At 33.0% G+C, this 72,089-nt stretch overlaps 1 protein-coding gene across 1 annotated transcript; it reads right to left on the bottom strand.

Moving 5' to 3' along the window:
- Positions 1–15,629: 15,629 nt before the first annotated feature.
- Positions 15,630–71,956, bottom strand: LOC128554175 (proprotein convertase subtilisin/kexin type 6-like). The gene is made up of 11 exons (XM_053535424.1): positions 71,818–71,956; positions 71,341–71,435; positions 41,095–41,183; positions 38,516–38,718; positions 37,619–37,810; positions 37,029–37,129; positions 32,445–32,551; positions 31,855–31,969; positions 31,052–31,244; positions 30,217–30,322; positions 15,630–20,351 (listed from the first exon to the last, which is right to left on the bottom strand). Exons 2-11 carry the CDS (start codon positions 71,367–71,369, stop codon positions 19,915–19,917), a joined length of 1,572 nt encoding a protein of 523 aa, XP_053391399.1. The 5' UTR covers positions 71,370–71,435; positions 71,818–71,956; the 3' UTR covers positions 15,630–19,914.
- Positions 71,957–72,089: the final 133 nt, after the last annotated feature.

Below are 72,089 nucleotides of genomic sequence, written 5' to 3'. Positions count from 1 at the left end.
ATAAAACTTATTATTCATTGATTAAACGATTATTCATTGATTTTGTAATTTTAGGAAAGAGAAAGGCATTTCTGCAAGCATGTGGCATGTGGTTACCAGATCCAAAAGTCGAATATGATGTCATTAGTCCGAAGAGTGATGCTATGTTAGAGTTGAAACCTGTCGACCTGCTTTGGATTTTTGTTGATGTTTTTAAGATCCTGCATTTGCATCACAAACATGGACTGTTTTACAAAGAAATTAAACCAGAGGACGTGCATATATACATACCATCAGACACGGTATAAGTTATATTAATTTACTTTGCAAAGCTGAACTATATATCTTAAAAAATCATTATCTTCTGAATGTAAATTACCTTTCCATGCTGATTTATTTCCAGTCACAGTAACATTACTTATATATTATCTTGTTGTTATGCATAATATTTTATGGGAAAATATAAACCTGTGGAATATCTTCTTTTTAATTACATTTGTTGTTATTTCAGAAATATGGAGGAGTCAGAATCAATCAGAAATCAATTGCATTCTCCAGAAAAACTGAAACAAAACAAGATATATACATGATTGGTGAGATACTGAGGCCATTGGCCAAATACTAACGGGCTTAGTAGATTCAAATGAACTATTGTTATTTGATATAATCAGAGCATATGCAGAGATCTGAGTTGTACCTTAATATGCATTTTTTTCTTTTCGGTGTCTGTGTTGCAAATGTAGGGGCCCAGACTGAGTGACATATTACTAATATTTATATATTTAAAGCGGTCCAGTCATGTTACCATGTTTTAGGTTATTGTACCTTGATTAAGGACTTCGGACACTTTCTATATGAATTTGCCTACTCCAAGAGTGAAAAATAAACTACTAAGAAATAAGTATTTAATTACATATGCCATCAAAATACATATTTGAGATTATTTCTTAAAGTCAAATTTTCAATATTTGTTTCATAGAACAGTGATTTTTGTTCTAAATAGAATTACGTACCCTGTTATATAGATATAAAAAGTGTTTTGCGTTATACAACATTGTTCCCACCCGTGCATCAAAACCATATTTGGCCAGCATATGTAGATATTAATTATACACATTTTCTGTGTCTATTGTGTTGATGCAAGGGGTGGAACAGTACTTTCAAACAAAAAAATATAACTACAGGGTGTTCCCAAATGTAAAGTAACCAATACTTTTTATATTCATTTTTAATAAATTGATAGTCACATATTTTTACATCTGTTTGTAACTCAAATACTGTACAAATGTTTGCAAGGGTACACATAGGCATATTATACATGTAAAGTAGTGAAAGTAGCAAATACTGTGAATTCATTATTATTCGTTGGGTTAAATTTTCATTGGCTTATCCTGGTTGTTTGTTGCAGTAGATTGACAAATGTGTTCTTTAACATACTTGCAACACACCAGGTAATATTCTGCATTCCCCCACCCCCACCCCCTCGCGACGCGCACGCCACTAGCGATGAGGATGTAATTTGTTTTCCATTTTGTTTTCATTATTTTTTGTATTTCTTATATATTTTTTCATTTCTTTATTTTAATTTTCATTGCATCTTGCGTTTATTTTCTTTTAGACATTACTAAATGTCACATCATTCTATTACTTCATGTTCTCTTCCTTCTGTGATAATAACTGAATTGAAAAATGACTGTTTCTTTGCGGCGGACTAGGCCTAAAACCCATACAAACAAAAAAAAAAAAAAAAAAAAAAAAAAACGCAATATGTGCACAGCAGTTAATCTGATCCTGACTGTAGTCTATCCAACAGAAATAACGCTTGGCATTGATATGCCTGTGATGCATAGGTCAAGAACAGTAGCTTCATTGCAGGTCATATCAGTGACAGTTTCACATTCAGTGTGATGCCACGAAAGTGATGTGTCAAGTCGCTTTCCATGCAGATGGCATATATAAATACGGCTAGACGCGAAAACGAACTAAAAGGTCCAGCCGAATTTCAGGTGGATTTTTTATGTAGCAACCTGGATACATTTTTATTACATGTTTAGGCCAAAATGAGCCGTGCCATGAGAAAACCAACATAGTGGCTTTGTGACCAGCATGGTTCCAGACTAGCCTGTGCATCTGCGCAGTCTGGTCAGGATCCATGCTGTTCGCTTTCAAAGCCTATCGGAATTAGACCAACCGTAGCGAACAGCATGGATCCTGACTAGTCTGCACAGATGCGCAGGCTGGTCTGGATCCATGCTGGTCGCAATTGCACTATGTTGATTTTCTCATGGCACGGCTCATTTGGCTTAAACATGTAATAAAAATGTATCCAAGTCGCTACATAAAAAATCTACCTGAAACTCGACTGGACCTTTTAGTTCGTTTTCGCGTCTAGCCGTATATTTATATATTATATGCCATCTGTTGGTTTTCTCATGGCGCGGCTCAAATGTTATCTGTGCCACTGGTACTTATCCCAAACAAGAACCAACCCTACGGCCTTGATAAGATGACTGCATTTTCTTAGTATTTATGTTATGCAGCACACAACTATCTGCATCACTTATAACAGAGCTATACAGACATGTACATGTACTTAAATAACTACCTGAACCACTGTAATAAAACTGACCGGTCACTTATACATGTATACCTATTCACACATGTAATGCATCAATAACTTAACATAGATAAATCAAGTACAGGTTGTTTGCAAAAATATTGTTCTATTTTTTATTTATTTATAGGATTTTAATCTTAAAATGTTATTTTTTTCCTTAAATAAAATGATTTTTTTCACTTTGTTCGACTGGAATTCATATTATTTAAAACTTCCGTAAAGTGATGACATTATATTTTTACGGAAATTAAACATTTTATTTTTTTCAAGAAAATATACCCTGGCCTAGATAAGATAAGAAAAACATTTTGATAGGAACAGATACAAACCAGTTTCTGCTGTAATAAACTAACTAACACATTGGTTTATCATTGACTCGAAACAATTTGGGTATTGTTTAAATACTTAAAGAGAATTTTGCCTTCAAAATGTAGGCTAGAAGCATATGATAGTGTCCGAAGTCCTTTTACTATGATCGTCATTAGTTGTTATGGTGTTGTTGTTTTTTCTTATCATATCGGGAGATCAAAGAACTCATTTAAATGCTATTATGATTTATGCTATTTTTTTTATCTTATGTTATTTTTTTCTCACTTTTTCAATGTTCGTTGCCTCGCGATATAAGAGGATTATTGACATATTATTGTATTAAAAGCGGTCCAGTTATTATGTAAAACCTGAAGACTATATTCCTTTCGTTGTTGTAACTTGTATCGTTTTATTTTAGTCAATAGCTATTAAGTAGATTTTTCTTTGATTATATCGTGATATAACTGTGTTGCTCATGTCTGTATAATTTAAAAGTATAACGCTAAATTAGTTTTTAGTTATCTTTATTGTGCGTGTGCGTATGCGCGAAATCACATAAGTCGTTTTACAATAAATGTATTTCGGTTTGTTGATGAAAGACCGTCTTTTATTGCCTTTTATTACTCTTGCATTCAGTAAGTTTTATTACTATTGTTTTTGTTTCAATTATTTATATTGTATGCCAAATTAAAAAGGACTAACCAAAATATTTTAGGCAAAAACTGTTTTTTCTCAAGATTCCATAAAAAGTGAGTACTCTGAAAGTGATAAGGTGTACAAACGTATTGACAAATGATTTTTGAAAGGTATTATTATAAATAACTAAATAATATTGTGCAGAAAGTAGTTAACCGTTGCAACACTTTTATAATTCTCACTAATATATAACAGTTATATTCACCCACTTGATCTTTCTTCAGAGTCATACATTCACTTTATGCCGAACTTGATGGAAATATACATGTTGAAAATTTCATCGAAAAGATTAGCGAGTAGCTTTAACACAATTTGTATTCGCTTTCTTTTTTTGAACAAAATATATTTATTAGCAAAAGTCAGTTTTATGAAACCATTTCAAATTGTATATCTTTGTTTAATTGAAAATATAGGTTTTGTATGTTTTGGGTTTAGAGCCTTTTTACAAAAATATAACAGTGTTCCTAAACATTTACTTACCTGTTCTCCGAAAATAACTGTCAAATTCTCTACATGAATGAGGAACCTACGGCGAAATAATTGAAGACAGAATGTCTTTATCATAGCGACACCGGGGTTTGAATTCAGTACCACGTGATCCGTTTATCTGAGCTCGCCCTCTGCAGATATGCGCTCATTCTATTGTGCTTGTTGGAGATCAAAATAATTCAAAACTAATATTCTGATCAGTTAGCTCCATATCCGTAAATAATGTGTTTGTTTTGAGTTTTTCCCCCATTTTTTCAAGCGCATACCTTTCGGAAATAAAAATAATGTTAACAGTACACAGCTGCACATGCCTGAAACAATGCCTGGGTTCTTCCCCTGTTGACGCTACCATATGACCTAATTTGTGCGGGTGTGCTATTAAATAGCATTATTGTCCTGAGAAAGAAGACAGCGAAACATTGTCAGATTGTAGTGCTCCCTAAATAGTAAAAAGCAGCATACAGTTGCCGTTTAGTATTTTGTGTTGATGACGTCATTCGCACTAAAATTCACGATGGAAGCTCTGCAAACACCAAAACAACAACAACAAATTAACAAAAAAAAAAAAAAAAAAAAAAAAAAAAAAAAAATAAACAAACAAACAAACGAAAAACAATTTAACCCGAGCGTCTTGCTTGTCTAAGGAATACGTACGAGAATAAATCCGAGCTTGATGCTGCACACAGAAATTTACCAACAGGCGATATCATCAGGGTTTATGATAAAAATATTCACTTTAAAAGTCAAGTGGCCGAGAGAGCTAAGGCGCTGATTTAGAAACCTGTTTTTGCCAGGGTCGTGGGTTCGATGATGAAGACGTTTTTCCCCTTTTTATTGATTGATTGTTTATTCTTTAGATTATATCGTGAAAATGATATGATGAAAATATCAAAAAAAAAAAAAAAAAAAAAAAAAAAAAAGAAAGAAAAAGAAAATATTATCTTCAGCTGAGAGCGAACCCGCAGCCCTGACAAAACAGAGTTTCCTGAATCAGCATCTTAGCTAACTCGGCCACCGCGGCAGTTGGTTTAGAGTGACACTTTTTATTTTAGTCACTGATGATACAAGACTGGATCGAACACCAAATGTTTGCTCTTCGATAAGTCAAACCCTTAAGCGGTATGTTGTAAATTATCATGATTCAAAAATTGTAAATAGCCATTGAACAGTAATTGTATCTTAAATACAATTATGTTTTCGTAAACATAAGAAATTCGCAAAAAACTTACTGAAGATATTTTCTTCTGTTTACGAGTGTTTACTATGTCATCAATATTGGATACGCACTTTTCATTTGCATAAATTAACGTTCGCGTCACGAAAGCAATCGGTACTTGACGGAAATCGGCTCGGCCAAAATAAAAGTAAACACAAGGCTGTATGAAACTACCGGAATTTTTAGATAGTGGGTACCCAACCTATTGTTGCACAGTTGAACAGGACTTCTAAAACCATCATGTACACAGGGCGGACATTTATTTTATGCACGAAAAATCTCTGATTTTGAGAAATAATGGGACTTTAAAGGAACGTATTTTATTTTACTAAGTTAGGACAAGTGATTTGATAATGTTAACTGCTATAAGAAATACTTTGCTTTTTGTTCTCTGACTTTGAGGGGACGCAGACATTGAAATTAGAAAAAGATGGGTGAGGCATGATAAAAATTCATCTGCAAAAACCCCCAATGTTTTGGTACATGAAATGGATACTGTTTCAGTTGTTATTAGTACACAAAGGATTGCTCACTAAAATAAAACTTGAAAAAAAAAACTAAAACAAGAAAGGTATAATTGTTGAATTACATATGACTTACTGTGTGCATTCAAAGTCAACAATTAATATTTTTGTGCGAAAATAATAACGCATTATCTTGTCCAAACATTTATCAATATCCTACAGATTCTGTAAGCTAAAACACAGTATTTAGTTTGTTTACAAAGTAGTGCATATGAAAAGATATGGTGGTCAAGGACGGCCACATTCCAAAACTAAAAGATTATATTCCCCTTAATACATTAAACGTTTATAGTTACAGATGTCGAGTGGCATGCGATAAAGGACTAGAAATGGTTCCATTATTAATTTTCAACTTGGTATTCATGAACTCTAATGCACTTAAATATCAAAACACATTCGACAAACTTTTTAAAATGTATTGTCTTAAAAATCCTTAAAATAAGGTATGAAATTTAGTTGAAAGGTCGTATCAATGTGTATATGTGCCAAAGTAACTTTCTAATCTCATTCACAAAACTTACTAATACAAAGCAGGAATGTCAATGATCAAACGTAATTAATTGATAATGCACTTCAAGAAAAACTTTATCTCATAACGTAATGAACAAGTATGATGTTGTAATAACAACTACACTTACACTGATCTGAGTAGCACTCAGTTTATATGTGACTTTATTAATTCATTTTGTGTTTTGTTATTGTTGTCAAAAAGTATAACGGAAGTGCCCCACAATTGAAAGCAAAAATGAGTTCGATTCGCAAAACAGTCCACTGTAATAATTATTTTTATAAATGTCCATAGAAATTAATAATATTCAGATTTTAAAGACAAATGTTCTGAATAGGAATCCTAAGTTGTCTCCCGTTGATTATTAGAGTTACTGTTCGTCCAGCGTAGTAATACTTTTTGCAGTGACTCGCCGAGAAGTCGTGGGAAAATTGAAAACCATGTAAATAAACTAAACTTAAACACTTTTTTTAAGATCAATTTCAAGTGATCAACGTTATGCGTTTAAGCCACCAGACATGTTTAGCATCTTAGATATCTGTATTCATATTGTAGAATGTCATGTTATGTCCTTGAAATGCTAATACCACTATGATTTTTTTTGTTTACATTTTTTATCAATGAGAAAGATTGCGTCCATCCCGAGTTAAGATGTCGGGGCGTTGAATTTTTACATGTTTAAGCAAACCTGGTGCTTTAGAAAGAACAACTCATCCCTACAACATTATTTGTTACACTGGTATTGTAAAAAGCTGTTTTTCCTTATACAAAAGCTTAGCATTTTGTGTTGAACGACTTTCAAGAGGACCTCTGTTTTCTTGTTATATTCATAGTGCCTCATACTTATCCACAAAGTACTGAATATTACAGGTGTCCATCAGTATTATATCAATTTAAGAATATGTGTTTTTTTATCTTCCAACCATCAGTTTCTTAAATATGCACTCCTTCCTCATTTCTGCATGAACTGTGAATGTAGCAATATGCGCCCCCTGAAGACATATTCAGTTTAATACTTTACGGAGTTTTATTTTAACTAATTCAAAAGGTTTGTATGATTTTGATAATGAACCTTTAAATTCTTGGAAGAAGCTTAATATCTAAAACATCAAACAAAACTGTTCATACACAAAACACAATGGTTTTGGAAGGAAATGCAATGGCAAACTCATCGTCGATTTTAACAAGCATTACAGCTAGGACTTTAAGGCTTGGTAAGAATTTGTCAAAAAATGGTGATATCTTCCTTCAAATTGATTCGATAACCTTTTTATGTGCAGTGACTTAGCTTTAAGCCGTTTTCTATAACTGATGATGGGGAAAACATTTTATTCCATGTAACGACCTGTAATATTGATAAATAACACCTTTAGTCATACGGTATTTTAATCAACCTCAAGTGCTATTTACTATAGTAAGTGTTACAACTAGACACAACACATTTAATCTCGATCCAGAGTCATGTACTGCATAATGAAACACATCTTTCGCGAATAAAATGCATTAATTTAAAAGCATTCAGTTTTCAAAAAATCAAGGAGAGCTTTAGAGAAAATACCTTGTTATTGTACGTAGTACCAATACTTTGCACTTACTTGGAGTTTCCACTTAATAGCAACCGTGTAACGTAAAATGATGAAAATATTTTCTCGCAAGAATTGTCTCCATTGTCAACAGATTTATCTGATTACAATTTGCATAAATATGCCACTATAAACGACCTCAAACTACTGTCAAATCTAGAAAAGTTTAGCATTTAAGTTCTTTTGAACAATATATGTCAATTAAATCCATTACATAATACAGGTTTTGTAAAACATATAATATTCAAAACACAGTGCTTATAAGCAGATACAATTGTTACCAGGAAGTCGAATGTCTGTAACGACCCATCTTTTATTTATAACAAATTTATATTTGCATGGAACATACTCACTCGCACAAAATTAAAATAACAAACTTATGCAAACATAAACATTTTTTTTGCTGTATTCGGGAGTACATTGTTCATGGAATGAAGCTGGTCAATCATTTCAACGGAAACAACACTCACTGATATGTCTAATTACTCATATTGAGGTACTCTTAACATTGTGAAAATAAAATGATTTTGTGACTGGTAGAACGAACATCAAAAATAGAGGTCTTTCAATATAAGTGTAACAATATTACGTTGAAATGGTATTATGTGCAAGATTATCATAATTTCAGTTAATCGAGATAATCTGTCTTTAATTGTCTTAGAAATAGCTTATGTCAATTGTATCAATTTATATAACTCTCAGTTGAATTCATCAGTATTTTAACGAGTCAATCCTATTCTAAAGTATTTCTATAACTTTATTATTTCTTGTTTTTTTTATACTTGCATATTCTCTAAACAAGACTTTTAGTCCCGACCGAAGCACTGCTCAAACACCGTAATTAAAAGAATTAAGTATGTAGCTTCACTGAGAGGCTAACATAACATTTAAGCTATAAAAATGCCGAAACATCTTTTGAATGACCCGCCCGATTGTTATTTACAAGCCGGTGTGACGTTTGTATCTTATTTGACATTTCTTGCAACGTCATTGAGACAACAAACTTATTTCAGCTACGAATATTCAATGTGGGTCCACGTGATCAGTTAATAACCGGATGCTTTTGGGTTTTGTGGAGTTTAAGAGAAACGTACATTTAGACAAACTTTAGGAGAGGCATTATATGAAATACCTTATTGGAAATAAGAAAGGTTTGCATTAAGAAACAAAGAAGAGAAAAATATAAATTTAGCATTGCGAGGAGTCCCAAAGTCAATGATAAATAAAATGGTTGTTTCAAATAAACCCACTCTTGCTTTTTTCTTATTAGAATAATTAACGTATTGTTTCGTAAATGTACTGTCAATAAATGTTGTTATAAAACAAAATAAATGGTTATTAAAATCTTTACTTCGGTGTTCATTTATTCAGTTCTGTGATCTATAATACTCATTACGTCCGATCAAAAAGTATTTAAAGCGTCATAAGTCGAGACATATTAGCTCTTTAGTTAATCAACAAAAATAAACATTGTTGCATTGCGGTGAAGATGGAATGCAACGCTTAGAGCTCTAATATGCTTTTATCATTTTATTATATCATGTAGCTCACTAATGTCTATGATAAATGTACTTATTCTATACCTATTTTTTCTATCCAATCGCGAACGTTCATTTGCAACATGTGACCGCACAATATATAACAGTATTTGGATGCACGTGCGTACAAAAATCCTGTATTTTCTGTATGTAGACGCACGCGCGTACAAAAAATCCTGTATTTTCCGTATTTGGACGGTTCAACAGTCCCATGTTAAACATACGATAAAGCCCGAAACGCGTGAAAATGTTCCGAATGTTAATCGGATGAAGTAGGCGCTCTATGTACAGAGTTTCATTATGCGTCTTGAAATTTGGATTTAATTTGAGTTTTTGTTTGTTTGTTTGTTTACAACACACAAACACGATTCAAGGGATAACAATGCTATCTGATTTAGTTTAAGTCGAACAGTTTTCATCCGATCTTCACCAAACTTGCTGACAATGTTTGTGGGCATAATATCTCAGCCAAGTATTCTTACCACCCAAATCGCCAAACGGCTGTTGTAGGGAGGTTGCATCATATACATTTTTAATGATGATACGCAGAAAAAAACCATTCAATGAATTACGCGTATTACGTATGAAATGAAATAAATATAGAATAAAAAGGTTATTTAAGGTCTAACATTGTTCTGTATAATATATATTTGCACTAATACCAAGCTGGAAAAAACTAGAAAAGGCAGGAATACAATATTCAGTGAAACATTTTTAATTTAAACTTTTATTATGATAAGATAAAACAGATATAGAATAAAAAGGTTATTTAACATTGTACTGTACAATAGCGGCTCGTCCAGTAAGGTTTTCTCAGCTGGGTACTCGTCCAAAAAATCTCCGTATTGTACAGAACAATGTTAAATAACTTAATACTATACAATTACGTTTTCTTTAGATAGAGTTGCCTAAACGCAAGAGGAAGGTCAAAGAAACGACCAGTCATTTAAAAAGAGGAAAGCATATGTAGAGAGGAAATTAGTTTCTCCTGGATGTATTTGATTACGTTTATTAATGTATTCCCGAAACACTCTAAAGATCATGCATAATAAGGATAACACCCCAAATTCGACAGTTTTCTTGATTTAAATGATGAAACATTGAAATGATATAATATTTAAAATATTATTGACGCAATAAAAAAGGTACAGTAGTGAGAATCCTAGGAATGACTGCATGCAACAAATCACAAATAGCAGACTTTGTTTGACATGTAATAAAAAGGGAAACATTTTCTACTACCCCTAACTCTATATTGATTGAATTGATTATGTGAAAAGAAAACACGTGCGCGGATCCAGCCTATTTTCTCAGAGGGGGTCCGACCCCCACCCACGGATAATTTTGAAATTTAGCGCTTCATTATCTGCATTCTTAGCATTCTTGGGCATTTTAGGGGCATTTAAGAACACCTTTCCACTGCATTTGTATATACAATATACCCATTTTTTTCTCAGTTTCATGTGCTAACCTGTTAAATTTGGGAAAAAAATATAAAACTCAAGTTTTCTCCAAGGTACAATTCTTAGTTTCTTTTAGATAATTATCATAAATACGAATTATGTCGGGGTCGTATGTAGCAGCAGCCGCATATACTTTGGATGCAGTCCTAATATTGCCTTCTTCCAAAAAAACATTTCTCTCTTTCTCCTCTTTCCTTTTTCAAGGATTTTCCAGAGGGGGTCCGGACCCCGGGTCCCCCTCTCTGGATCCGCGCATGAAACAAAAACAACAACAAAAAACAAAACACACACACACACAACAAAATACAACAAGACAACACATTAAGACTATTGTTGTGATAGTAAATACAATTTTCCAAATTGAATGCAACACCATATTGGTTGCAAATACTCATCAAACGGCTGGCAATACATCTTGGAAATTGTCATACAACTCAATGAATATAAAAAATATATAATAACAGAAATAACGAAGACTTTTTATTGCAAAACATCACATTTTATTATTTTTTAAAGAAACATAAGTGATCTGCACTACATAAATTGTTCTCATATTGTTGGTTATCAAATACTCGTTTAAGTACTAATCTTGAGAATAAAAAACAACAATGATAGCTAGAGCGTTTTTGTCGATATGATCTGTTGTCATCGACAAAATCTGTTTTGTTCCTATGTAAGTTCTTCAATATAACCGTAGATCCTAGTGATCAAATGTGCAGCTTTAGTTAAAACATGAAATGAATAGAACATTTGTTTGTTTCACAATGTAAGATCAAAATGTCTACTACTCATAAACACCATAACTTACATTTTCAATGGTAGTTAGACAACATGAGAAGCAAGAGGGCCATGACGACCATATATCGCTCACTTGTTAAACTGGGCCTTTGACTCACCAAGACAAATATTCTGACTAAGTTTCATAAAAATTTGGTCATAAATGTAGCTTCTACAGTGTTAACAAGATTTTCCTTTGATTTGAGCGGGTGACCTAGTATTTGACCCCACATATCCTAGTTTCGAATCTGGCATAGGAATCATCAAGAGAAACATTCTGATTTGAGATCATATTGTGACTTATGATGTCTGTGAGTGTGGTTAAAATTGAATGCAAATGTCACTTCTATCGTGTTCACACGGTACAAATTAACAAAATTTAGCTCTTTCAGACGTCAGTTACGGGCCGTAACTCAGTAACCTATGATTGGATCTGACGGATTCAACATGGAATCCAACATCCATTGCTGTTAAAGATATTTTGCAAGTTTGTATCAAATCAAAAACAAATAAAGTCTTTTTATGGCGGCAAAAGTAATAGTAGCAACACAATAGCAAATTTTGGCCTTTTAAGGGGCCATAACTCTAGAAATTATGACGGGATCTGGCCAGTTGTCATCTAAAACCGAGATATGATGCAATTACAAGTTATGTGCAAGTTTGATTAAAATCGATTGCGAAATATAGTCTCTATTGTGATCTCAAGACATTTTGAACGGACGACGGACGATCATAAAAGCTCACCTTGTCATTACGTGGCAGGTGAGCTAAAATGCACAAACATTACTTTGTTGGTGGAATTCTTCCGAATATTACAGAACAGAAGATTTACAAGTACATAACCGGTCGTGGACTAAAAGTTACAAAAGTAACAATATATAGGAAAAGACGATTAAGTTGTGCTAATATAATGGGAATTTATATATTGTAAAAATGATTAAATCTGATAAATGAAGTGACCTTGATGAAACTGCAAGTGCACCATGCCCTATAGTGATTTCTATTGGTGTAGTTTCATGAAGATCCATTAATAAAACACTTAGATATAGTACAAAATCTCTATGTTTTACCAAATAAAGGGGGGAAACTGCTTTATTGCATCAAGTGAGATAATACCTTTACTATATATGATCAAAGACCATGCACCAATTTACCATTACCGGTGTGTAAGGTTTGGTGATCCTTATATAAACTAAAACGTTTTGATTATTAGCATTTTCATTTGTTTTTACCAAATTGAGGGGAAAGTTTTGTTTTTACTGCTATTGATGATTTCAAATTGATTTACAGAAAAAATACAATATATGATCAAAAGTCATGGCGAGGTTTAGTGATTTTAGCTAAAATATTTATGAATTTTATGCATTTACAATTTGCTTTCCAAACAAATCTATGGTAAAAATTCTGCTTTGAATCTGTCAAGGGGGAAATTACTAATGTGAGCAAAGGTTGTTTGCTTATTAATAAGTATATCAGGTTTAGGTATTCTAGATGAAATGCTATTTGAATTATAAGCAATTGTAACATCATACATATTGACAAAATGTCTAAACAATATTCCTCCAACTTTGGCGCGGGAAAATAACTGTCAAAAAGGTACAAACTAAAAACATACTTGAAATCTGAAATATTCTCTGATCTATTAAAATTAATAATACTCTCCTCTCAGTAACTTGTAAGAGACCGATGAACATTCAATGACATTTCCATGAATGTAGATATGATTGTGCTATATACTGAACTTGGTAAGGTCATGAATATTAAGATTCTTCTAGGACCCTACTACGGATATTTCAATAAACAAGTCATCGAGTATTGCAATTGCAATACACCAAGTTCCTACCGGTGGGATATTTTCAATAGTGACCTTGACCTTACATGTGTTGACACATTGTCTCATCATGGGAAACATTTCTATATAGCACTTTCCTAATGCATTTAAACGTTATGAAGCGGAAACAATTCTTACTTGACCTTCAGTAGTGACCTTGACCTTTGACCTACAAGCCTAAGTCATGTACATGCATAATCTACATATTGCCCTCTATTCACATCTTAAGTTTTATGAATCTAACTTGAATGCATTGAGTAAATGTAGATTCAAATTTGCGGCTGGGCGGATGGACGGACGTACAGAAGGCACTCCTATAGTCACCTCTGGTGTTCCGCCGATTAATAATAATAATATTAAATCTAAACTATTGTCTACATTATTTTCATTATTTAAATTATTTAAAAAAAGGCATTTTAACTATGACTTTATAAAGATATATGTAATCCCATATGTAACAGCACGGCTACTAAACCCTAGCGCCACCACCAAAGACTGGTGATAAAGAAAAAAGCTATCGACATATCAGTGGTGCAGCTATCACCATTCGAGCTGTAATTTGATGCATACGCACACTATAATAACATTATAGCGCATTATCGCGCATGTAAATGGTTTAAAATGTATTACACTTGCATAGCAAACCATTAGCAGTATTGAAATCTTCCTGCAAAGAAAAATGCCAGTATTGTAAAAAGTGTTGGCGCTATCACATCAGTGATGGCGACATACGTTGTTGATGGTGGCGCTATGACTATGGTATACGTTTTCTGTTGAATTGCGGCTACAAACGTACACAAGTCTGAACAGTCTGAACAGTTTTTTTATTATATAACCAACCAATTCGTAGATAAACATTTCTGAAATAAAAGTGTCAGCCGTATAATTTTTCATATCGCCATTTTTCACCGAAAAATGCATCGTTATACATATCTTGTTTCAATGCCCTTTTAGACCTCGAATGACAAAAACTTGTGCGCAACGTTATTTGGTATAATTTCTTTATAGGAAAAAATGAAACGAAATTAAACTAATATGATATCAGGATCTTAACAGACGAGCTTTGGTATCCATTTGCACAATGCTTGTGTTTTATGTCGTCGTCATATCATTTTAAAGTCATATTGACTTGATATATGTGCGAGTGCTTTATTTCATTAATAGTAAGTTCCCTGTTACTGTTGTGGAAATTACTCAGTATGACCTGAATAGGAAACAAAATTTCAGTTCTTTAGATATCTTCGTCAAAATATGAAAATTTCTATTTACATGTTATGTAAATTTCTAAATAAACTGGGCGATGGCTTCAGCTGATGCAGTCAAAATCTACAAAGTAATGAAATATTTCTCTGCTTGCTGTGTCAGACGCCGATACTGTTGCAGCCCTTACACATTGTAAAAACTAGTCTGGCTACCGACTATATAATCTTGCTTTTAGAAAAAATAATTCTTGCATATATTTTGACTTCATCAGTCTTGGCTCTGATTATGTTTTGAGAATAAAAGGGACATAATGATACAAACTTTGTATTGCCTCAGGAGTTATCTCATGTGAACAAAACATAGGGTCTGAACACAGACTATGTAAAAACCGACACATTATATTTATTGTTAAGAGTTAGGTCGATGTTTCAGAGAAAGAAGTTCGAGCATCACCAAATCATAGAAAGAAAGCATTGTTTTACATGAAATTTAAAACAGCATTTAAAACATGTACATTATTTTTCAAAACCATGGTTAATGTACTCATGTATGTATTGAATTCCGGAAAGGGATTGCATGAAGGGGCCAAACTTCTGGAAAGTTCAGCGTCTTTAAAAACTCATCATTTTTAAAAAGCTGTTACATGTATTTGTTTTTTTAAGCATTTGCAACAGCGTACTTGTATTTAAGCTGAACATAACTGGGTAAAACATCCTTTTTTACAATTGTTTACCTTTTTTATTTACAAGTGAGACAGAACTGTAAAACATGTTTTGGACATATAAGTTGTTTGTCAGTATGTTGTTCGTTTATTACAAATTTCTGTTGTTTTGTGATATACTGCTAAACCTCAACATATCCGAATATCTTATGGTATAAAGTTAAGTAACTATAGATAGATAGGTAGATTTATTTGCATATATACATAATACTTCCTCATAATATTTCAAACACATCACATAAAATATCGCAATTAAAATATATGACAGAATCACTTGAGCACATTAACTAACATATAACTTATTACTGTTTGTAGTAACCATTTTATGAATCATAGTTAGCTTTCATATACATATGCCTACAAAAATCTTAGCCGATTTTAGTCAGACATGGAAAGAAAATAAGAAGTGTAATACACTACTGGATGCACATACCATTAAACATGGTTTAAAACCCTGTAAAATATCCATTAAAATAGGAAAAACCGTTAATTAACCCCATTAATTCTTGCATCACTTTATTTAACAGGCTTCACAATAATAATGGGATACATGTTAAAATACCATTAAAACACCCATTTTTGACCTTGAATCATGCCATTAAAAATTTAGTTTTGTAGCTAAAATAGTTAATGGCTTTGAAAAAATAGTGAAATTCTTTATATATTGAATTTAACAGGATTATTCATGGCCCTTATATTTGATTTAATGCTCATTAAATGTTCAGGTTGAGTACGAGTTTATTTAAGAGTAAACTTAGTGGCCCTTAACAGCAATGTAATGCCCATTAAATCCTACATTCTGTAAAATGTGATTCGTATATATTCTCTTTTTGGGTTTTGGCTTGCTCTCCTATTGAATGCTTATAATTCCAGTCTCATATTGTTCTAAAATGGACTTTAATCACAATAAATACATACTACGCACACATCGCCTATAATATATCATGATGTTACATTTAGTTGCATTAAAGTTATTTCCCCTTGATGCAGTTACGCCATTTTTTCAAATGTTTGCCAGATTGTGTTCCTACAAAAAATCGGATTTATTTCAATGAAAGTCGGATGAAAACGTATTAATTTATTTGATAACATCAATCTACAATATTTTGGTAAGGCTAAATACGTATTGATGCATGTCACTTTTTCTGTTCTTTGTTTTTCTTGTCCAAATAATCAGCATTTGTATAAGAAAATGGGTGGGGTAAGGAATTTACATTATAAAATGTGTTCAGACTAGTTTAGATTTTCAAATTTTCCAATCCTTGAGTAGAAACTAAAGTTTATAGAGAAGTGTACAGTACACATAATTGTGAAGATTTACAGTCTGGTTTAAATTCATATGTGGCATGGGCAGATCAATCACTTCTTCGTTTCAATGAATCAAAGAGTGTGGTACGCTTGATTGGAGATGGGTGAAGCTACTTGTGATGCAATCCCTCAAACATTTGCTCTTACTTGGTTCAGTGCATGCACGTGAGCACATAGTACTGAAGTAGAGCTAAATTGTGATTGCCCATTGTGCGCTGACATTGTCATCAACAGTTGATTTTTGAATACACCTGATGCCTAATGTCTGTACCAATAAACTTGGTCAGAATGTTTGTCAATATTATGATGTTGAATAGTTAAAACTACCCACATGGTCACTTGATCTATTAAACCTGTACCTGTAAACCCTTCTCAGTACAACTCAATACAATACAATATCCATTTATTTTCTCATTTCATATGAACATTTGACAGAATAAGGATACAATATTACAAATGTTTGTACGAGGCTGTTACATGTGTTTACATTTCAAAATGATAAGAGAAAAAAGAAGAAACAACTATTCTTCTAGTATTTTACAAAACAGTACATATGTATAGATACTATTACATGTGTAGTAATACGTAGTTTAAATCAATACGGCAAATATTGATATGACAGACATACAGACAGACATTTTATTTCAAATCAAATAGACTAAAACGCCCATGATGACATACATAGTCACAAAATATGAAGCTGATTTTCTTTAGATGTCTAATTCTGATGGCAAATTTTCTTGGCCCTTAATTTGATATACAAATAAATATTATGAACCAATTAAAATTGTATCTGACATATTTAATGAGACCATTAATCAATTTTTAATAACTAACGGCCATTAACAGAGTATTAAAAAATTAATGGCCCCATTAGTTCTTACTAATTAATGTTGAATTAATGGGTACTTTTTAATGGCCATTAATTTCATGCCAATTAAACATTTTCATGGAGTTTTAAGGAGCCTGTTAACTTATTTTAATGGTTTATTTTAAGCAGCCAGCTTTTCATGGCCATCAAAGTCATTTTTAATGTATGGCATTAAAACTATGGTCATGAAAATCCCATTAAATAGTAAGAAGTAGTGGGTGAATTTTAATGGTGACCTGTTAAAACTCTGTTAAAAACGTTTGAAAAAATTAAGGCCAATTTCATGACCCTTTTAATGGCATGTGCATCCAGTAGTGATAAGGAAGATGTATATATACAGGATAGCTCATAAAAGTCTAAGACTTATTTCCAATGGGCCCTTTTAAATTTGTAATTAGAATGATCTAGAAAATCTCAAAAGTAGGGAAACGCTGTTTAACATCAATAAAGGTCATAACAATTTACCCCACAGTAGAATACTAAAGCTTATCATACAATATATTTGTATCGTAAATGTTATAAATTTAAGATGGCCTAGCTATAAAACACAAAAAAAATTTCAACTATACATATAGTATTCTCATTACTTCGTTCTTTTTAAAGACATCTTTTTTATGCCTAGTAAGAAAATTCCAGGTCAGAATACAATTATGATAAGAAGTGTTAACATCAATGTTACTGAAAACTATTTGTACAAAGAATTTTTTTCACTGCTACTTCTAGTTCCATAATTATGAATGTACATGCTTTTTGAAAGTTGTCCAGTAGGTACCTTGGGAACTTGTCATAGGAAATCTACTAAGACAACTCCCATTACTCTTATTACCCTTAACTTATCACAAAGGATTTAATTGTCGTCAGTGTCTCTAATGTATCGCGTATGCCTGCCGTTTTTGCAATAATTGCACCTACATTTTGTCTGCCGGTCGTCTTTAGGCGGTGCCCGACTGTTGTTTTTACCTGTGTGTGTGTGCGTGTGTGTCTGTGTGTCTTGGCCGGTGACCCACAGTATTGTTATATCTTACTTGTCTGTTTGTTTATCTACGTATGTTAGTTATGTGTGTGTGCGTGTGTGTGTGTGTGTTTGTCTTTTGTACGTATGTGTCTGCGCTGCTGTGGTAAAAGGTATTGGGTAACTATGTTTAAGGAAGGTAGAATTCCCTTTTAACATTCTTGTTCTATTTTCCCTCTCACTCCCGTCCCACTTTTTCTACCTCTTCCTCTCCCTTTTTTCTGTATTTTGCATAAAAATTAAATGAACAGCGGTTACATTTTGCAGCGGTCCTAATATCTATAATATTTTTCCGTTACAGCTTCTTTTTTGTTTTGGGCCTAATTTGCAAAGCGTGGCTCTATGGCTCTGTCCGGGTGCTCGATGATTTTACTCTTACCTTTAATCTTTTATAACGGAAACTCTTGAAGAAACGGAAGATAACTCATTCATAGCGTTTGTCTAGGATTTTAGCTTTCTGTACTAAAATCAAGGAATAGCGCATCTTGAATGGAAGTTTGTTGAATGAAACCGTCGAGAAAACGTTATATATATTTTTTTTTAACTCACCTGAGCCAAAGGCTCAAGGTAAGCTTTCGTGACCGCTCAATGTCTGTCGTGCGTCGTGCGCCGTCCTTCGTCCGTCATGTGTCAACAATTTCTAAAAAAAAGTCTTTTTCAATACCACTTGGCAGATTTACACCAAACTTCACAGGAATGATTCTTGGGTTACTCTCTTTCAAAATTGCCCAAAAGAATTGAAATCCATGCGGAACTCTGTTGCCATGGAAACCGAAAGGGAAAACTTTGAAAATCTTCTTGTCCAAAACCACAGGGCCTAGGGCTTTTATATTTGGTATGTAGCATTATCTAGAGGTCCTCTACTAAGATCATTCAAATTATTCCCCTAGGATCAAATATGACCTCGCCCTGGTAGTTTCATGGTTTATATAGACTTTTATATGAAAAAACTTTAAAAATCTTCATGTCCAAAACCACAGGACCTAGGGCTTTGATATTTGGTATGTAGCATCATCTAGTGGTCCTCTACCCTACAAAGATTGTTTTGTTTTGCAGATATGTTATGTAAAATAACGTTATTGATAACGCCAGGATAAGTACGTACATGTGTTTTAAGCTCTTTTCACTTATGTTCAGCGTGGTATTTCTTCTCTAAGTTAGATAGTACTTAATAATTTTTTAAGCAGCGCATTCGTAAAGATATATCAAATTTGCTTACTAATTATTGGAACGAGTATGTTGATTATCTACAAAGTCACATCTAAATGATTATGTTTTGTTGTTTTCTTCTTCCATCATTTCATCGTCGTCTCTTTCGGCACCATCTAGAAGTGAATTTTCTTCTTGTGCATGATTATTTTCATTTATATCTATTTCATCCAATTGTTGCGACAATCTAGGTACAGATTGATCACTCGGTAACGTATCTGAAGTATTAATTCTTCTCCGATTGTAACAGATTATAGAGATTAGGAAAACTACTACTACTACTACTGATGCACAAATTATCAGAGCGATTACTCCACCAGATAATCCCTGGGCTTCCTTGTGTGCGCTTTCTGGCTGAGGCTGAGCAGTTGTTGGTTGCGGAGACTTTGAAGTATTAGAGAAATATTTGTCGCAGAAAGTTAATTCGATTTCGGATGCGACATTACTTTTTGTAGTACCATATAACATTAAGGAAACATGCCTTATCGTTGTTTCACCTGAAACATAAACAAAAAAATAATTAGGCAATATTTGGTCGAAATGTTTCTTTTGAAGCCATATCAATTTAGGTTACACAGTGGTTTTCAACGTTTTGTCTTAAATATATTAGTAAGTGCTGCATGTTTTGTTTTATAAATTATGCCAACGAATGTAGTTGCGAGATGAATACACCAGATGGATCTCCAGCCATTACGCTAGGAACAACAGACGACCGGTGTTCCGTAAACCAACAGAGCTCTAACTAGCAGAGATGGAGAAGAGATGAAAATGCTTCGAAGCAAGATACATAATCACTCAAACACGGAGGCCTCTGAGGTACAGTACTGGAGTAACTGTATTTATGTCATCCCAAAGAACTGTATCTTAGGCAAGTTCTGCAACAATAAGATGAAGATTTTACTTTCAATAGCTGTTTTGGGTGCAACTTTTTTAACAAAACATATTTTACATATGTTCATCATACATGGTAAAAACGAATTGTATTGGACATTTTTTTTTGTATCAATTATACAAGAGATTTTTCATTACCTTTACCTTCTAAATGCGCGTAATATATAATGCTGCAATTTATAAATGAATCACACCGTGTTTGCTTTATACGGTATAATCTACACAGAGTATTTCTTGAGGCGATATATTTCAAACAGAATGTACATGTCATTACGATTTTGTTGCCTTTACGAACACCATTCGAATAACCCTTAAATTTCAACATCTTTTACACTCCCAGTTCAACAGACGCCCTTGAAATAAACAATGAGAAAGCCTATTAAAGTCTGTCCAGCCTAATTTTGGACATCCGATAATTTATTTATACCGTTTATAAAACTGACAAAAATGGCATCGTTAATACGTGACGTCCGTTTCAAGATGGTGGCGTCCATACAAACATCATTCGGGGGTTTGCTCACAGTAAGCGACGTTTGATCAATTTATTGTTGAATAACAGACAAGGAAAGTCAAAACAAACTTTGTCAAAAACTTGCAGGAGTTACTTGCACGGAAGGCCCAGAATTAACATTTCATTTCAAATTAAGCAGTTGTTTCAAGTTTACAGCTTTTTTTCTGAAAATGTGTATATAGTTATTCGTTAGCATTGACGTAAAATAGATACAAGTCAAGTGCGTACGTAGTTTCAGCCATGGATAATTGAGGTTGGGATGGCAGAGAAGCTTGTAACCCATTTAACTCATTTTCACTATGGGTTAATGTTGTTCACAATCGTATTAAAGGTTCTGTTTTTACCATGAATACATGTTTGTGTACTGACTGGTGCATTCTGTAGGCCTACTTACTATTCTACCTCAACGCAATTAATAATTTAGAATGTACGGTCTCGATATATTCTAATTTGAGACAACGGCCTTTATAAGGGACTAAACAAATTAATAATTGCCTTTATTCTTTATAATAACACAATATCTATTTTATCAATTCCTTCACCGCGGCTTTATTTTTCATGATCGGTCGTTCAGTGAAATTTAAAGCAGAGTTGCGGTATGTTAAAACATTTTTGCGCTATTGATAGGCATGGTAGATCTAAGGACGAATTGAACATATGGCCTTTTGAATAGATATTTTGTTCTTCGACTTAAGATAAAAGTAGCATTTAAAAGCGCGTCAGTTACTTCATTTTCGATGGTACGAAATACGCGTGTTTTTCCCGCCAAAAAGTACGTATACGAAACATTTACTTCTGGTTCTATTTCAAAGAATGGGTATTATGGCCACATTGAAAATTCCGCTAAAACGCGTTGACAGCGACAAAGCAGTGTTTCTGTAAAAGAAGTGATTTGTGGCTATTCAAACTTTATAGATACCCAGTCGAAAGTTTTGTAACTGCAGGAAACCTTACCATACCGTGTAAATCTAGCCTATTAAATACATCAACCCATTTCATTAAAGAATAAACTCTTCGGCAAAAATGACGGAACTATCATTTCCATAACTTGTAACTAATGCAAAATATAAACAGAATATCAGTCCGGTCATGTATGCGCCGAGATATAGTAACATGCCAAATTGATTTTCATTATTGTATGTCATACGAAGGCTCATAAAGCTTCAGAATTTATGTTTACCAAATGTTGTTAACAGCAATACATTTGTAAGTTTCATGTTGTTGTTTTTTACGCTTGGTTTATCGGCACATCGACACAATTTAGGTCATGGTGGCGACTTTCCAGGTTTTGATGGCGGAATAAGACCATAGGCGCCCCACCGGGCATTGTTTCATCACGGACGACAACCAACCTTCCGAAAGCCAGCTGGATGACTTCCTTAATGGACGTTTCGAACCTACGGCGTTTACATGGTTTATGGGCAAGTACTTCGAAGTAAGCGGTCCAAACCACGTGGCTGAGAAGCCCCCTTAACGGCGGTCAATTAAAATACAATCTACACTCCTAATGCCCCAAAATGTTCACTTCAAATCACTTGCACTTCATCGATGTGGGTTCGAGCCTTACTTGTTGCGTTGAATTCTTCATGTGAGGAAGCCATCCAGCTGGCTTACGAAAGGTCAGTTGTTCTATCCAGGTGCTCGCTCGAGATGAATTAATGCACGGAGGGGCACCTGGAATCTTCCTATACCATCAAAGCAGGAAAGTCGCCATATGACCTAATTGTGTTGGTGCGACGTTAAACCCAACAAAATAAAATAAAATTGACTTTCTATACGACATTTATTGATGCGTCCAATTATATTACGTGAGTAGCTGCATATGAAATAAATGTTAGCCAAAGTATATCCGTATATCATTTGTTAATGTTTGACAGTACTTAAGATTTCGGGCATTCTAACCAACATTCATCTATACTTTACAGATACGAAGTCAAAATTTCGAATTAATAAATATAAAGCACCTTCCGTAACAAGGTTGTTTTTGTCGGTGACAACCCCTCCACCCTTTTGCACGGTTCCTTTTAAATTGGCAGTATCGATATGTAATAAAGGAAACAATGTTTTTATTTTGATCTTAGATTTAGGTCTGGGCTCAAACTTAAAGTAGATATCTAACCCAAACCATTCCCACCTTTTACTTAAATTTTATCCAAATAGATCTATTCAGATTGGCACAGATTTACTTTACCCTCATTACATTCGGGACTCAGTTAGCTTCAATAATTACTTAAATCAATTGTCATAGGGATAGCTATGCATTAGAGAGCCCACATATCGTGCTGCCTATGCACTTGATCACTCGAGATATTTAGTGACGACACGTCCTATATTGTTTGGCATAATTTTAATGCAGCGTTTGAAAAGTTATCGTTTCATGCAGTAGTGTTTTGTATGTAAAGAAGGCTATATTCTAAGAAGGCTGAAGCAGTTGACGGTTTTGCATCGTAGGCATACAGGGTTTTCTTGGATTATGCATTTGAAAAATACTGAGATTAAAGATATTGTCTCATATGCATAATTCAATTATTTACCTGAAAGTCTTCAAAACACTGCCGCTGACGGATGATGGATTTTCGGATGTTGGATTTTCTGTGCATTGAACAAGATATCGATTGGAAGGGTGTATGGATAAAAGGAATTCTGATTAAAGGAATTTAAGCTGTGAATACTTAATCATTAAGTTAATGGCAGGATTCTTTCGTGCAAAGTAAGTTCCTTTTCTAATTTTCATTATTGCATTTTTTCCAAATATCGTTTGTAGACTAGATCTAGATCTACTAAATTGTAGATAATTAAACTCAAGCTGTTTTTACGGAAGGAAAAATAGCTAAGTGTAAAAAAAGAAGTGTGAAACGTCCCTAAGGAAAAACACGTGAAATTTCCTGAAAATCTCCAAAATAGAGCATATTTGGCAATTGAGACCCGAAATAAACAACAGCGAATTCCCATAGAGAAACTCAAAATTTAGTAGTACGGGAAAACAAGACGAGTGTTGCAAAAATCCTTGAAGTTCTCAAGGTCGTCTTTTTTTTTAATTCACATAACATGTTTTATGTTCTATAATCTCGTTTCATTTTTTCATATCAGTCCAAAGTTGAGGTCCACATTTAGGTGGGACAGACTATAATATGACTTGTTTGTTCTGCTTTAATACAGTTCTGCTACAATCATGATCACTGAACCTATATTGACACTGAATCGCATCATAATTAAACGTACGTTATTGTTTAGATACGAGGATTGTTCAAATATGAATGCATCTAGAATGTTATCTCGCTCAATAATGCGAAAATCACGAGGAAATTAAGATTATTGGGTAGATAAACATGTAATCTTTACATTGATACCACACCCCACTGGCGCCAGATCAGAAAGAAAATGCCTCTGTACATGTTATACCCTACCCCTAGGTATTCTATAAGAACCATGGTCATGAACGGGAAAATATACTAACCCATTTCAATCGCGTATTTCATACCTAAAACACGCAGTTCAGTAAATGTGTACTACTGATATTAAATAAGCGATAATTTATCTTCCATCGTGCACCAGTCACATTGTCTCAATATTCCATATTGCAGAGATGCTCCATATATTTTATGCTTTAGTCAACGTTACAGAAAAAACTTGCGTGAACTCCCCTAATTAACATCCGGTCTAGAGGTCACGGCAGTGTGCACATGTTAAGCGAAATGTAAACAAACAAAAACAGAATGCAATATATTCACAATTTTACGATAAGACTCGAAATGATGAATGAAATTCATCTTGTATATGATTTTGAATTTGAAATCATATATTGGTATACATCTATTCTGTTTATTTAATTCATTTTGCACATTTATGCTGCATATAAACATTTTAGCGTACACGTGTAGTAAAATGACGACTGACATACATTTTCACATCAGCCAATCAGAGTGTGTCTGTAATCTAGACCGGAACTTCACCAGGGAAGTTCAAGCAAGTTTTTTGTATACCTTTGAAAAACTGTAAACTACACGTTGTTTTTCTAAGATAAGAAGTATTGAAGAAATGTGACCGGTACACAAATGAAGATAAATTACCACTTGTTTAATATCAATAGTACACATTTACTGAACTGCGTGTTTTAGGTATGAAATACGCGATTGAAATGGGTTAGTATATTTTCCCGTTCACGACCATGGTTCTTATAGAATACCTAGGGGTAGGGTATAACATGTACAGAGGCATTTTCTTTCTGATCTGGCGCCAGTGCCACACCCATTAAAATCCGTTCACTTTAGCTGTGTCTATCGTTCGCTAAACATTGCCTATTGTGCTATTTTTTTAACCTGTCAAATCTGCATACATTACACGCTCTGTGCATTCGATATTATAATATTCGGCCCAACTTCGGTGCTATCCGTTTGTTTTACGGAAAGAAATTTTGGTTAAGTGTCCAAATTTCATTATTAGTATTGTAAGTGGAACAAGTATTCGTCGTTCGTATCTGTGGCTCAGTGGTTACAGCACATGGCTCAAATTCTGGAAATCGCTGGTTCGAGCCCATTAGGGAGAGCATTTTTATTTTTCATTTTTAATTGTTAAATGATTTATATGAATCCGATGACAGCAGTACCGACACCGCGAATAAACTGAATGATGAATTTAGCTAGTTGTAATTTATATGTATGAAATTTGTAATGTAGTGAAATGAACTGTGAATAAAATAACATAAACATATATTTAAAATGAGAAATTTAAAAAAAAAACGAGATAAAAATATAAAAAAAATACTTGTGAAAATACAATGAAGGGAATATTGCATAAAAATGTACACGTACAAAGTGTTTTTTGAAAAAAAAAAACACACACACACTCTGAACGGTTTCGATCTTAAGACCTCCAGATTTCAAGCTATCGACGATGACCACTGAACTATCGTGACTTGCGTAAATCCGTATGGACGCTTTTAATATAAATCACTTTAATTGCTGGTTACTTTCCGTATACTATACGGAACGTACCGAAAATCAACCGAAGATTAAAATATTCTGTGCACCGCCCATATAATCAGTATGCATTTGACAGTTCAATAAAATAGTACAATACTCGTGTATACTACATTGTAATACAAAAATATTTTAAGAAGGTCAGCGTATGCCGTTGAAAAACGGTTTTATATTAAGAATCGTTGTATTCATGGCGTAGGGTGTAAAGACATTTTTGATGAAATATGTTCTGTTTATGGGCATAATGAAATGTTTTTTTCGACAGTTATTTGTTGGTTTAAGAAATTCAAATGTGGGTTAGTTTCTACAGAAGATGCACCACATGGACGTCGGCCGAAAACAGCAACGTCTGCCAAGATGGTTGCTAGGGTGAAAGAAATAGTTGCTACTGATGCAAGATACACTGCTAGGAAAATATTCCAACAGTTTTACTAAATTGAGACAGGTACATGTACGTTTTTACACGTACCCCTTTATTCATTCTCAAAAATTAAGCAAGGGTATCTTGGTATTTAACACAAAATATTGCTTATATATTTGCAGATAAAGCAACATTTGTCTCCGTTCAATGAGCATCTATTTCGAATGTCCAACCAGTGTTGGAGTCAATGCTGAGAATAAACTGAACAATTCCTTCTAGTATATACATTATTACCACTTCATAGCAAAACGTAGCTATTTACTCTTTTATTTTCAAACGTTTACTGCATGTAGAGAAATATTGTGGAAACGTATAGTAAGTATATTCAGGTCAGTTAAATTTAGTGGAAGGGTGCGTGAAAGAAATATTGATAAGTACAAATACATTCCATTTCTTCAAATTGCATACCACATAAAAAAAAAAACAACTAATTGCTTCCATCGAGATAACACTGGTTCGAGAAAAAGTGGACATTTTGGCTTACAATTTGGTAAACCTTTATAGTGTAGAAGTTTGATACACCATTTTTGTAAGATAAAATTTTGTACAGATAATCATTACTCAAGCTTCCTTTTACTAATTTAAGAAAGGTTCTACCAGTCCTGCTTCGTCGTGCTGTTACGGACACATGAGTGTACGCTTTGCGCTTTGCGTCAGTAAACTAGCTTAAACTCCAAGAAGAGGCATGTAGACCATACATTGCTTTTTTATTCTCGTTTATTTGTGTCTGTCTTTTACATCTGTTTTATTATTACACTCCATGTAATGACAACAATGATTATGTTTTCCAAACATCAGGCATTATACTTAAATGAAGGGCTTTAACATTTTACTTCTCACGGATGTAATAAAATCGTAGTCTGCTGTTGTCTTAGCTTGGTTGAGTTATATGCTTACAAGATAAAAAAGGACCTTTTAAGTATTTTATTTATTGAAAAAATATATATGCATATGATAAAGAGTCACTTCGAAATAAGGATCCGATACAATCAGCTAAAGGCTACACATTGCCAACCCGGCCCATATCTAAACGTATTCTAGTTCAGCCAAGTAAACAAAATGTATTTAATGTAAATGTTTGAGCTCTATCCTATCCGTTCATGAATTCGTGTAAGAAACTGATGCTATGCAGATAGTTTTCCAGGAATGTCTTTTAATAGATACATAATCTAACGTTCTGCTATACGGAACATGTCAGATTGATCTGTTTTTGAATGAAACATGGCCTAAGAGGCCTGTACTGGTTCTTCCCATAGAGGCGGCTTCGCGTGTTTGGTACTATACATCGGACACGTTATAGAACTAGACTGTCTTTTCTCATTTAGCCGGACAAGCTTATATCTAAAACGGATTTCTCTCTATCTGTTCTGGGGGGCTTTATCTCACTCTGTACCCTCTTGTCAAATCGCTTTTCTGTACTAGTAACGGATGAATTTCGCGCCCTGTGTGGGTGTGTTTGCTATATGTAAAGCGCCTTTGAACATGTTTATCATGTAAAGGGTGCTATATACATACGGAATAACATTACATATTGAAAGCCCCTCGTAAATCTGATGATGATAATAAAGATAGTACGGTAATAACATATTAATATCATTGCCCACCTATGTAAACTATAAAACCAGCATTAGCTACAAATAATGTAGACTTGTTAAGTAATTTTCATGCTAATATAGAAAATAGTCAACAGAAATAGTGGTTGAACAATGCGAAGAAACTTCAGTCTAAATGAAGGGCCTGTGGAGTTGTTTCTGTTGATCTATTAAATTTAGATAAAACTAAAAAATGATCTGTTGATCTATTAAATTTAGATAAAACTAAAAAATGATATATTTGTATACGAGTGAGCTGTTGTGATCGCTCACCGTCCGGCGTCCGTACGTCCAACGTCCGTCCGTCACAACTTTCCTTAAACTACATCTCTTCCTAAACCAAAAAGCCAATTTTCATGAAACTTCACAGGGTTGATCATTGGGTGGTCTTCTTTAACAGTTGTTCAAAAAATTGAATTATTTATAGAACTCTTGCCTTGGAAACCAAAAGGAAAAAAAATCTTTTTGTTCAAAACAACATGGCCCAGGGCTTTTATATTTGATATGCAGTATCATCTAGTGGGCCTCTACCAAGACTGAGCAAATTATTCCCCTAGGGTCCAATATGGTCCAATCCAGGGGGTCAAATGATTTATATAGACTAATATAGGGAAAAACTTTGAAAAGCTTTTTGTCCAAAATCATAAGGACCAGGCTTTGGTATTTAGTATGTAGCATCATCTAGTGGGCCTCTACCAAGATAGTTCAAATTATCTCCCTAGGATATAATATGGTCCTACTCTGGGGGTCAGAAGGTTTCTATTAGACTTACATAAGGAAAAAAACTTTGAAAATCTTCTTGACAAAAACAAAAGGGCATAGGGCATAATATTTGTTATGTTGCATCATATAGTAGGCCCCTACCAAGAGTGTTCAAATGATCTCCCTAGGATGAAATCTGGCCCCGACAAGGGGGGCCAAATGATTTATATAGACTTGTATTGGAAAATGTTTTAAAAATCTTCTTGTCTGAAACCACAAGACCTAGGCTTTTGATATTTAGTATGTAGCTCTGCTTTGTGGTCCTTTACCAAGATTGTTCAAACTGTTCCCCTGGGGTAAAAATAGGCCCTGCCTCGGGGGTCCCTAGTTTTACGTAGACATATATACGAATTTTTTTTTGCCTGAAACCACAAGACCTAGGCTTTTGATCTTTGGTATGTAGCATTGCCTTGTGGTCCTCTACCACGACTGTTCAAACAATTCCCCTGGGTGAAAAGAGGCATGCCACGGGGGTCCCTAGTTTTACATAGATATAAATAGGAAATAACTTTAAAAATCTTCTTGCCTGAAACTGCAAGGCCTATGCTTATTATATTTGGTATGTTGCATTGCTTAGTTGTCTACTACCAAAATTGTTCAAATTATGTCTCTGGGTTGAAAGAGGCCCTGTACTGGGGGTCCTAAGTTTTACATAGACCAATATAGGAACAAAAACTAAAAAATCTTCTTGTCTGAAAGTTCAAGGCCTGTGCCTTAGATATTTCGTATGTATCATTGCTTAATTGATCTCTAAGAAGACTGTTTAAAGTATGGCCCTTGGATGAAAAGAGGCCCCGCGTCAGTGGTTATTTAATATATGAGTTATAGAGGAAAAAATCCTACAAAAATTGTCAGATTATATTTTCTAGACTGTTTAGTTATATTTACCTAATGACCCCAAGTAATAAGGGTTCAATCGACTGTGACCTTGACCTACTGACCTACTTTCTTGTTTTTTAGGATACAACCTTGAAATTCGGATGACATGTAGAGTTTTGCACAAAGATCTTGAAACTGACTTCCAGTGACTATGAATATGACCTACTGACCTACTTTCTTGTTTTTGAAGCTTTAGCAAAGAAATTTGTTCAAGCAAGCAACTTAACTTAGGCGAGAGATATCGGGCCATCATGACGCTCTTGTTCTTAGTATTATATTTTACTTATGTTTAATACTGTTTATATATTTTGACTTGTATAGACATACTTGTATCAAGATGGCTGTGTATCTTTAATATCCAGTTCCCAAATGCAAACTCGTCCCAGAAATGGGCAGAAAATAACGTCGTCTCTACAGAAACTGGTGGGTTTTGCTGAAAGAAAGGATACAACAATGTTAAAAATGAAACAACATGAAACCATTAAACGATTCAATGTCTTAATTGTAGTGTGTAAACCGCATCAACCAGACTTGCACCCATCTTTCAGAAAGATCTCCATTGAAGCTTCAAAAGTAAATGCTATGTTGAGGAAAAGATTAATGATATTTACAACTGACACCTTTTATTATTTTACCATAAACGAAAATACATAAACTACAGAAATGAGAACATATGTATACAAACGTAAACCAGTCAACCTCTCAGAATCTTCACAATAGTACTTGACTACATAATGATTAAGCGCACACTCGATATATGTATTCATTCCCAAGTAATTATATAATTACTGCATTGTTAACATAGACTTAAGTTAACGAGATTTTAGACAATGCACTTTATGTCCGATAGATTCAAAGTTAAGTCTGGTTATCATAAAAGTACAAAGAAATGGAATGTTGTATTCGGCTAGAGCCGTGTTTGCTGGTCAATAATCACGAGAGGCGCTTAGATAGATCTATTGCTTAAATACCCGTTTTGTTTTATATTTACTGCTATTTTCCTCATTCTATGGGAGGTGAATATTGATTTTGCATTACTTTGATCAAATACAATTAACTTTTCAGGCAGAAAATTGTTTAAATAAATCAAGACTGAGTTCCTTTCCATTACTCAACAGATACAGGTACAGAATACAGTTTGTAATTCTTAAATAAAAATTACCTTGTCTATGGATACATCCATTAACACCGAATGTGTATTGCGAGGCGAAACAATCTCTGCTTTCAAAAGTTTAGTTGACGTTTGAAAATGCAGTTTAACACTAACGTACTCAATTGTAGTCAAACATCCTTTAACATCACTAAAGTCACAACTGTGGCAAAACTTGAACTCATGAGTGTGACGTCCACGAGTCCTTGAAAATTAAAGTTAGGATTGATCATAATAAATATAATGGTAGTTACTTGTACAATCACATCAAATTTGACATACTTCTGCCGTGTTCCGTTTGACATATTAAATAGAGAAATGATATTTTAATCATATAGTTATGTGTTACTCCTGCTAATTCTTTGTATTTCACAGTTCATCAGTACCTGCTAGAAACTTAAGCTATCGCCATCTGCCAGATAATTTGTTTTTCATCTCTCGATAATATAATACTTCATACTATTTTATCAACATGCTTAAATTAACCACAGTAGGACAGGATGTAGGTTTAACTAGCTTGATTCAAACTGCATGAGAGCAGTCAAAATCTATATTTGAATCTTCGAATACGCTCGCATTATTGATGTCTTATATCGCTCATCAAAGGAAATGATTTTATAAAGGTCCTTACATTGGTTACAGATAGATAGCATATTTGTTTAATGTTTTCTCTAACTAAGGTTGTGTAATTGCATCTGTTAGTCACTACAGTACCATTTCTCATGTCGCAGTTAAAATCAGCTTTATGACCAACGTTGGTTACTTGTTTAAAAAAAATATTGGCTACTATGGAAAACTTCAAATATCAGTGTTACCTCTTTTTTGACAGTTCCAGAAGTTGGATTTCCAGCTTTGGAGTACCCATATATCTTTTTGCTTGTGACACAAATTTGCTTGCGTTCAAAAGACCGAATCCAAATATACCATGAACTAATGCAAAGAAAAATACTTGATGAGATACTGGTACAGAGGATATCATCAATAGTCTTTTATGTCTGTTACGCATTAACAATTTAACGATAACAATGTAACCTATGTGCTAATTTAATGCAAAGAAATGCCGCTTTATAAAGAATCAAATAAGTATTAAAACCGAAAAGAAATGTAAGAGCTAGTTTATGTAGAATCAAACACAAATGTAAGTATAAAAAGGAAATATATGTGCTTATTTATTTACAATCGCGCTAGAGTAAAAACACAAAGAAATACCTTTGCTAGTTTATTTAGAATCAAGCAAGTATGAAAAAGATAAATATGTGCTAGTTTATGTAGCGTCAAAAAAGTATGAAAAACAAAGATAAGTATGAGCTAATCATGTGTAGAATCAAAAATATTTACTAAGAACAAAGAAATATATATGCTATTTGCTTCTCTAAATTATTATTTTTATATCCTATATACTCACAATGGTGCCCAGCATCGTTTCTGCTAAATGATATGGTTTCTTTTAGTCGTCGATGTTCAGAGGATCGCACTAACAGGTGCTTTACATCCCTCACTGTTAGATTAGGACTAAATGTAAACGTACAATAGTTAACTTGCATACTGACCATAGAGCAACATTTTGTTCATCAAATATCACCATGTTTACATAATGGAATACTTTAATGGCAGTACCAGCTACAAACTAAGACAGATGATAATAAAATAAAAAATAAGTTATTATGAGATATCATTTCAAGTCCAATTCGTTGTATACCATAGTTATAGTCTTAAAGATTTGTTTATGCAAAGCAAATACAGAAGAGACTTGTGAATAGCAAAAGACAAATATAGCTTGAACCAGGATGATGCATTTGGCTTAAGGAGGTAGGTTACCTTCATATTTGTATATGCGCATGTCCAACCGGAAGCTAACGTGACGATTTACGACGACGTTTACGACAAATTAAATGTGTTTGTATATTCATTCTCCTGAAAACAAATCATGAACCTGCCTCCGATCTGATACTTTATGGTTTAATAATGCAGAAATAATGAATCAATTGCCACAGAAACGCTTTAAAACAATGTTGCCTTAAAATGACGTCACTGACGTCATGACGTTACGTGTCAGTTACCGCGCAAAATTAATAGCTTTTATCTTGAAAGTACGTAATTCTGTGCATTTTCTTTATTTTAACTACCTTCAAATAACAAATATTTGCTGAAATATTTGTTATGAATCTTTTGCTCTGAATAATCATCAATATTTTGCTTCTTTTATGTAGTTATATTGAAACGTTTTGCGGATTGTAAGAAAATGGATGATGGTAACCAATGTTATTTGGAATATAGTTGGATGAAAGGTTACTTGTAACGGCCATTTTCAAATAAAAATCTAGCAGTTTGATTTGTAATACCTATTTTTCAGGTTCCGTTGATAATTTGTTAGTTATATACTAAAAATAAGATCTAAAACTGTTCAAATTTCAGTAGAAAAATGTTGTTCCTTAAATTTAATTGATGTTACCATGGAAACGAAGCCCGTGACCTATGTATCTAAATGTAAAATTCAAAAGCGTTGACACTGGTCTATTTAAGAACACAACTTCGGCTTTTTATTTTCATTTCAACAATATCAATTATAAGAATATCAGCATGCTGAACGATTTTTCCATGAAAAATGCCAGGCGAGGGGTACTGCCGTATGTATTCTAAGCTGTGAAATTTGTTTGAATCAATGCAAGAAACAAGAAAATATAACTTACGTTAGAAATAATATGTTTTAAAGCTACATTAACTAGAAAGGTAATCTTATTCAATACTTTTTATAAGAAATTACGACAAAAAGCAAGATATAAGCTATTGTAAACATCTCTGTTGCCATGGTTACTGTAAACTTTAAGAAAAATAGGGTACCATGTAAAGTGCATGGTATTTTGCTTATAATATTTCCCAAATACTCCATGTTAGTCATTAACAGAATGCCACTTAAGCCGTCGAAAACCCCTATTTTTATACATAGTTGTTTAAAAATGAGAGAAAATGCGTTACCATGGAAAGACGAGCCCCGCGACATATGCATTTAAAGCTTATATTAGGAAACTAACGTGCATACTAGTAAAATTATCAATTATGCAGACTTGTACGGATATCAATGAAACTGAAATACACTGAAAAGTGTTAAATATCCGTAGTTTCCTTCTTCTTTTAATATGAAATACCTTTAGAGGGTCATGTTCTTCAAGCCTAGATAAAAATTGAATTTGAAGAGACAGAGACAAACGAAATTGAGATTGTAGCAGGTAAAACTTCATATTACACGATATACAAACAAATGCTGCGGTTAAACTAACTTGAATTTACCCTTGTAACAAGGTAACCTACCTTCTTAAATGGAATTTCCTTGGCATGGGTAACATAAACTTTAAAAGCACCAACCAATTTACTTATAAAAGTAACAAAGACAGGAACAGAAAATATGTTTTAAAGGTGTCATTAACATTTGAGTAACTTTTTTTTTCTTTTTTTTCATATAATCTATTAAATATTTCATTCATTCAAAGGAACAAAAAGACCAATAACATAGTGTATACTCCCTACTAGAAATGTTTATTTTATTACTTTTTATGTTATTGTGTATTTACTTCCCATTTATAAAAAAAAGTATTTAAAAAGTAGACTATTTCTTTTCATTTCAAAATGATTTCTAGTTTTACATTTGCATTTGATAAATATTGGTATATTTCAACTAACTGAGACAAAAGGCAAGTTTTAAAACAATGTGAAGCTTCGGAATTCATCTATCTTTTGCAAAATCGAGATAGACAAAGGGAGGTAATACGAATTACTTATTCATATTGGCAAAATAAGTACTTATCAATGCAAATATTAGAAACTTTAATACGGTTGAGCATATGTTAATATCATTCTTCAGGTAAAATATGTTAATGTGCTTTATACCTATGCTAAAATATTCTTGTGTGGGCAACCAGAAATACTAAAAATACGTTCAGTGAAAAGCTGATGTGTATAAAGAACTCGGTAAACCCAAATATGTGTGATTGATCACCCGAGTAAGGTTTGAACAAATCCATTAGCTGACCAAAATCTGATTTACCACCTTTAAAGAGGTAGCCCTTCCCAATTGTAACATATTCGGATAAACAACTGAAAAAGGTAAACAGATGTACAACATAATAATGTGCCAAGAATTTAAAAAAAAACAAAAATATGTGGAAATTTGTTATCTATATGATAGGAAGCTACCTTGACAGCCTTCTAAGCTATTACTTAAACAACAACAACAACAAAAAGAAACCACAAATAAACTAATGTTTATCACGGTGATTTTGATATTTATTGTTTCATGACTACATTATCATAATATTGTTTATTATGTTAAATCATCAAAACTCCTAACGCCGCCTGAAAATGTTTGGCAAAATCTTTCATAACTTCAACAGCACATTTACCAAATTTCATTCAAGTTTAGCAAAATATGTTACACATTAAAATTGTAAAAAAACTGAAAAAGAAAAGACATTTTTCTTTTTTTTATATTTACGACCTTTACCCGTTTTTTAAAAAGTCACAAACATTACCATAAAAGTAGGTTTTTGATAAAACGAACACATATCATTTATAAGGAAGGTGTAAATATTGACTTTTCACTGATATATGGGCAAACATTAAACAAGCTATAAAAATTGTCCTCATATTATGACAATATTATGAAGTACTTTTTTTATATTTTTTTTATAGGAAATTCTTATAGTTTTTATGCGCATCTTTCTCCGCAGCCGACACTTTCTATGGAAAACTGAAATGAAGTCAACATTTGTTGAAACATGTGATAAACAACCTTAAATATGAGGAATCTTGAACGAAATAATATTTTTGATCAGTAATCAAATGTTGATACTGGTTTATGTTGTATTGACAAGTATCAGGCCTGCCAGGTATCTGGCCATTTTTGTGGTTATGTTTTCACATCGCATTTTAGTACAAAGACAGTGTTGTTCATATAATGTAATACAATTGATTTAGTACTGATAAGACAATATCACCTTTCAGATTATTTAGTATTAAATTATAGAAAGAATTAAGAATTAAAAAAAAGTAGCTTCTAGCAGATATACATGTAATCAATTTGGTCAGGTTCGCGCCATTTTTCGTCCGAACAGATGTTGTATTCAAGCGGTCTTAATATAAAATTTAGCCTGATGACCCATACATTTTTAGCTATTTTCATGCTCACAATACAATCATTTATACACAAGAAAAATAGGACAAAAAATCTATGAAACAGTTTTTGTTTCAAAATAAAAAAAATCTTCTCTATGGGTATTTTTCATTGAAAAAAAGTTCACACAAGATTTATTTTTCATTTTTCATTTGTACCCATTATTGTAAGGATATAGTATTACAAATATGACTATGATATCTAATAAGTATAAAATAAAATCTGTAAAAAGTATAAACCTAATTGTGCTGTACTGATGTATATTTTGGTTGGTATTTATAAAAAAGCAGAAAATTATGAAAATGTTGAAAAATCGCTGGCAGTTTCAGCAACAGTGGGTGTGTTCAAAACATTTTTTTTTCACAAAAACAAACCTGGTGACCCATTGCTTTTATTTGTTCATTGTTTTCAGCACAAAATTTCCTATCATATATGTGAATTTGAAAAAATTGTATGAAAGGAAATAACCTGTAGGAATTCTTTACTTTTCGTCGTTTTTTTATGTAATATCTTATCAATCGTTATACTTAAACTTGTTCCCGCCATGCTCTTTCTCAAAGAGAAGTATTTCCGTTTTAAATGTTCCGTTTCCTGTTTTAGTAATATGTCCATTATATATTTATATAAAGATAGTATAATAAGAACGATACAAATATGTATGTTAAGTTAGTATTGTGGCGAAATGTATTGATTTCTTTGTCTTTTTAATAAATTTGTACAAGAGAGGAGACTGTAGTTTTCACTCATTATGGCAATGTTATTTCTTTCAATTTTGAAGAGTGTTCAGAATCACAAAAGCCATATATTGAACTTTCTTCTTACTTTGCCTCGAGACCTAAACCAATCATTGCTGAAACCTGTGCTACTGCTGCTGAAACCCCTTTAAAACTGGTGATACATCTGTTGTTGCGAGTTGTTGTGACCTATAAAAACAACATCAAATATATAAAATGGACAGTGGGAAATTTAGCAGTGGGACTATGTTTACTTCGTTGAATCACCATCAACCATCACAATGGATTTCAGAAATTTAAAAAAGTTAACATTCCCTTCAGGCAAACATACGAAGATATTATATGTATCTTTATGCATTTTAGAATTACAAATGTATTACAAATATCTTTGTATATCCTGTGCTTTTATTTGACGTTAGAATTTCCAATCAGGTGTGCTACGTCTCCATAAATGTGTCATTAGTTTTCAATTTAATCAGGATATTGAACAAATTTTTATTTATTTGATATGTGTAGGTACGTATGAAATAAAAAGAGTTTTAACTTTGTAACTTGTTCTTTAGCGGAATATCATTGCTTAAAGTCACGCAATACCAGTATTTCCGATGCGGAACTCGTGCATATTTTTCGAAACACAGATTGTGAGCTATAATTGTCATACAATGTTTCAGAGCTCACCATATCAGATGCTGTCAAATTGTTTCCCTGCCAAAGGCCGGAGGTAAGAACGCTTGCGTCAGTTAGCGCGCCATCTGGTATGGTACCATTTATACCGATACCATTCACAGTAATTGTGTTGTTTGTATTAGATAACCCGTTACCAACAGGTCCTGCTGGAAACGTATATATGGCGCCTAGCCCATTACGGCCCTGTAAAATCAGAATTTGTCAACTGGTACACAAGAAGAATTCTAATTCAACATGTAATTATGCTGAATACTTAATGAATGAGATTCTTATTCTTCTACAGTCAGTATGCAGTCTTTAATAAGGACGAACGTCCGGTATGAAAAGCCACAATCTAAGGACGCAGCCATTATACATCACTTCACATAGAAATAGGGATATATATAAATGTATACATATGAAAGTAACAGCGTTCCTTTTTTTTTTTTTAAAGTAATCTTGTTTAAACATGTCAGTTTTCATTAATAATCACAATGTGAGTGTGTCCAATCTGTTTGACGCATTTATCTGAAACTTTCTTACAGGGGTGTCCTGCAAATTATGATACTAGTCTCATAACTTTATTATAGCTGATCGGAATTATGTGTAAGATACACCAAAGGACCGTTTTACCCTTCAAAATGACATTAATAGAAGTGTACATCTCAGTGTAGCACGAATTTATAAAATAAGCACGGTATAGTCGAATGCACTGTTCAGCTTAATACAACAGAATTGTAGTTTCATATTTTCTAATTTATTTTAACAATTTACATGCACTGCAATTAAAACTCTATCAACGATAGTCATAAATTTCTTTGATTAATTACTTGACGTCATTGTAATGACGTCAGTTATTAAAAACGTTTCCAATTCAATCAACATTAGAGACAAAGATTAGTTACGAACCGATCCAACTCCGTAAGCTAATGCTTCTCTTGTAGCTAGATCAAGGTGGTCGAAAGTGTTTGTTGCTCTCCAAGCATTCACAAATATATCAATTTTATCTAGTCTGTGAGTCAAAGCTTTCGATGTGATGTCAGATTGAGACGAATGCTTTGGATGAAGTTCTACAATACCTTTAAATGATTTCACTCCAAATATTTTTAATGCTGTAAAAGAAAACACCATATGAGGTTAGTAGATCATTATCTTAAAAGTACTGTTAAAACTGCCTAAATATATTTTTGTAGAAATTCTGGTTTGATTATGTTGAATACAAATACAGTAGACATTAAAAATGTGGTCTCTCAATACGGTGATCTCTGAATAAATAACAAGTAATAGTGATATTCCATATTCACAGAACCATAAATATTGTTCAAAAGTTCTTTTTTCTATTGCGACTACCTTTCCTACTCCGTCGATCAAAGAAAGGGTTTGTTTGCTTGACGTATAAGAAATGTTAATTATATATGTGTACAGACGTATCTGCTAATATGTCAGGTAGGTAAGGAAGTTTTGTATATGGTCGCTCATATACTTTTGCAGATAATTTAATTTACTATTTTGACTGTTTTAGGTGATCGTTTGTCGCGTAATGAAAACATCGGATGCATTTATACAGCAAACACTTTCGGGTGGTATCGGGTGGTATTTCAAAAACAGTCGGTTAACAGAAAAAAGAGGGCCATAATTGCCCTATATCGCTTACCAGTTATCACTGCACTTAAGGACAAAAAGGTCAAAAAATCATAATCAAGATAAATTAAAAGAATTATGAGAAAATTAAGTTGAAAGTTTCTTAAAGTTTCTTCAGATAAAATTATTTTCTAATCAGGCTAGTAGTTTCATACAAGACGTTTTCTATATAGCCATATGGAAAATGAACCCCTTCCCCTGGCGGCCACTTTTTCAATGAATCAAAATTATTTGAATGACTTTGGTATAGGGTCACCCAAGAAACATTTGTGTAAAATTATCTTGAAAACGGACCAGCAGTTTCAGACAGAAAAATTTTCAAAGTTCTATATAGGCATATAAGGAAAATAAAACCCCTTGGGGCAATGTTTTTCGCTGAATCAAAATTATTTGAAGGAATATAGTAGAGGATCATCCAAAGAACACCAGTCTTGTGTAAAATTGGTTTGAAATCAGTTTTCTATGTAGAAATAAGTCCAAAAGAAAGGCACAACAAAGGGAAGAAATTTAACCAAAAAGAAAATAATCCTTACAAGGTACAGATATATCAAAATTCACCTAACATTTGGAGGTTCCATCCATGTTGTACGACAGAAAAGTGGTTTCGGTTTTTCCCTACGGCCAGTAATAAAAAAAGTTAATAAATAAGCTAATTATCATAACATAAAAGGGAACTAATTAAAAATTATTGTAAGTGAACAAAAGAAGGATCTGCCAAATAGAAACAAGAGCTCTGCAATGCAACGGAAATGCAGAGCAATATACACACAAAGCAAAGTCATATGACCTTTCACACCTAAGTGTGACCTTGGTCTTGAAGTGCGCCACCCAAAACATGCGCTCTGCATGTCGTTTCCATGAGGTGAACATATGTGTCAAGTTTCTTTGAAATCCTTTTAAGGGGTTTAAGAGTTACAGAGCAGAGGGAAAATTGCTAACCAACAGACAGACAGACAGACGGACACCGAGGCAATGAAATAGTACGTCCCTTCGGGCGTATAAAAAGTTATCGAGATCTTATAGTGATACAAGATGTGTGCAAGTATGGTTAAAATCAAGTTATAAATGAAGCTGCTATTATGCAGACAAGGTCAAAATAGCTCATTTTGGCCCTTTCAGGGGCCATAACTCTGGAACCCATAACCGAACCTGGCCAGTTCAAGAAAGGAACCAAGATCTGGTGGTGTTGCACAAGTCGTGTGCAAGTTTGGTTAAAATCATAAATGAAGCTGTTATTGTGCAGACAAACTCATAGCTCATAGCCCATAACTCTAGAATCCGTCATGAGATCTGGCCAGTTCAAGAAAGGAACCGAGATCGTATGGTGACACAGGTTTTGTGCAAGCTTGATTAAATTCAAAGCATAAATGAAAATGCTATTGTGCAGACAATGTCAAAATAGCTAATTTTGGCCCGTTCAGGGGCCATAACACAGGAACCAATAATGGAATCTGGCCAGGTCAAGAAAGGAACCAAGATCTTTTGATGATACAAGTTGTGTGCAAGTTTGGTAAAATATGCGTTCAACGCTTGATACCAGTTACGTTCCGAAAACAAGGTAGAATATCAACTGTAAAATAATTTTACTTTCTAGACAAGTGTATTGAAGCAAAGTTTTGATATTTTGTATATATAGCTCGCGCTAAAAGCCCAACATTTCTACACAGACAAAGCGTAATACTAGTTACTGTAACAAAGAAATGATTAAAGTCCATGTGGTCATTTACCACCTTTGATATATGCATGTTATTTTTTTTTGTGTATATAACTTCTTTTTTTCGATATTGTTTGTGTAAATTTACTATAAAATAGGCTTAATTTTCCAATATAAAAGACTTTTGCTTTACCTGCAAACGTTGTGTCGTGAGCTATCCCAGCACTGCACAGATTATTTCCCTTTGTAGCTGCTACAATGCTTGCAACTTTGTTGCCATGACTACAAAATTATATATTGATAAACATGGAAATATAACGGATCCATTAAGTATACATCATTCTTTACCTAGAACAACTGGAATTCATATATGATAAGATAAAAATCTACTTGTGTGATATGGCTCGCCAATTGGCCAATAACTACGTGAACCCAGGTTTACGATTAACAATCGATAAACCAGGATTTTCGAACACTAACCTATTTTTTCGAGCGAAAACATAGGATAACGCAGTAAACCATAGTTCACGCTAGTAAACGTAGGTTCATGTCTGTAATCCCAAGATCACGGCCGTGAATATAGGGTAACGTTCGTAAACTATGATTTACGAACATGAAGTTGGGTTCACGTTCGTAACAACCAAAATTTGTTGTTCAATCGAGAAACCTAGTTTATCTAACGTAAACTATGGTTTACGGTCAATATATCAGCGTTTTAAAGTCAACTATGAATTTCGGGCGTGAAGATGGGTTTACGGCCGTGCATCTATGTTTACGAGCGTGATTATACGTTTACGACTGTAAACCCATGTTTCAGACCATGAGTCTAGGTTTATGACCGTGAACCATAGTTTACAGATGTGACATGTATGGCATTTGTCCAATAATTACGTGAACCCAGGTTCACGGTCGAAATAAAAGGATTAATGATCGATGAACTCGGTTGTTCGTACGTAAAAACATGTTAACCTATTCCTTTGAGCGAAAACATATTATAAAGTCCTAAACCAAAGTTCATGCTCATAAACGTAGGTTTACGTTCGTAAATCCAATTTGTTTTCATTTTCGATCTAAAGCTGGCTTCAGACTGAATGTCTTTCAGATAGCTAGGTAGGTAGATTGTTCCACCATTTGGGACCAACGAAGTCCATAGATCTGTCTGTTAATTTTGTTCGCCGTCAAGGGATGTTAAAGTTAGTGTCACTCTGTGAGCGTAGTCTGTACCGTTGTAGTTCAAACATTTCCCTCAGATATACTGGAGCTGTACCCTTGATGACACGGAAGACTATAACTAGGATTTTGAACATGACTCAAGCCTTAACTGGAAGCCAGTGTAATTTTTGCAGAAGTTCAACACTTGGCTATTCGTAGGAAGCATTCATGACTACCCTAGCGGCATGATTTGGGACTCGCTGTAGTTTGTTGATTTGGTAAGCTGGAATTTCGTGAAATAAACTGTTGCAGAAGTCAATGTGAGAATGAACCAATCCATACACTAATGATTCAGTTGAGTTTTGTGTGAGATATTTCCGTATAGCCCTAAGGTTTCGTAACTGCACATGAGCTATCTGACACTTTTTCTTGATGTGATGGTCAAAGTTGAGGGTATTGGTCATAGTTACACCCAGATCTCTCACATATCAACGCATTTTACGTTACAACCACCAACGTTTACATTTGTGATGTTCAATTTCGCTAACTGTTGTCTGGTTCCATACATAATTATATCAGTTTTAGACTGATTCATTTTCGGTTTAAAGGTTGTCATCCTTTTTATGATTTCATTGAGACAACTGCCGAGTTGTTGAAGAACAGTTGTCTCATTTTAAGAATTTCCTGCTTGAATTTTTAACGCCATCTTGTGATCATCCGCGTATCCATAGAGATCGGCTGATATTTCTGCACCACTCGGTTGAGAGCCGTTATATACAGGGTAAAGATCACCGGTCCGGCACAAGAACCATGCGGGGCACCAAACCTCAGTGGCTCCGTGTCAGGTGCTGACTGTTCGACTAAACGTTTCATTTTTCTGATCATGAGATAAGATTCGTTCCATTTCAAGGGAGTGCTATGTATACCGAATTCATCTTGAAAGATTTGAATCAGTATCGGGATATCGATGGTATCGAAAGCTGCACTCGAGTCCATCATGACCACTTGATTTTTATCTATTGTTTCCAAAAGATCATTATACATTTTGACCATTGCTGTTTCAACCCCATGATATTTTCTATAGGCACTTTGATAAGCTGGGAGGAGATTGTTAGCTCCAATATGCTTATAGATTTGGTTTAGTCTAGTTTTTTCAAGAATTTTGAGAGGAATGTTAAATTTGACACCGGGCGATAGTTTTGCAGTTCAAGTAGGAGACCTTTCTTCTTCAACAAAGGTTTCACCACAGCACTTTTCCACACCAGATTAAAGTGATCGATTTACAATTTCTGTCACAACGGGCGTTTCGAAAAATGCCCCTTTAATTTCTTAGTTGACATCACACCAAGTTCACAAGTTATACATTTTTATGCATATACAAGTTTCAAAATATCGTTTTCGGAAAGTGGTTTAAACGCAGAAATTGTATTCAAAATCACAGGTGGATTCGAGAAGGAATACTTACCATTGCTGGTTGTTTCAATTGGTATATAGTCAAGACCATTTCTCAACTTATTAACTTTTATCGGCAAAGTATCGTTGGAAGTTATTTGCCAAAGATACTGCACTTGTGTGTAATGGGAGCGGATTGTTCTTCGACCTTTCCAACAGCATATAGTTTTTTGATGTTTCCTTCGGCTTCTCCAATCCTGTTCTAGTAGTACTCATCCTTGGCCCTGGAATGTTCAGCACTATATATGTTTCTTTCACCACTATATGCTTTCTTTGACAGGTCAGATTTGTCATTCATAAAGATTTTCTCTATTGAACGTTTGTACTGTTTCAGCTGTTTTAGATATACTGTGTACCAAGGAACTGTCGATCTACAGAGACTAGTTCTTACTTTTAGAGGGGCATGTTTCTGAACAATGTCTGACGTGATTCTAGGGAACCCAGACACAAGATCATTTACATTGGACGAGTTCCCTACAATATTGTTTAATTGTCCAAACTCTGCTTGTAATTTGTCACTGGATACAGATTTCCAATTGCGAGATTTGATTTCTTTCCTAAACAAGGGAGGACGACACTGATCAATGTTACAACTAACAAACGGTGGTCAGAGATGTCATAAACATAGCCTGAGCCACTGGGTGTCTCTCCCAATACGGCGGTCTATATTGTTTTCTCGTTTGGAGCAAACCCTTTACTTTATCCGGGGGCCAACCGCCGCTCTTCATGGAATTACACGCCTCAACATGTGTATCATTGAAGGTTCCATGTTCACTGCCGTTTGAATACATTTGCGGATGTCTCTAAATTGCTTTTGTACTTTTAGCATATGTAAATGTTGAGTTCTGCTCAACCCGGGGCTAGAGGGCGTGGACGGTAGCATGCATTTCCACTACCGTCCATGAAAAGGCTCTATCAAACCGAGTCTGCTCTGTTTTCGTTTTTGTCGTGTTGAGCGACCTATGAAGTTTCCACTTTTCTCTATTCTATATATTCCAAAGATGTAGAGGACGATTGCTTGACTACATACATTCCATTCAGCACATTCAAAGGACTGAAAGTGTTTTTGCTGGGCATGCTGACACTTTGAGATTGTTTCCGCATAATAGAGAAAGTCCTCCGCCTTTACGGTCGGGTCTCGGGACATCATCAAAGCAGTAGCCATCCTACTGACAATTCCCCCTTGACCACGTCATCACCATCCGACTGTAGCCATGTTTCAGTGATCACACAGAAGTCTATACCTTCCGCCAAATATGTGCTTGGAGAGGGTCAGTAGACTATTCTCGCACATACCTTATGTTTACAGTTGAAAGTTTCAATTGCTTCTGTCTGAGGGCGTTTAATAAGAATGAATGATCTAGATTAATTTGGGTGAAATTTTCACGTTTCAATTGTTTCTTTCTGTGTGTATGTAAAATAAATGTATGATCTAGTTTAGTCTCGGTCAAAATTGTCAAGTGAACATCAGCTTTAGACTTCCTCGGGCGACCAGCTCGTTTACCTCTGTATTTCAAAAGATTATACTTTTTCAACATAGCTTATGTTTCTTCATTCGGTATTGTATACCTCCTAGGCAAAAACGTTATAATCCAGTAATCGGCCTCTACTATACGATCGAAATTTATAGTTCAATCGAGAAACCTTGATTTTCGCACGTAAACATATGTTCTAGAGTGTAACCTATGGCTTACGCCCGTAATCCGATATTTTCACGCGAAAATATAGGTTAATATTCGATAATCGTAGTTTTCGATCAGGAACGTAATAATTGGATACTTGGCCTGCCGTGGACCATAGTTTTTGCACCTGAACCTAAGTTTAGGTTCGATAAACTAGGTTTCTCGAGCAAAATTATGATTTTCGGTCTTTATCCTATGTTCACGTGCGTGAACCTATATTTATGGTCGTATACTTATGTTCACGGTACTAAACTCAAATTCACGGTCGTTTACATAGGTTCACGTTCGTAAACTATGCTTTATGTTGTTAACCCAAATTTACGCCCGTAAATATAGGTTCACGCTTGTGAACCTCATTGACCGAAATTCATAGTTCAATTGAGAAATCTAGTTTATCGCACGTAAACCTGGGTTCACGAGCGGAACCTATGGTTTACGTACGTTATCTTATGTTTTCGCGCAAAACTATAGGTTAGTATTCGTAAAATTTGGTTTCAAGTTCAAAAAACCTAGTTTATCGTTCGTTAATCCTAGCTTTTCGACCGTGAGCCTGGGTTCACGTAATCATTGGACAATTGGCGTGCCATATGTGTTTGTTGTATTTAAGTTATATTTGATTTAACGCGAAGTCCGCGTGATGTTTGTAACACATTCCATTAACTGTCTTGACAGACTAAATTAAAACAATTCTACCTTTAATAGCTACTTGTCTAAACAGCTAGACAGCTAATTTCTAATTTTCAAAATTAAATGTTTGGTTTTACTGTGTGACTTAAGCAGCCACCATCATTAAGCAGTAACACTGAGCCACAGTAGTTAGGTGATTACCGCACCCAAGCCAATCTTACCTCATTTGACCTCTCACCCTCGGTTCAAACTGACCAATTCTGACCAATTTAAAAACCACTACTGTAAAAACTCACAGGTTTTAACGTGAAAGAAACATATATTTTATATAAAATATATTTCATTAAAAAACCCGGAAGAAAATTTACACACTGAAAAACATTTATAATAGTTTTGTCCTTATTGATTAAAATAATTTATAATTGTTTGTTCATTTTTTCTTTGATTATGAATATTTAGTATTTTGTACAGTAAATCATACAACGGTACTTTGTCTCGTAATATTTTAATGAAAAATAAACAATAGTAACCGCATACTACACATGTTTTGTCTTGATATTGTATATTATTGTATTTTATATCCGGAATGTAATTAATTACTTCTTTTGGTGGAGGAAGTCCAAATTGATCAAAGTACAAAGTACTGTGAAGAAAACCCTTGGTTTGATCAAAGTATATTTTATTTACATAACATGCCCAGTGTGTTCCTGATCCGACAGAGTCTTCTAAATTGATTATTCCACATTCGACCGTTGATTCTTTTTTTTGGGTAAATGTTACTAAGTACACCACTAAAGTTTTTAATTTTCAATTGTTTAACCCATGGTTCAATTTCAAAGTTAGAAATAGGTTTGTTTATATATATATATATTTTTTTTATTTTACTATAGGAATTCGTCTGTAAAGTCTTCTTTGAGAATAAATCTGTATACCCTTACCACTTAACAAAGATGTAATCAAAGGTATTCCAAGACTAGCAGCCAACATGCCTAAGAATCCACCATCTTGTTTCTGTTTTTGTGTTAATTTAATTACTCCAGAGCCCACTAGTTTTTTTCTTTGATTAGATTAGATTAGCTACCGAAATCATACCATTTCCAAGTATTTTACTAATACCAGTACTGGCAAGTCCTGACAAAGCTCCGACGCCTAACGGTCCTAATATTTTTGGAGCTATTTTTGCAGCTACCGGAAGTACTGTTCGACCTAATAGACCAGCCAAAGCTCCCAAAAATCCTCCATTTTGACCTTGACTGGACATTTGTTTTTTTTTGAAATTGTAATTTCTAATCCCTTCTTATTTCTAATAGACTTTTCAATTTGATTAATTTGTGTTTTTGTTAAAAGCAAAGGGAAGTTTCCACGTAATTGTTCATGTTTTAATCTAAAAGTATGTGGAATTTTGTCATTGTAAGTTTTCGCTAAGTTTTTCTTTTGTCCATCTGTTAAATTTACTTTATATTCAATATAATTTGATGTCATTATATATTTTATATATATTTTATTTAAACAGTAACAAGTTCATTTCTAATAGTATTTATTTAAACTGTTTCTTCATATAATACGATTGTGTAAACACGGATATTAGCTGCTGGTGGAATATTTAATTTAACTGTTAATGTGTAATATGCTTAGGCCATACCAAATTGATTAATAGTTCTTCGGAAAATTTTCAAAAAAATTGGAGCGGGCGAGCGAAATTTTTATTTTATTTTTTTTTTCTCAATTTTGATTTTTTCAGAGGCGGGTAGATTTTACATGGAGCGAGCGGGCTTTTCTTATTTTTTTTTCCCAGCTTGGACCCTTGAGGAGGCGGTTATGATTATACATGAAGTTAACAAATTTCTTTAGAAATAACACAGAAATCAAACATTTACAGTGTGGGTAACACAGTATATAGCTTTTCTATTATGTTTTAAAGACTACATGAATGATTTTGCAAATAAATTCTTGCCAAACCTCACTGAATCACTTTTTTTTTAGTTATAATTTCTAAGGGATGAGTGTCTTATTTTTAATTTTGATTTTTCTACATTAATCTGAAGGCCTGCCTATTTAACGGCACAGCATGAGGAATATTTAAGACAAAACAGGCACATGTGTGGAATAACATTTCTTCTGAAGCACAGTTAGATGGCTTCGGCACATGAACAACTTTGTGCCCCTAGTGGAACTCCAACTCATAGAGGTGAAGGGAAGTAACAAACCTCTTGACCAGTGAGACCAAACAGAGTTGGTCATACAGATGCTTCGACATTGCTCGAATCCCTTTGGAATAATTTCTTAACAGATCAGGCTAGCTTATGTTTTTGTGGTGGAGATTCATTTCAGGCAAAAATGATAACAAGACTGACAAAGAATGCTCCCAATATGGCCACCCTTAAAGTGTTATATGGCCACCCTTAAAGTGTTGTTTGTTTTGCTTTGACTGAACTAGAAATTTAGAGTTGGGGAGGTCTGTTTTTTCCCAGTTTTTTTTTCGTTCTATCAATTCACAGCCAAGTAATAGACAAACAGGCAAAATTGGGGTTACAAAAGGACAGATTTTATATCTACACTACTTATTTGAAAAGCTAAACAATTTTTAAATTGACTAAATGCGTTTCGATAGAATATCTGACTGCTGTACTAAAGAAGCTACGTTCAAAAAGATTTGGCCTAGACAATGTGATAGGTCGGTCAGGATCTGTGAACAAACATTTTTTTAAGATAGTAGTCGGCCTCAGCTTTGGGCTCTAGATATAACATACTGAACTAAACAACTGATAACAAATGGTTTGAAAACTATATCTGAACAATATTTCCAAATATTTTTAACTGCATCCCCGTGCACGTCTTACAAGTCGTGCTTCGTTCCTTTCACTGTATTGAACAAAAGTAGAACGTGCCTACTTCATTACCTACCGACACATCGAAGGCCATGTGTGGCACTAGCACAGACACTCCAGATTTAAAACAAATGATGAACAACACCATAATTCCTGACTTTTTGAGTTTTGGTCATCAGTAACATGTATTACGGATGCATGAAATCCGATCAATATCACTTTGACGCATTAAAACAGCGATAAAACCTGCTTTGCCGTTATTATTCCGGACCGCGTAATCGGGAAAAAAAAAATTTCGGAGATTTTTATGTACGTGCGGGCGGGTGATTTTTATTTTTTTTTCTCGGGAATGAAATTATTGATGCGGTAGTTCCGACGAACGACATATCAATTTGGTATGGCCTTATGATCTTCTGCAATTCCTTTCTTTTTAAATTCTAAGTTAAAATGAACAAATCCAAACAAACTTTAAAAATTTATTCTATTTAAAAGACTTCCAGTGGTTTTATTAATTTGTTTATAAGAATAATTAAGAACATCATCATTAATTCTTGATATACTTGTATATTCCGTTTCGGGATGAAAAACACCGTTACCAACTTCAAGACGGCAAGATTCCAACATACGATTATTATTTGCTGCATTAACTTTAAATGTATCTAATAAATGTGGATTATGTTCTTGTGAATTCCTTTTATCAGGTCGTTGTAAATAAACAAACACATGTTCGGGTTTTGTTACACCAGCTGTTATTCTAAAAGTTATATTATTCTGTCGTGTATCTGTTGACTGCGTTATCATTTCTCGGAGGTATTTCCACCTTGCATTCATATATCTTTCAGAAATTAAATTAAGTCAATAATCATTGAAAATTAAACGTGGAACCCACAAAATTAATTTAGTTACAATTACCCTACTGTGAATTAATTCATCATCATTTGTTAATTGTAATGTTATTTGTATTTGACTTGGTGGTAACATGTTTTGTTCCAGATTTCACGCATGAAATACCTCTAATGTTTTTCTGTATTTCATAACTTAAATTTCCATGTAAATTTCATTAAATTCTGTTCAGTAATAAGAAAGTTGATATTTTATAAACTTCAGTAATTTATGTTTTTATCCCCAAAACCACTATAATGGGCCTCAAATTGTCAATTTAAATTCGCGCCAAAGTAGTTAGATTCCCCGGCTATATCGTGAATCCCGTGAAAATGACAATAGTCATAGCTCACGGCTTACCCGTGAATCCCATGAAATTTAGTATTTGGCGAGACATTATCCTTTAAATAGACTGGACTAGATATGCCTTGCGCACACCACCTTACGACTTTATAGACGAATCTATGTCTGATTAAATTTTCTTGCTAGAAATTTATGCTCGATCGAGGTAAGAAATTTATTTGTTAGATTTTTGTATGATTTTTGCATTACGATTTTTATTTGGTAAATTTTTGTTCATTCTACAGAATTCTGTAACATTTACTTTTCGGCATGTGATTTTGGCTAGTTTCGGTATGTCAGGATAATTTATTAAATTTTTCAGACTTTTGTAAATTATTTAGAAAGAGGAATCTAAAATGTTTTCATTTATATAAGATGTAAAATTTGTACTGAAATTTGTAACATGATATTTATAAAGTACTTTGTTTCAAAAACTTATGTCAAACATTTCGTTATTATGGAACGCCATTACTGCATTGTATTGTTATGTATAAATCTATATGGCAAGTCTAGTACCATGTATATATTATTGTAATATGAAATTGTGTGACAGTCTATTGCATACACATACAATGTCCGTTTTGTTGTATGGCATTAGATATTATATGGATGCCAACTATCATATAACGTTTGATTTACATTGAATTTTGTTAATTTGTAGTTGTAAATAATGGCTGCAGTTTATCATTTCCATTACTATAATGTTTCATCATATACTTTTCATATCTTTTTCATACTTTAACTTTAGTCTTTTAAGTAAGTAATCTTTGTAATAATGGAAGTAATTAGTGACGTATTTTAATCATGTGACGTATGAACTTAGTAGCACATATGTTTTGTATAAGTAGCACGTATTATTTATGGGAGCCTACGGAGGTATGGTGTACCCAAAGGAGCAGTTTTATGCCCTGACTTATTTGTTTTGCTATGGTGCTTACCATATGTTATATATTTTAGCTTCTTCCGCCAGACGATTTTCCTGGTGATGTTATAACCCGGAAGTACAATGCCCGAGGTTCACTTGTCTTCACTCGCCTGGATGTGATATTCCCAGCGCAGAGCTTTCGTCCCATGGTTGTGCCGTAAACCGCAAAGACGATGATTTTTGTTATCCTCTGAAGTCAGCTCAGGGATGCAATCACCTACCACCATAGGGAGCCAATACGGAATCAACGTATTCACGGTTTAAAGGGACTGGACTAGAAGATATGTTGTCATATATTGTTTGTGCTACTTAAAGTTCACAATTACATTAAAGACCTGTGTCACGTCAGATTAGAATGGACTATAAGAACTTTTGTATCTAGAGATACTGAACTTTCTTTTTTTTTTCTTTCTTATAATCAGTTTTTTTTTTTCTTTTCATATCATCTATTCATTGTAAATAATCATCTTATGTAAATAAATTTGTAAATATTGTAAAGGGTGTTGATTTGTTCTGATGGTTACTGTCGCCGGTACGGCCTTTCCTGTCACAATGGTGTCAGAAGTGGGATTGGTCGACCAGACACAGTAGCTATTCGAACATTATTAACACCCATTTAACTGCAGCAATAATTTGTAAAGATTCCTCTTGTTTTGTTCTATTGTTACACATATAATAGTTTTATTCATTTTTCAGAGTGACGTCTTACCTCAGACAAGACAAGACAGATCCATAGCTTCAGCTAACCAGCTTTAGTGGTCACAGACTAGTTACAGTTGATTGATATTTGATAAGGCTAGGGTATTGTTACAGCCTACTGTCACTGTACTTTGTTGATTGTTGCCTATGCAACCTTGATTGACACATAGTACTGTTGCGCAACTTAGTGTATTATTATTTTAGTGAGGACGTTTTGTGTAGTATATACGTAGTGTATAGTACTTTGTTTTGGCTTCAGTGGTAACTGTATAGCCTTAGTGTAAACTAGTGTAGTCTAGTATTCCCTCACGATTGTTTATTTAGTGTCTCAGGTTGTTATAGTAGCTGTTGTACTGTAGTGTTATATACTGTTAACGTAGTGTAATCATGACTAGTGTAGTAGAGTTAACGAAGGTAGGAAAGGAGTTAGGTTATGAAGGAGAGGAGTTACGTAACTTTGTTAAGGAAGAGCAGGCTAGGGAACGTGAGGAAAGACATAGTAGATTAGAAGCAGAGAAGGAAAGATTAGAATTAGAAGCTAGGTTACAGAAGGAAAAGATAGAATATGAAAAACAAAGTAGTTTAGAAGCAGAAAGATTAAGAGTAGAAACAGAGAGAGAAAGAGAGAGAGAAAGATTAGAGGCAGAGAAGGAAAAATTAGAGTTAGAATCTAGGTTGCAGAAGGAAAAGATAGAATATGAACGTAAGTTAGAACAGGATAAGTTAGAAATGGAAAAGGATAAGTTAATGTTAGCTAGGAAGTTAGAAACAGAGAAGGAGGAAGCAGAAAGTAGGAAATTAGAAACAGAGCATAAGTTTAAGACAGACTTAGAAAAGATGAGTAAGAAAAAGGTAAAGGTTAAGATGTCTCCCTTTGATGAGAAAATTGATTCCATGGATGCGTACTTGAATGTGTACGAAACGTACGCTGTTGCGCAGGATTGGGATAAAGAGATATGGTCACTTAACTTACCGTTCCTTCTAAAGGGTACGGCAAGAGAGGTTTTTGATAGGCTTCCGTTGGAAGATAGGAAGGATTATGATAAACTGAAAGCCGCTTTGCTACGTCAGTTCGAACTCACTGACGATGGCTATAAGAAAAAGTTTAGAACTGAGAGGCCTCGGGATAATGAGACCTTTGTGATGTTTCTAGCCAGAATAAGTAGATATTCAGATGGTTGGCTTAGATTGAGTAAGGTAGAGAAAACGTACGAAGGATTGTTAGATTTTATTCTTAGGGACCAATTTTTAGATGTATGTAATAGAGAACTATACCAGAATTTGAGTAGTAAGAAGTTAGTTAAAGCTAAGGATGTAGCAGAAGATGCAGATTTGTTTGCAAAGACTCGTGGAGGTCCCAAGTATGTCGTGAATCGAACCAATAAGGACCGGAGCTATAAACCATATGAAATACCTCAGAGACAGTATCCTAGTAGTCGTAATGTAGGCACTAGTAATAGAGGTAGTAGCAATGTTGCTAATAGAGGTAGACGTTATCAACCCTTTGGTGTACTGAAGTGTACTAATTGTGGTCGAATAGGGCATAGTTCATATTACTGTAGGAGTGGAAAGTACGGCGGTAACAGTGCTAATGCAGCAGCAGAGTTAGAAGTAGAGCAGGAACAGGAAAGTAGTAAAGGGGAGAATAGAAATAGTAAGGAAAATAGAAATAGAGGTAGAGGCCGTGACCGATCTAGGAGTAGAGGTAGAGGAAGAAATAGAGATAGAGATAGGAGTAAGTCAAGTAGGTCAGAGAGTGGAAATAGTATTATAGAACTAAGTGATGTAGAGGAGTTAGGTATGCTTAGTGTAAGTACATGTCCTACAAAACCCGGTACTTGTAATGGTAGGGATGTAATCGCTATGCGGGATACAGGCTGTACATGTGTGATAGTGAAACGGGACTTAGTAGAAGCAAGTCAGTTTTTAGAGAAAACCCGTAGATGTAAGTACATAGATGGGAGTGAACATAGGCTAGATGTAGCTAGAATAGATATTGATTGTCCGTATTTCAAGGGTACAGTAGAGGCGTTGGTTGTAGATAATCCTACCAATGATGTTATAATTGGTAATGTAGAGGGAGCTGTAGAACCTCAGTTTAGTAGTTTAGCGTCAGCAGTAGAAACTAGGGCGCAAGCCAAAGTTAAGAAGCAAGTAAAGCTTAAAGTTCCGTCTCAGATTTTAGATGTATCTAGAGAGGAATTCTTAGAAAAGCAACAGAAAGATAGCACGTTAGATTTGTGTAGAAAGAAGGCTGAGGAAGGTACGATTAAGCAGTGTAGAGGTAAAGGTTCAGTTAGGTTTGAGATAAGGAATAGATTGTTATAATAGAGAGTATACCGCCCAGAATTTAGACAAAAGTAGACAGTTGATTGTACTAAATGTCTTAGAGAAACTGTGATGAAAGTTGCACATGATTCGTTACTGTCAGGCCATTTAGGTATAAGGAAAACTAGTGATAGGGTATTAGGCGAATTTTTCTGGCCAGGAGTAATGGCAGAGGTTAGAAGGTACTGTCAGTCATGTAGTATTTTGTCAACGTACTATAGCTAAGGGTAGAGTAAGTAAAGTTCCGTTAGGAAAAATGCCTTTGATTGATACTCCGTTTAAGAGAGTTGCCGTCGATATCGTTGGTCCGATCGAACCTATGACTGATAGGAAAAAACAGTACATTTTGACTATGGTAGATTATGCTACTAGATATCCAGAAGCCATAGCACTACCTAGTATTGAAACTGAGAGAGTAGCAGAGGCATTAGTAGATATGTATAGTAGATTAGGAGTACCAGAGGAAATGCTTACCGATTGTGGATCGCAGTTTACGTCAGAACTTATGGCAGAAGTAAGTAGGTTATTGTCATTAAGGCAGTTAACTACAACACCGTATCACCCTATGTGTAACGGTTTAGTAGAGAAGTTTAACGGTAGTTTGAAGCAAATGTTGAAGCGTATGTGTAGTGAGAGACCTAGAGATTGGGATAGGTATTTGAATGCTATGTTGTTTGCTTACCGTGAAGTTCCGCAAGAAAGTTTGGGATTTTCTCCCTTTGAGTTACTTTACGGTAGAACAATCCGTGGACCGATAACTGTGCTAAGAGAGTTATGGGCTGGTAAGACGGAGAATGATGAGGTTAAAACCACTTACCAGTATGTTATGGATTTGCAAGAAAAGTTGGAGGATACGTGTAAGATAGCTCAGCAACAGTTAGCAAAAAGTAGTGCTAGATACAAGAAGTATTACAATAGGAAGGCTAGAGATAGGAGGTTTAAGGCAGGTAGTAAGGTACTTGTATTGTTACCTACGAAACATAATAAGTTGTTGTTACATTGGAAGGGTCCTTACGTAGTAGTAGAGGTAGTAAATAGACTAGATTACAGGATAGATGTAGACGGAAAGTTGAAAACGTTTCATGCAAACATGCTGAAACAGTACTGTGAAAGGAAGGATGATAGTAAGTCTATACCAGATAAGGGTATTTTAAGTAAGGTTGGAGCAGCTATTGTAGAGGAGGATCAGAGAGATTATGACAGATTAGATCCGAATGAAAGTAGTGATGAGTTTTCAAGTAGAGTAGAAAAGGATATAGTTTTGTGTCCTATAAAGCAGGGTACAGAAACGTACAAAGATGTAGAGATAAATCCAGAGTTACCAGTAGAATGTAAACAGGAAGTAGTAGATTTGTTAGACAATTTCTCAAATGTATTGACAGATATTTATTTTGTATGTGTATTTTTATTGATATTTTTTAAGTTTATCTCAAATTTCGGCGCCATTGCAGTTCCACTCACAGATTTGACGAAAAAGGGTCAGCCAAATCTTGTAGAGTGGGGTGAAAGTCAAGAAAAGGCTTTCCAGACTTTGAAGGCTAGCTTAATGGGTCCGCCTATTTTGAAGTTGCCAGATTTAGATCAGACTTTTATATTGAGAGTAGATGCTTCAGATGTAGGTTTAGGCTCAGTATTGCTTCAGGAAAGTGATGGAGAGAAATTACCTGTAGCGTATGCTAGTAGAAAATTGCTACCTAGGGAGCAAAAGTACTCAGTGATAGAGAAGGAGTGTTTAGCGATAGTATGGGCAGTAGCTAAGTTTCACCGGTATTTGTTCGGTAAAGACTTTGTATTAGAGACAGATCATCAGCCGCTCACTTATTTGAATAAAGCGAAACTTAGCAATTCCAGGCTGATGAGATGGGCATTGGCATTGCAGCCATATAGGATCAGTATCAGAGCAATTCCTGGTAGAGAAAATGTAGGCGCAGATTATTTGAGTAGAGTGTAGGCAGGTGGCTATATTATATGATGTACAGATAGTGACAGTGTGCGTTTTCTTTTGTGTTTGCTATTTTCAGTATGTCATTTTGTTTTCATTTAAGAAAATTATAAATTTTCTTTTTAAGGGGGGACGTGTGTCACAAATTGACATACGGGCCTTATTTTATCTGTAGTGTAAATGCAGGTATTGCATCATCTTTTTGTAAATTTTTGAGTTATTGAGGTAAATGTCAGATTTCACGCATGAAATACCTCTAATGTTTTTCTGTATTTCATAACTTAAATTTCCATGTAAATTTCATTAAATTCTGTTCAGTAATAAGAAAGTTGATATTTTATAAACTTCAGTAATTTATGTTTTTATCCCCAAAACCACTATAATGGGCCTCAAATTGTCAATTTAAATTCGCGCCAAAGTAGTTAGATTCCCCGGCTATATCGTGAATCCCGTGAAAATGACAATAGTCATAGCTCACGGCTTACCCGTGAATCCCATGAAATTTAGTATTTGGCGAGACATTATCCTTTAAATAGACTGGACTAGATATGCCTTGCGCACACCACCTTACGACTTTATAGACGAATCTATGTCTGATTAAATTTTCTTGCTAGAAATTTATGCTCGATCGAGGTAAGAAATTTATTTGTTAGATTTTTGTATGATTTTTGCATTACGATTTTTATTTGGTAAATTTTTGTTCATTCTACAGAATTCTGTAACATTTACTTTTCGGCATGTGATTTTAGCTAGTTTCGGTATGTCAGGATAATTTATTAAATTTTTCAGACTTTTGTAAATTATTTAGAAAGAGGAATCTAAAATGTTTCATTTATATAAGATGTAAAATTTGTACTGAAATTTGTAACATGATATTTATAAAGTACTTTGTTTCAAAAACTTATGTCAAACATTTCGTTATTATGGAACGCCATTACTGCATTGTATTGTTATGTATAAAATCTATATGGCAAGTCTAGTACCATGTATATATTATTGTAATATGAAATTGTGTGACAGTCTATTGCATACACATACAATGTCCGTTTTGTTGTATGGCATTAGATTATTATATGGATGCCAACTATCATATAACGTTTGATTTACATTGAATTTTGTTAATTTGTAGTTGTAAATAATGGCTACAGTTTATCATTTCCATTACTATAATGTTTCATCATATACTTTTCATATCTTTTTCATACTTTAACTTTAGTCTTTTAAGTAAGTAATCTTTGTAATAATGGAAGTAATTAGTGACGTATTTTAATCATGTGACGTATGAACTTAGTAGCACATACGTTTTGTATAAGTAGCACGTATTATTTATGGGAGCCTACGGAGGTATGGTGTACCCAAAGGAGCAGTTTTATGCCCTGACTTATTTGTTTTGCTATGGTGCTTACCATATGTTATATATTTTAGCTTCTTCCGCCAGACGATTTTCCTGGTGATGTCATAACCCGGAAGTACAATGCCCGAGGTTCACTTGTCTTCACTCGCCTGGATGTGATATTCCCAGCGCAGAGCTTTCGTCCCATGGTTGTGCCGTAAACCGCAAAGACGATGATTTTTGTTATCCTCTGAAGTCAGCTCAGGGATGCAATCACCTACCACCATAGGGAGCCAATACGGAATCAACGTATTCACGGTTTAAAGGGACTGGACTAGAAGATATGTTGTCATATATTGTTTGTGCTACTTAAAGTTCACAATTACATTAAAGACCTGTGTCACGTCCGATTAGAATGGACTATAAGAACTTTTGTATCTAGAGATACTGAACTTTCTTTTTTTTTCTTTCTTATAATCAGTTTTTTTTTTTCTTTTCATATCATCTATTCATTGTAAAAATTCATCTTATGTAAATAAATTTGTAAATATTGTAAAGGGTGTTGATTTGTTCTGATGGTTACTGTCGCCGGTACGGCCTTTCCTGTCACACAAACCCTGAAAAAATGAATAATTATTTATTGAAATTTTAGCATTATTACTACCCTGGATTGATAACTTTATAGAAGCAAAACCTGAATTATATCCAGCTCGGTCATCCCTACTTTCAGCAACAGCAGTAGTATCTAAATAAATAAATTCGTTTGTTCCAGTTGATTCTGCATAATCCTTAGATAGTTCAACTAAATTTTTTACATTTATTACCTTATATAAATTATTACAATCATAGACAATTTTTCCATTTTGTTTAATTATTAGCTGATCAATTATTGAAGCTGCATTATTAATTAAAGCCATTTGATCATCACCACCATAATTATTACCATTAGCAAGTTTATTAACTTTAAAACTTACTTCAAATAGCCATTAAACCAATCAAAATATGAACTTCTATCATTAATTGTAAAATGATATCCACGTTTTTGTTGTTTAACATTATTTCCCAGGACGGATATTAAAGCTGTATCTAATTGAATAAGAGTTAGTTCGTATCTTTCACAATACTGTTTTGTTCTAAACATGTATATTATATATTATTTTATTTTTTATAAATTAATCTGTTAATACGTTTACGCGTTCCAGAACCTGACAATATTTTATTTATTCTTATATTAATATCCTCTCCTCATTATTAGAATTTGTTTTTTGTAATTCCTTAGCAATTAAATTACCAACAGCAGCGGAGCTCGCCGGAGGCTTGACCGGATGAGCAGGTGTTGCAGGTTTTTAAAAATTTTAATTTTTTCTGTAATTTTATTAGCAGCTAAATTCCCGACATCTGTTCCATTTTTCTTTTTTTTGTTCCACAGTTTTTCCTGCAGTTTCCAGAGCTTTTTTTCAGCACTACCAATTGAAGATGCAACAGAAGATGAAAACAATTTTGTTAAAGTGTCAAAAATACCTGTACCAGAGATGGAATCTCCGGAAGCCAATGGCTTACAATATATAATTTCTGCTCCAGTTTGAGCATTAACATAAATAAATATTCCTTTATTTTTATCATAAACTTTTTTGTACAATGTTATATATTTATATTTCTTTTAAAATTAATGTAAAACTTGTTTCAATCCCATTAAAATTAATTATTCTACCAAATACATCTGTAATATATATTCTAATTGAATTTATAACATTCGTATTAATTTCAGAATATCCGACTCTGTTTGGCTCTTTTGCAAATGGATAAGCTCTTGTTAAATCTGCAGTACTTAAAGCATAGATAATATCACTAAAATTATCCACAGAGCTAGTTATATTTGGTGTTGTAGTTCCCCATTCAGTATTTCTCAAAGCTATTTTCTCAAATCCAAGCAATGTATGAAAATTTGACATTCTTAAATCCAATATAAAATTATCATGAATTGAAATTAATATCTTCAAACTGCTTAAATCAAATTCCAAACTTATTGGAGCAATATCTGACTTATCAAATTCAAAATCACCATTGCGTATTAGTGTTTCCCTAATATAATTATTAATGTCCGTATAACTGTAAGAACCATTTGTAAATATAATATTTTTCCATTCTTTACCATTATTATAACGAATTCTTTTATTGTCATATTCATCACTAATATTATGCCAAGAGTAAGTCATAGTGTTAAAATTATCCAAACCAACAACATAAGTTTTATTTTTATCTAAAATTAAAGAACGACAGAGTCTAACTGTAAAATCGCTTGAAGTGTATTTATTATCGTTTTTAACAGCTTCAGAACTGTTTTTGTTCCATTTATATATAATTTAAAGTTAAATTCAATTTTGTTAAGTATTTCTTCTTTTTTTGTTCTTTTAATTTTTTAAGTTCATATTCAGGAACCCGTTGAATAGGTTTATCTCCTCGATCTATTGGTATAGGGAGCCGGTTTTAAAGCTTGTTCTTCTTTTATTTTATTTTCATAATCTTTCAATATCTTTCACTATTTTTCGCACGTTCAGAGGAGTCTGATAATGATGGTAGCGGTTCTTGGAATAGCTGTGGTAAACCTTGATATGTTTGTATATCTTTTATTTCATCACCTAGTGACTCTAATTGTTGTTTTATTCCAGGTAATGCTTTTAATTGACTTGATAATTGTTCTTTTTGACTTCCTATTCCTTCCGTAACTGGTTTTAAAATTTCACTATACATTTCGCGACTAGTAGCTTTTCTGATTTCTCTCTCTCATTATTTCATCTCTAAGAGCTCTTACCTTTTGCCCGACTAAGTTTTTTCTTATTCTTATTTCATTAAGTTTTGATTGCATTTATATAATTATGTAAGATAATGTTATATTATATATAATGGAAATTCCAAATTATGATACAAAAAGTGATAAATCTAATAACTTTAAGCAATTTTATCCTTTTATGCCAGATTCATATTTTAGAATGTTAACATGTGGATCTTCCGGATCAGGAAAAAATACACTAATGCATATGCTACGAAGACTTCTTATATATTATGATAAATTATATCTAGAACAATCTAAATATCAGGATTTTATTAACTTTTTTTTAAATACAACTACAAAAAGAATTAAAGTAGATCCAAATGAAATACTTAAATATTCTAATAATGAAATATTTGATGTTAATGACCTTGAATCAGATAAACAAAAAGTAGTAATATTTGATTATTTTATATGTGAAGAAAAAAAGTTCATAATGAAATAACAAAATACTTTATTCAAGGACGTCACAAAAACTGATCTGTTATTTATTTAAGTCAGTCTTATTATAAAACATCAAAAGATATTCGAATTAACTGTTCACATTATATTTTGTTTTAAAGTCCAGGTAAAAGAGAAAATGATATGATTTGTAATGAAATAAAATATAGATTACAACTCTTTCGCTAATGCAACAAAACAAAAATATGATTTCTTATATGTTAACAAACCAAGGAAGTTTTTAAGAATAAACTTTACCGGTATAATATAATGGGAATTATTAATAATATAGAACAAATAAGTGAACCTGAAAGTATAAATAAAGTCAAATTTGATATTGATTTAAGTGATTATGTAAATAAAAACAATTCAAAAAGCTTAAAAAGGACATGGAATCGTATCGTCATCAAGATAAGGAACTTGATAACACAATGAACAGAGCATTAGATATGGGAGGTAATGAAATAATCAACCTAGAAAATCCAGATAAACCCGGTGATGCATTTTCAAAACGGTTTGTGTTTAAAAAAATCAAAGTTAGTAGAAGACTATAATCTTGAAGATAATTAAAGTATTCAAAAGATACTAGGAGCAGAAGTAAAAAATATTGAAGAAAAGAAGAAGAAGTAAAGATTCTAAAAACAATTCATTATTAACAGTTGAACTACAAGGTAAACTTGAAAAAGAAATGAAAGCTATAGTTCATTCTATTAAAGAACTTGAAGAGAAATCTGATTTGACAGATAGTCAGTTGAAAGAAGTATTTCGGGTTAATATAGAAATTTTACACAAGCAACATATGGAATTAAAAGATAGTATGATTAAACGACAAGATTATTGAAGCCGAGAAAAAGTTACAAATTATGTATCAGTTAGAAATCAGAACAGAAATAAATAAACTAAATACTGACTTTTCAAATAAGTTTGCAGAATATAAATCTGAATTGGAAAAGGCAGCTTCACAAAGAGGTGATGATCATGACACAGCATTAGACAACCTTGAAAAAGAGTTTGATTCTAAAATAGAAAATTTGAAGAAACAATTTCGAGGCTGGATAAGTACTATAGATGTACATCACAATTTACAGTACGCAGACTTAAGAAAACTTACAGGTCTGTTGCAAAAAGATATTAACGGATTTAATGATAAAATTGAAGAAAATAAAACTGAACTGGACCCAAGCAATTTCCACTAATGCAGAAGAAATTACAAAAGTAAAAATGTTATTTATAAAACAAAAAAAAACACAATTAGCTAGAACAAAGAGTGTTGTTGACAATTTATCTTCTTCTGAAGTTGCTACAACAAAACGACTTGAAGATTTGGCTGAAGTAATTCTTGAACTTAATGAAAATTATCAGGCAATAAATGAATATATAGAAAGTAAAAAATAAATAAATAGTAAGACGTGAAGTGTTTTTTTTAAATACTACAATAGCAGACAACTACATGTAAGTGATTATTCTAGAAGAAACTTTGATACTGAAGATAAACAGTTACAACAATAGGTATTTGATACCGCAGATTTTTTTTGCATTATTTGGAATACGTGTTAATAAGATTACAGATTATAACAGTTTTATTAAAACAAATGTATTTAAAAAAAAAGAAATTGCATTTCAAGTTCAACAAGATGGGGATTACATAATTGAAATAAATATTATTACTGATTACTCTGATCACACTGATCGCTATGGTTACTTTGATTTATCTCGTGAAGTTCGTTTTATTTTTGAATGGCGGGATGATCACACGAGCGGATATGAGCATATATCAAGTAAGGTTAAAAACTCAACAATGGTTTTTAAGAAAAAAATTGAAATTAATTTTAAAAAAGGAGCGGCGTTTTTATTTTCATTCAGATTTTAAAATTGATAGATTAACTATAGAACCAGAAATTATGTCAGATTCTATCTAGTTAATTAAAACTTTAATTAATTACTGTGTTTTTATATAATGGGAATATTCAATAAAATAAGTTAAAAAGTAAGTAAAATAGAAAGATGGACGTCAGTCCCTGAGAGCTGGAAGCTCACACAAATAAGAAGAAAACCTCCATTGTTTTTAACATCTGCAACAGAAGATACCCATAGTGGATTATTTCAATAGAAAGTTGTAAATGCTAGTCTTGGTTTAGTTCAAAATGGTAATAATGTAACAATTAAACAAAATTGCATTTTGATTATTCTTATAGATGCAATTAAATCAGATAAACGAGAAGGGAGTATCCAATTAAACAAGAGGGCCAAGTGGCCCTGGGTCGCTCACCTGACAAGTCAATGAGGCACTATGGTTGTAGGAGAACAAGTTAATGACTGAAAATGTTATTTGAACAATTTTGGTAGAGGACCACCCAAGGATCATTCCTGTAAAGTTTCCTTAAATTTGGCTCAACAGTTTCACAGGAGATAATGGTGCAATATAGGCTCGGCCAACCCGGTTGGGCCCACACCCTCAACATCTCGACCAAAGCAATCCTTGATGAAAATCATAATACGTATTTTTTTTTCTCCAGGTTCAAATATCATGTCTTCTATTTTTTATGATTTTTTTTAAATCAAGAGTTTTTTCTATATAAGTCTGTGTAAAAACAAGTATCCCCTGGGTCGGGGACAATCTTGACCCCAGGGCCATGATTTGAACAATCTTGGTAGAGGTCAACTAGATAATGATATACACCATATATCTAAACTCTAGCCATTGTAGTTTCAGACAAAATGATTTTTCAAGATTTCCCTCTATAATTCTATGTAAAATAAGTAGCCCCTGGGGCGGGGCCAATTATGACTCCAGGACCATGATTTGAATAATCTTTGTAGAGGTCCACTAGACAATGCTACATACCAAATATCTAAGCTCTAGATATTGTGGTTTCAGACAAAACGATTTTTAAAGATTTTCCTATATAAGTCTATGTAAAAACAAGTAGTCCCCAGGGTGGGGCCAATTTTGACTGCAGGGCCACGATTTGTATATTCTTGGTAGAGGTCCACTAGACAATACTACACGCCAAATATCTAAACTCTAGCCAATGTAGTTTCAGACAAAAAGATTTTTTAAAGATTTTCCTATACAAGTCTATGTAAAAAACAGGTAATCCCTGGGGCAGGGCCAATTTTGACCCTTGGGCCATAATTTGAACAAATTTTCTAAAAATTCGGTGAGGTGAGTTAAACAAGTTTGGTGAACATGCAAAAATAAATAAAAGCGCTATCGTGAACACAAGGCTAAAATCTGCAATTTTCGCCATTTCAGGGGGCATAACTCCAAGAACCATCTTGCAATATGGCTGGTTTTCGAAAGGAACCGAGATCTAATAGAGATACAAGTTATGTGCAAGGTTGGTTCAAATCAAATAAGAAATGAAAGCGCTATCATAAACACAAGCTCAGTTGTGCAGATTTTAGCCATTTCATGGGGCATAACTCCAAGACCCATCGTGCAATATGTCTGGTTTTCGAAAGGAACCGAGATCTGATAGAGATACAAGTTTGGTTCAAATCAAATAAGAAATGAAAGCGCTATCGTGAACACAAGTTCAATTGTGGACGGACGGACGACGGACAAAAGACCATACTAAAAGTCAGGTGAGCTAAAAATAAAGAAAATAAAATTCTTCAAAGTTACAATGCAAAATATAACTGAAAAATGAATCTATTTCTATTAATTATGCTAATGAATTTAAAATGAATGATGTAATTTATATTAATTCTTTAAACGTTATGAATATTCAATTAACAATTTATGATTCTGTGTAACCGTAAGCTAATGTATCAATACCATTATCAAGAATATATATTTTATCATCATAACATGATAAAGACGTTTTATTTATCAGAACGAATATCTTTAAAGGAATGGTTGCTTTGAGTTAATTTAGATAAGGTATCTTTGTAATTTTTATGAACTACTGTTTTCTTTACAACATGTTTTTAATTTCTTTACATTTTTTAATGTTAACTTCATTTTGTAATAAATATGAATACATTTTACTTCTTATTCCGACAAATTCAACGATGGGAATGCCGGCAGCTTCATCTTTGAATTTTCCAATTACTTTTTTGCTGTAATCAAAATAAAACTCTGATTTTGGGTTGTAATCACTATTATCAAATAAATCTTTGTCCTTATAAAAACCCTTATATGCATCTTTAGTTTTTATTTCATAACATAATGAATCAGTGTCAGTAAATAAAAGCTTTGCTGAGCTCCCATAATTTTCCTTAATGTAATTATAATGAAAATCATACATTAAATATTTTGATAAATCTAAAATACATATTCCAACATAACAAGGTCTGTTTAATAACAAACTTTCTTTTATTCTATGAATAGCAAACAAATTCTTATTAAACATTGTTGAACTAACAAATGAAGGTTTTGCTATATATTTTAATAAAATATTTTTATCATGTGTTAATTTAATATTAAACCTCTTGCGTAAATTCTCCATCGTTTAACCGAAAACCAAGTTTTTCATGAGTTTAAAAAAGTCTTTTTCAAATGAATATTTTGCTTTAGATCTTTTTTGAGTATTAAAATCAATATACATTTTTAACCAAGGAGTTGAATTAAAAGTTGATATTCTGTGTATTTTTGTTACTTTTTATCCTATTTGTGCATATAGATCAAGATTTTTATAATGAACTACATAATTTTGTTTTTTCATTAAAGTTGGAACTAATGTTTTTACATTACTCTTTCCTATTTCAAATTTTGTTTTAATACTTTTACTATAATTTGAAAGCCATTGATCTGGTATTTTAATTTTTTCAGGAGCTAAAGGGTAATCATTGCGAAGATCATGTAATTCTTTTGGATATTCAAGATCACATTCAATTATAAAGTTAGTTTTACCTTTTTTCAATTCAGGTGTTGAATTGTTTTTCGGATATAAATTTAAAATTTCAGAGGGCAAAGGTCGGCACATGGCCCAACCATAAAGGTTATTGGAGTCGAGGTACATAATGTATTTAGATTTAAATTTTAGATCATAATCTTTCATATATTTATTGTTTGCTTTAATATATCTGTTTGAAATATAACTTATTCCTCCTCTTAGTCCCTTTTCAATAAAAAGATACATATCAATATCAGTTATTAAATCCAGACTTATTCCAGTCATTTTTAACATTGCATCCCAAGCTAACCGAGGACTACTAAAATAATGACAAGGGTCAAGTTTATAATATTCCAAAGATAGTTTTCTAAAATTTTCGAATGTATCAGCTAAAAGTAAGACGTCAGTTTTTAAATATAGATCATGATATTCTCCCATTGTTTTAATTTTAAATTTATTCCAAACATTTTTATCATGTCCATATTCTCCATCACTAATTTCAGTTTCATTTGAAATTGAATAAAACTCTTTTTAGGAGGTAATTTTGTTTCTTCGAATTTTTCAAATGAATCCATGTTATCATATGGATAAATACCTTTTTTTTAATAAATAAACGTTATCACTATCAAATTCTTGAGATGTGTACTTAAATTCTGGAATATTTTTTACTATGTTATCCAATGATTGAGACATAAATTGAAAACTATCTATAAAAATCAAATCACTTACCATAAATGTCATATATCTTTCCATATTGTTAGGAATTACATTAATTTCTTTTTTAAATTTTCCTATTTGTTGCATAATCAAATGACCATCATAACCTATTAAATTATGAAAAATAACTAGAATTTTATGTGTCTGTTTAAAATTAATATTACATTCTGAATGAGCACTTCCCCTAATTTTTCCTGTTATATGACAGTGATCTCGGACCTTTGGTCCTTTCGGAAAACTTTGTTTCTCATCTCCTACTCTAGTTTCATTTTCCTTATATTCTTTTTCACAGATATGACAAGATTTCTGCTTTTTAAATCAATTTCATCTTTTTTAGACATTCTTAATTCTTTGTTAAAATGTTCTTTAAATATTTCCTTACAATATCCCTCTTCCTCGAGCATTTTTTCAATAAACTTATAAACTGCATTAGGGCCTCTGTAAACTTGTGTTGGTTTAATATATTTATCGTCATAACAACAAACAACTTTATAACCGTAACCACAATCTATATGTTTTTGATATGGCTAAATAAATGAAGATTCAGGTGATGGTAAAGCAGTTGATATTTTTTCAGTTATTAATTCTAAATCAGCATAAATTACAAAAGGAACTGCTAAACGTTTATGATATTTTTAAAAATAAATCTTACTTCCCTCTTTTGGCATATTTACAGCTTGAAGGCCATTAACAGCTAAACAATTTGGTATATGTTCATTTAATATTATTTCTTGTGAAAAATGTTGTAAACATGATTTGCAAAAATGTTTTTATGCTGATCTTTGGTTTTGTTAAACATTAATCTATTAAAGTCTTTAATCCAAACATAATGTGTTATATCGTTATTATTAATTAGCAACATGTCACAGTGTTCTTCATATTGATATTTTGATATGTACAATGGATAAATATTATTATGTGAACTTCCAGTTCCCAGGGACTCACGTCCATCTTCATAACCAAATATTTTAAATGAAATATCATTTTGAGCTTCCATTTTAGGTATTTGATTTATTGTAACAGGAAATTTTATTCCTTTATAATTAAGTTTTTCTTTATGTTTTTTTTTTGTAATTTGAAACTCTTTCAGAATATTTTGTTACAGGAAATTTGTAAGCTAAATGAACCATCTAAAACATTCATTATCATTATTCTTTATATTTATTAATCCTTTCATTGAATTATTTTGTAATGGTTCTGGTAATTTTAAATAACTAGAAGCAGCTAATGGATTATATTTATATCTATTTATATAATGGGCATCAACTGACTCTATTCTCCAGCCACTTCCTTCTGAAATCCAATTACCAATTCTATTTATTATTTCATCTAAAGCTTGGTGTAAAGTGTTTTCTATTTCGTTTGTGTTAATAATTTCTAAAGCCTTTGATTAAAAATAAGTTGATTTATATATTGTATCAGTTTTATCCATTTTCGCAAAAGTTATATTTAAAACAACATTTTTTTTTATACCTTTTAAAGTTTTAAGTTCAGATACTAGAATACTAAATGAGTCGTCTATATTTAAATATAATTGATTTTTCGGATCTTCTCTATATGAAATTTTAATTTCAAATTTCTTATAATATTGCTTTGTAGATTTCTCAATTTCTCTAACAGCCAACTATATATTATATTTAGAAAAATATTCGTTAAGCAAAAAAATAAAAACAACAGAAAATTAATATGAAATAAAATATTTAAATTTATATATGTTTCCATTAGTTTTTGTTATTCCACTTTTTACACTGTTTTTCCCTTCGCAGCACATTTTTATTAACCAAGAATTAATATCAAGGTCTTTAAATGCTGCGTTAGTGCTTCTATAGATTCTTTTCTGTATTAGTATCACAATCGGTTGCAATAACTTTTTTAGGATTGTTTCGGTGATTATTTGGTTTAGGACAATCACATAATCTTACATTATTTTCGTCTTCAGGTAATAAACAACCACACTCCCATTCAAATAAATCTATATTACTTCTAAGGAGGTAAGGATCTATAACATTTTGTAATTTATCAATCACATGTCTTTTATATACATCGCTAACTATTTGATCAAGTTTTGATATGAATTTCTTTTTTCATTCATTATTTCTCCTAAAGTGCTAGATAATTTTGGCATTATCATTCTATCTACCTTTCTATTTACGATGTATATAATATACTTATAGAACAAAATCTTTAAAAGACACACGTAAAAATAAATTCAGCAATCTAAATTTAATACAATTCTTCTTCTATTTTATTTCTATATTCGTTAATTTTAAATTCCTTCATATACATTTCAAGAGGCCTTGAATAGTTTTTTCTTTCCAATTCACTAAATGGTAGCAAGCTATTAAATTTTATATTATCACCTTTTCATTTTACTAAAGCTTGTTTTTTCTTGTAGTCTCGCCTAATAACTTTTTCTATTCTAAAAACCTCTTGTTTAGTAGGTAAAAGTTCTTTCTCATAAAATGAACCTTGAATCATTTCATCATTTAAATCTTTAATAGTGTATGTTCTGGGATTTGTATTATTAATTCCAAAAATTATAAATATCTCCTCTGTCCAGTTTGGTGTATATCCTTTTTCAAAATGTCGTTTAAGTTTGCTTAAGCGAACTCGATCACCAATTTTAAATTTTGGTTTATTCTTTGTTATCTTTAAATTACCATATAAATTAAAGTAAACAATACCTATATTTAATATTTTACTGGCTTCAGTCGGTGTCATTTTTATACTAGAATGTTTTTTTTGTTATATTTGTCAAATATATCCTGTAACTTATCTAAATAAGTGTAAGTATTATTTGCTGTAAAATATTTCCACATTATTCTTTTTAAACTTCTATTAAATCTTTCGATTACTACAGCTTTTCCTTCATTAAATGTATGATACATGTTAATCTTATTTTATTTTTATTCAAAGATGATTCAAACATTTTATTATAAAATTCTTTTCCTTAATCTACCCATAAATTTGTAGGTGTTCTACCTTTTGGTCGAGCATGAAGAGGAGCTAAAGCTCCAAAAATTATTTTTTCAAATGCTTCAGTAATAGATTCTCCAGTTTTACTCTAATAAAATAACTCACGTATATTTGCTAAACACATCAATAACGGTTAACAAGTACTTGACTCCTTTACTATATTTTGAAAAAGCTTGCATATCAACTAAATCAGCAGATCAAGTATCATCAATGTCACGGACAATCACTCTTCGTTTCGTAAATTTCCGTTTAATTGGTATATGTAATTCTTCTGCTAATTCATCACTCCATGTTATTTCGGGGGTCTTTTTGAGTGAGTTTGTATTTACCCCCTTTTCAGTTTTTTGACTTTTGTTTTTGTCCAATACATTTATATTTCATATTAATTGCTGGTTTTACAACTAAATGTTTTGCAATCTTTTCTCCAAATGTTTTTGATTTAGTGTTATTTAAGTTGGAAAGCATTTGCTCGTCACATATACCCTTTTCTACCCCGCTGTCGTAGCGAAAATCATAGTCCATACATACAGCATCTAGTTCATTAACAGGAGGTCCATTATCTAAAGAATTTCCTGGCCCATAATACCTGTAGCCTTTGTTACAAAGAGCCAAGTGTTAAAACTTTCTTAGGTAATAAAGGTAACATTGCTTTATGAATATCAAACGCTCCTCCGACGAGTGAATCTAGATCTCCGATAGTTTGCCGCCGCTTCGCTGCTCCTCCGGCGAGCTTTGCTGCTCCTCCCGCGGGCTTTGCTGCTCCAGAACGTTTCACAACCTGTGTTTTTATATTACCACATGATGCACACTGAGCTCTTAACATAAGTCTACCATTTTTTGTTTTGAGGATTTATACTATCAGTAAATGTTCTTTTCTTTTACACAATATATTTGTTTCTGATTCATCATTTTTAGTTTATGTATTTAAAATTATTAAAAAAATAAAACACTTTTACCAAAAAAAAAAAAAAAAAAAAAAAATAACCCTATGTCTAAATATCGATATTTATAATTAAACGGTTTACCTCTAGCGAAGCGTTTCAAGCGTTTCTTTGATTCTGATGTATTTACATTTTTTTATGTTGACAGTGTTTTTTTTTTTTTATTTCATAATACATTTTCAGTGCTTTTAATTAATCTATCAAATAGTTTCAAAGGTTAATCATTTAAAAATAACATATAATTAATTGAATACTTGGAATATTAAAGATAAATAAATCTAATGGAGTTATGAAAGTTGTCCGACTGAAGTACGGATCTGTGTGACTGGTAACCTTGATCACGTTATTAATCATACATTTCACTACTTCAGGTGAACCTTCCGTGCATTTCGAGACTGTAGAAGGTCCGCCAAATGGGGTAGCTGAAATGTGTCCAAGTTGAACCAGTATCAGGCACTTGAATAAGTGTGCCAGTTTCCAAAGAGAAAAAAAAAGAATAAGTATGCCAGCTGGTTAGAAGAGCCGCCGGGAATAAGTGAGAGAGGTGAAAGGTTAAGTTTGCCCGACCCGGTGGCTCGCAGTCACAAAGCGGGCATTTTGCCATTTTTCTTTCTTTCAATATATTTTTTTAACTCGTTTGATTGTTAATCGTTTAATATTGATCAGTTTAGTTGTGGTTTGACAGTTAGTATATGAATGAAGAATGCGGAAGTAATATAATAAGTAGTACATTTATATATATTAATTCTTAATATTCGTTTTCTACGGTATAAAAGTCATGGTTTTTTAATTGTGTGAGTAGACCTTGGTCCCCTGACGCGGCGTTTTAACTCCGGGGACTCACGTCAACCTGTGGCAGCTTCCAGCTCCCAGGGACGCTTCAGTCCACTAACATTAAACAAAAAAAAGTTTTTACAGTAGTGGTTTTTAAATTGGTCGGTTTGGACCGAGGGTGAGAGGTCAAATGAGGTCAGATTGGTTTGGGTGCGGTAATCACCTAACTACTAGCCACTCATTTGACTAGATGGTTAATACAGAATTGACTGTATGATTGAATCCTATAGCCTACTTTCAAATGATCTTCTAATAGTTTTGATGAACAGCAACCGGATATGCGATGTGTTACCACGAACATGACATGATAACATATTAACGGGCTTTTTACATCAATTCCATTCAAAAATGAGATTTTATTGAGCATAGTATACATAAATACTTAATGACGTCATTGTATTACATACAACATGTCATCACAATGTTTATATTGATCGATTATTTAACAGTCTAATACACTTAAAACATTATACTTATTTTGCATTCTTGATTTACGCTTAAGTTCGACACACTTTATTCTTCCAGACCATATAGCCATGCCTGATAAGATTTATGTCAAAAGACAGTACCTATTATGTTATTCTCTCCTGTTTTATTAAAACGTTCATAAGACAGACACTAACTATGATTCAAAACCAACTTTAGAGAGCAATGCAATTATACTCACTCTGCAACACTGTCTGATTCAGGCCACATGTTATGAAAAACGTCCGGAGCTACGTCTTTAGAATTATCTACAAAATTGTAGCATAATTCTTCGTTCTGAATAGAAAGTAACACAAATGTATCTTTTAACATTTGTCATATCTTAACTAGTCTGTTTTTACTTTATTGATAGTTATTGAAATTATCAAAACTTATATGAATTACAAACTGAAAATGCGCCTAATGCATTATATTCTGGACAGAAATAATATCTGCCAAGTGCATTCAAGGCAGATTTAACTTTTTAATTATGTAGGAGAATGGTTTCAACAGACAGCGGGACAATTGACAATTTATAACTCGTAGTTATCGGCGCATAAAGAATTACAATCTAAGTATGTAAGTCAAGTCTACAAAAGCAAGAGAAATGTGTCGAAACTAAAGACGGCATTAGTCTTATTATTTTATGAATATATATGACTCGTCAAATTCTTCATACTGTGTTTTGTTTCAAGTCTAACAGATCCGTGTTGATGCCGACATCAGTTATTCCAAATATAACTCCTTTGCCAGTATAACCACTTGATCAGGCTTTAGGTATACCCATCCCATAATAGTGACTGCAAACAAGGTTGGTCTGAAATATTTAGCTGAAATGTAATCTTTCATTAAAGAAAGATAATTTACTTAATTTTGTCAATTCTTTTAGAAGTGCGTATTACATAAAAACCTGTCAAAAATGTTAAGGTAGTCCTGCACGTGTAATAGATC

The sequence above is a fragment of the Mercenaria mercenaria genome, unplaced genomic scaffold (assembly GCF_021730395.1).
Source record: "Mercenaria mercenaria strain notata unplaced genomic scaffold, MADL_Memer_1 contig_4797, whole genome shotgun sequence".
In the NCBI taxonomy this organism is placed as follows: Eukaryota; Metazoa; Mollusca; class Bivalvia; order Venerida; family Veneridae; genus Mercenaria; species Mercenaria mercenaria.
This window is presented reverse-complemented; position numbering and strand designations above follow the sequence as displayed.

Excerpts from the sequence above, each read along its gene's own strand:
- LOC128554175 (XM_053535424.1), bottom strand. The coding sequence starts at position 71,369 with ATGTGGCCTGAATCAGACAGTGTTGCAGA. Across the intron at positions 37,811-38,515 it reads TAGCTTACGGAGTTGGATCG|GGCCGTAATGGGCTAGGCGC; the intron begins GTTCGTAACTAA and ends CTGATTTTACAG. Across the intron at positions 31,970-32,444 it reads AAACGATGCTGGGCACCATT|TTCATGGTATATTTGGATTC; the intron begins GTGAGTATATAG and ends TCTTTGCATTAG.